Genomic DNA, 72,089 nt, shown 5'->3' on the forward strand with positions numbered 1-72,089 from the left:
CCGTATGAAGGGCTGTGAGGGATTGGAGAGTTCATAGGCAACCACCACCAATTGAGAGAAGTCATTTTCCAACCACCAAGAGATCCATTAACAGCTCCAATGACCGCATCAAAAGGCCATCAAGCTATAGGCAACTCCTATTCTAGCCTTTAGGGCTATTGATGACAAGCTCCTAGATATGTGGAGCAATTGAAAACACCATTGTTTCTATCAAAAACCAAGCTACAATTGATTCTAGCACTGACAACAAAAATAAAATTCTCAACTTTCTCTCTCCTCTTTAAAAAATCCCTCAATAGTTCTTAGCCATTTTCAAGCCTTGATGAAGAGCAATTATGCTTTTGCTACTATAAACCCTAATTTACAGCACAAATTAGGGTTTAATAGCCACCTCAAGTCACTTGAACCAACAACTAGAATTTGAGAAATTACTACGGATTTCAAGTGACCAACCATCCAATTGGCTTTGGGGCTCATTTTGGCCAAGGGTCAATTAGAGGCCAATCCCTTGTGAGATCAAGGGGGAAATCATATTGAAGGCTTGATAGTCATTGTTGGCATCAAGAGGCATTGAATTTCAAAGGACATTGAAGCTCAATTGTTGATTCCATTGTCAAGATGCCATCAATTTAATTGATTTGGTGGGTCCATGGTACACAATTGGGCATCAAAAGCATTGCTTTAGTGCTAAATTGTAATTAGCTAAGCATTACAACAAAAAAATATTTATATAGTGAGAAGCAATGATATGGAATCAAGCTTTTGTAGACAAGTCAAACCCCAATGCATATGCACCTATTAATAGTTATTGAATTTCTTGAATGAAATCCTCTTAAGGAATCCAAGAATTTCATTAGAGTTCTCCATGAGATGGGATCCAAAAATTTAGAGAAAAAAAAGGCCAATGAGCAATTGAAGCAACAAATTCCAAACATGGGAGCCTAAAGTTTCCAATATCCTAACCAAAGTAATAATAAAATAGATGATAGCTACGCAAGTATGCCTAGATGAGCTCAAGAGAGAAAAGGCAAAGGTAGAAGGCATTAGCATTAATGACCAATACCAAGTTCCCTAGCATTTCAACAAACATAGTCTCACTAGCCTTGTCCAAAGACTTCTTAATGGCAACTCAACTACAATAACTACTAAACCTACTTAGCAACCTAAGGTAAGAAATGCCAACAAAAAGCAAGCCAAAAACCCCCTTAGTCGCAAAAAGCAACTAGATGGTTACCAAATCCAAAGATGAGCGCTAAAGCTTTATTGAGCGATTGAACAAATTTATGAAGCCAATGGTTTCATAGGTGTGAACAAGTAAGCTTAGACCTTTCTTTAGACCTTTCCTATGCAAGAGAGTGGAAACTTGATTCCTAAGTTAGAGTCTAAACCTTGGTGAGAATGTTGACTTCTCTAGCTAATGGACCTCTTCAAAAGATTATCCAAAGCAAGCTATGGGAACAACCTCACAATCCCTCTCATGATTGTGAAGCAAGGAGAACAACCAACTATCAATGCTTATATATACACAATCCAAGGATGGTTTTAAACATACATAGATGACTCATTATAAGGAAGAAGAATGAAAATGTCTAAATAAAAAACATCCAATAAAATAAACCTAAAGTTCAAGAGCGAAACTACTTATGTCACTAAGCCTATATGAACATAGTGCAAGGACCAAGATGATAAATCCTTCAAAAGCCATAAGAGAACATGCACAATTTGGAGAATGTCTTTGTAACCCCAAAAGTAAGGAGAAGAGTTTATCCATTATTATGTACATAAATCCAAGGATGGTTTAAACAAGTACATAAATGGCTGTTATAAGGAAAAATAATGAAAGAAGATGTTTAAACAAAGCATCCAATAAGTTAAACCTAAAGGGCAAGAACAAAACTACCCTAGTCACTTCACCTTACGAACCAAGTGCAAGGAGTGAGATGATGGAAAGGATAAAGGAATGGTTCAAAGCGCAAGAAAAGAGAAAACCCTTGGCTGAGGTGATGAGCAATGCTCGAGTGCTGATAAGCATGATGTCTTAAGAAATGGGTCCAAGAATCAAAAGTAAAGATAGAACTTTTAATCGAGGAGATGATAAGCATTACATAAAGCCTCATGAGCATAAGGACCTTGATTACTTCAAGAGAGCTAGGTCTCTCAAGAATTCAATAACCATCCCTCCAAAGCAAAAAGAGCCAATAATCTCAAGAAAAAAAATTAATCAACGAGTTTGAAGAAGCCATGAATATTATTTACCAGTAAGGCCTCCATCAATTAATGTACCCTAATATGAAGAACACTTTTAAGCATATGAAGAACACTTTTAAGCATGGATTGGAGGTGACACCAAAGAAACACTCAAATCAAAAGTAGCGCAACAATCTGGACATCCTATCTAACATCATGATACTCAAGTTCTAAAGAAAACAAGCATTTAAATTATTTTTGCAAAGTAAACACAAACTGTTTGACTCACATGAAACCTATACTTAATACATTAGAATTTGTATCATAACTCTTATGTGGCTACTTTTGCACAAAAATGTCACTAAATTGGGGTGGGCTATGTTTCCCTTTTGGGGGGGTCACTTTATTAGCCCTTTTACCATAGAGATCATTCAGGACCATTCTTTCCAACTTCATTCCAATGATTATCATCATACTAGGTTTTCCTTAGTCTATACAGCAGACTATTTACAAAAATTTCAAAGCCGGAAGCGACAAACCACCATGCAGTGGGGGAAAACTGGGTTAGTAAAAGGAAATATTTTGAATCTCAATCCATCATGTTCAATTCCGAGGGAACTACTGTTAGCAGTTATTTCAAGGCAGCTTTGGTTAGCAGTTGATGTGCACTTCAGACTTCAACTTCACACTCTAGAATGTCATTCTTCAAAAATGTGTGTCACTTTGTAACCCTCTTGACCCTTTTGTACATTCCTCCAGCCAATTAGGATTATGTACAGGCTCTACATTACAAATACTGTCCCCAGTTATAGGGTTTTATCGCTAGTAAGACTTTTGGATTCCCCATCATCTGAAAAGATTGACTTCACCATTTGACACAAGGCTTGCAAATCCTTCACAAATTCAAGCTCTTCATCACCTTGCTTCAAATCATCAAGTTGAAGCTGTACTTTTTCTAGAGTAGACTTCACCTCACAATCATTCTTTAGAATGTCATGTGTTGCACTGCCTAGATTGCCTAGGCTACGAATCGCCATCAGTGCCTGTATTTAGGAAGAACATTTAAAAGCATCAACCTCATCACCTTAGTTTATTGAGGAAGAGGAGAAAACTACCCAATGCAAATACCAATTTTGCACAAATGTGATCCTCAACATACAGACTTGTGCCACAGTCGCACATCCACAACTACAGTATTTACCAGTACAAAATTAAAGTCTGCCCTTACGTCCTTCAATTTCAGATAAGACCCATTTCGTTTCAGTGATACTAACCTTTTCCTGCGTGTCAAGGTCAGGTGCCGCTACCAAGTTCACAACTGCCATGCAGAAACTCCTACTAGGCTGAAAGTTAGCAATAGCTCCGCCAGTTTCCCATTCTTGTTCAGCTAAATCTGCAACTAGAAAAAGTGATTTTCTGAGCAGCCGTATATCAGAGCTTGCATTTCTCATTAGATCCTGTGAAAAGCGCAAAACTGATCGTCAGATCATGTATGCAAGAGCATTGAATAACAACCTGATAAATTTTTATAAGGGCTTTCAACGGAAAATGTAATCCAAAACTTCTCAGATTTTAGAAAAGGAGCAAGTAAAATTTACAGACCACGAACAAGGTGCTTACCTCTAATAACGACATCCCTCCATGATGATAAAATTCCTTTTGAGCAGAAGGATGGTTTCGAATGATAGCAGAGATGGCATAAAACGCTTTTACAGCCTCTTCTGCACCACTGGAGTGGACCATTTCCATCAATCTAGGGAGGACTCCAAGTTGCAGAAGCTGCCATAAACAACAGTACAACTTTTAGGAACTCTAAAATCCCCACCTCTCATACATCTCAACTATAAGAAGGAAACAAGAATTACTTCAGAAAAGATGCGACGACCTGTGACTGTACTAAATCATTGTTCTGACTCGCCTTTCCCAATATCCATGCTGCAGAAATCCTCAAATCTTCTTCTTCCCTATCAAGTTCATTGACAACTACAGAGAGACCGCCCAGCTTATCTAAATCTGCAAATTAAATATATGAGCCACATAAATAATTGCTTACAACATCTATTGCAAGTACCTAACACAATGTAATGGTGGCATCACTCAAAGCATTATGACAGTGAGACTGCTGACAGACTGGATTCTAAAAGTTGTCATTGTATAAATGCAACCACCCTCGAACACTTGAGAACCCAATTATACAGGCAGCAAAAATGCTATTTTATACATTCATTTCATAAAATCTGGCCTATAGCTTAACAATGTATTTATGAAGAAATCATTTGAGGATTCACCAGCACAAAGATGGTATGATGGAGGTGAACTGCCCAGGCTACAATAAGGAAAAGAATAACAATAAAACTTCCCCAATTTAAATAGCTTTGTGATACTAGTGCTCTCAGTTTGCAGTACAAAATCATATCCCATTATTCACTGCAAGAACATTGTCAGCTTATACAGTTACCCGAAAATTCAGATATAGAAAATCTTCAAATCTTGAATATAAACTTTCTCCAGTGTCTTGCTGAAATCCTAATGTCAAAATACCAGGAAGAAAGTTACTAACCATTTGCATTGTCTATTGGCTCCACTAGCTCAAGAAGCTCTTGCAATGCCCGCTGACGATGTTCAGCAGAGAGAGAAGAATTCTGCAAGTCTTCAATAGCTACTTTCATCAAATCTGCATCCGAAGGTACCCTCAACTTTTCCATCAGCTCCTGTAAAGCATGTATGGTACAGTGATCAAGTCAAAACTGCGAGAATACCCTTCAAAAAGTAAAGATTCGGGTAAAAATTTCTACAGCTGGTTAATAGTGAAAGATATTTGAAAAGATAAACGCCAAAGCTGCAGTACTGATGTTACATGATCACCTACTCTCAACACAAGTCTAGTCAAACTGTTCCAACCCCACCCCCCAAAATGGATCACCAACTCATATCAAATTCTAAGCAAAAGTTAAAACACAAGTTCATGTCCAATCCTAGAAATTACATCACCTTAAACACTAAGCACCACAGACATATGAACTGATCATGGAACCCTGATATGCCCATATCATAGACTTAAAGCTCATTACAAAAAGTTTAAAACTAAACAAAAAATGCATACCCATGAAGTAGTATTGCAGAAGGAGAGATTTACCTCAAAAGAGACAAAACCATCAAGCTTGCTAAATGGACTAAAGTGCAGAAAGCAAGCTTTACCCTGATTTCAGCCTGCCGCTTTTCAAGTTCACTAGCAGTAAGGTTTTGTACTTCTTGTGCTACTCCTTTCAATTTCTCAGGATCTGAATGGCCTGAAGAATACGAGAAAACAATAGTATATCAGAAAGCTGAGAATCACAAGAACAGAGAAAATGATCATCACAATGTCACTCCAGCAGGTGGAGCACACAATTTCAAAATTCTACTTTCCACTGACAAATTTAACATTTAATCCTTCAAATAAACTTTGCTCACAGACAACATAGAAAGAATCCCTCACATACTTGCTCAGCAGCTACAGCAAATGTGACACAAATGATACAAAACACATTGCTCACTGTATATAGATACAGGTTATGGGAGATCAACAATACAAGACTGTGCTGCCGAATGTCCCAATGTGTTACAAGAGCAGCTGTTAACAGAAGTGAACAACAGTACCTGAAGCAGAACTTTGAAATTGGCTGCTATACTGGCTGGCTGGCTCACTTCAAGAAGCTCCACAAATAGAACTTCACTAGAAGAGTTGCAAAGCGGCCCCATCTCACACACTGAGTGTGCATCAAGACACCAGCATAACCACCTAACATGGGTGGGAGAACTCAAAACCAAACAGGCTGATGTCTTGGCCTGAAAGCGCAATGAGGTAGACCTTCTCTGGTGCTAAAAATGACTTATTGTGCTCAAAGTGAATATTCAGATTACTTGAGCAAGGATTCTTGGGCATGGGCTAATCTGAAACACAGCAGAAAGGGTCACAATCCTACCAAACAACTCGAGGTGGGTGCATGGATAATAAACATGCATGAAAAGTAGCCTTAGACATAAGAGAGCATCAAACACTGGATTTCTCACAATTGCCATAGTGCTCTGACTACTGGTGTAAATGACAGTGGGAGAGGTCTGCGTAACTGAAAGATGAGCAAGCAGCTGCTAAAGCCAAACACATTCCATGTAGCTGTAAAGGTTTCCCTATACTCAGCCTCATAACTGGAGTAGCAAATATGGATCACTTCTTGCTGAACCAAGAAGTGCATGAAGTACCGAGCATGAAACAGTTGCCACTATAGAAAAAGCTGTCCAAAATACTTGGATAGACAAGAACCAGCCATAGGATGAAACACAAAACCATGACCAAAGTATTTTGGATGTCCCACATGTTGAGACATAGCTTGCTCTCCCAAAGGCATAGAGTATGTACTTCCAAAATTCCCATGCACATCTGACCATGTCCCAAAGCAAACATTTGCATTGTTCATTAGATGCATTTCAGTTGCGTTTTCCCACATGCTCATCGGACATTTTTTGGGCTGACATGCTTCTGCAGCTGTCGACTCTTGTTCAACACATGTTTTGGCTTGCCGTATCTTTGCTTTAGTGTTATGTGTGGTGGCCGATGCGTAGTGAAGGTTCAATATTCAGCAGTGGCAATGGCAAAGAGAAAAAGAGAGAGTGTGTGTGAGTTGCACGATATGTGGGTACAATGAGTGTACCTCTTTTAGGTTTTTTGTGATAGTTACATGTAAAGTACAAGTGCTAAGGGTGTGTTCACACCTGAGCATATATAAAAGGCACGGTGGCCCTTTATTCACAACCACCTCCCACCTAAAGGCAGCATGCCTTAAGGTTTAGAAAAGAATCAGCTAAGTCTAAGTATGTACAAAGCTGGATGGCATCTATATTGATCCCAAAAAGGTTGGAGTAGTGCTAGATCAGCCTATTCCAAGGACCATAAGGCAAGTACAAAAAATTTTGGGGTTTTATCACATTTTTTTGGACGTTCGTTAAAGGCTATGCTCATATTACTAAACCCTTGACACATTGGATTAAGTGTATCTAAAGCAAGAAAAAGCACATTAACTTGCCAATTATTTGGATCACTGAGCTCAATCAATGTTTTTAAATATTGAAACGGCTAGTTACTACTGCATAAACCTTTTGAGGTTCATCAGATGTGAGTGATTATGCTATGGATGCTATTCTTTATTAAAATGACTGAGATATGGCATTTGAGAGCCATAAGCTCACAGACATCCAAACACGTTGCACCACTCAAGAGAAGGATTGGTGGTCATCCATGCACTCAAAATTTGGTGTCATTATTTGTACAATGCTCAATTTTATTATTTGGATTAACCACCATTCGTTAAAGTACCTCTGCAATCAACCAAATCTCTATGGTCGTAAGGTGAGATAGTGGAGCTTATGCAAGAGTTTGAATTTGAGATCTGTTACCGAAAGGGCACAACAAATATGATTGTTGATGCCCATAGTCGAATCCCTTAAGTTAATACCTTATCTTTCTTTGAAATTTCGATTGATTTCTATCTTTCTCTTAAATGGTGTTGCCAAAGCAATCCTCACTTTGGCAAGATCTGGCAATTGGTCCAAGATGGACCTAGTATCCCCAAGATGCTTTAGCACTTTGAATGCCTAAAAGCTAGCCTATTGAGAGAGAGATGGTGGAAAAATATTCCATTCATAATGGATTGCTTTTTAAACAAGACAAAGTATGATCAAGATCTATAAGAAAATTTTGTATTGAGTGTCATGATGCGCTGAACGCGAAACACCTTGGCATACACTAGACTTGATCTTGGTTACTTGCTACTTTTGTTGGCTGCACATGAAGACTTTGATTGAGTCTTATATGCATGGATGTCAGAGTGAAGCAATGCAGAAGCAAATGACCGTGACAAAGAGTGAACAGAGAGAGAAGAGAGAGAGAGAGAAAGGGACAGTGAAATACATAAAATCTGTAGTGAAGAATGCTGTATAAGGATGTAGAATTATACACGGGTGCAAAGAGAATATCTGCATATGTCTCCGCCTTGAGGACCTCGATCTCCATCAGCCCCGAGCGCTATCTCTCTCACCAGCAAGCTCAAATCTGTCAAATACAAGTGTAAAAGTCTACTGGAAACTCAGCCCTAAAAAGGCTGAAAAGAATGCCTGAAAAATACTCAAAATAACCAAGTTGGCTGCATTTAATGCAGTCGGACAGTCCGACTACAGCCACGTGGCAAAATTGCCATATGGCATTGCTGATGTGGCAAGAGATGACTCTCAACATCCCCTCTCAGATCTGAGACAAGGTAGCAGATGTAAGGATTTGGAATGTCGATGAAGTAAAACCTGGGGAAGTGCCTTCGTAAATAAATCTGCAAGATTGTCTTCAATCTTACAGTACTCCACATCAATGGTCGCATCCAAAAGCTTTTCCCTAATGAAGTGATACTGGATCTCTATGTGCTTCGTCCGGGCATGGAATACGGGATTCCATGCCAAAGCAATGCAACTCTCATTGTCGCACCGCAAGATAGTAGGACGAGTCTGGGGACAGTCAAGCTCCTCCAACAACCGCCAAAGCCACACAGTCTCACATGTGGTAGAAAACGCAACCCGATACCCTGTCTCAGTCGAAGATAGGGCGACCGTGAGCTGCTTCTTGCTACTCCAAGAGATAGCACCAACACCCAAGGTAAAACAATAACTTGTAGTAGACCGCCGTTGATCCACATCACCAACCCAGTCTGAATCACTTCAACCTGCAAGAACAAGATCAGAAGCACCTGTATTTGCTGGATAGAAAAGCCCGAGGTCGAAGATCCCCCACAGAGACGAAGTATCCTCTGAGCAGCCTGCCAATGAACCTGTTGAGGGGAACTCATGAACCCAGCCAAGAGACCTACAACAAAACATAGATCAACCCGTGTATTGAGGAGCCAAATCAATGATCCAATTAGCTGACAGTAGTGAGTAGCATCCGCCAAAGGAGAATCTGTGTGTGAAGTGGCCTTCCAGTTCGGAATCATAGGAGTAGAAAGGGACTGACAATCCTCCATCTCAAAAGTCACCAAGAGCTCTTGTACATTGGAGATGAAAATCCCTTTCTAAGACTGATAAATCTCATGGCCCAAAAAAAAATGGAGAAGTCCTAAATCCATCATCTCGAACTTTTGGTGTAGGGCTGCCTTCGTCTCTTTGACCTTCCGGGTATGAACACCTGCAATAATCAAGTCATCAACATACAAAACAAACAACACACGACCTCCCTCGAAAGTGTGCACATAAAGCTGTGGATCGGTCCTAGAGCGTCGATATCCCAACTTGGCCTGGAGAAATGAATCAATCTTCTCATTCCAAGCACGCAGAGCCTGCTTCAGGCCATACAAGGCCTTCTTTAACCTATAAACCTTCCCATCTGAGGAACCAAAGCCAGGAGACTGCTCTACATAGATCTCCTCCTTCAAATCACCATTCAAGAAGGCCGACTTCACATCCAACTGAAAAATAGGCCATCTCCTATGACCAGCCAAGGCAAGAACAGCACAAATAGTCGCCATGCGAGATATAGGGGCAAATGTATCATGGAAGGCAACACCGCTGTGCAAAACCTTTAGCCGCAAGCCGAGCCTTGTGCATGTCCAACGAGCCATCACTATGGTACTTGGTCTTAAAGACCCATTTGACACCGATCACCTTCTTATGAGAGGGACGAGGCACAAGGAACCAAGTGCCATTCCGCTCAATAGCCTCCAACTCGGTTTCCATCGCCTTCCGCTAATGATCAGACTGTAAAGCCTCCTTTACTAATATAGGCTCTCTATCCTGCAGAACACGGCACATCCAACAGTAGTTAGAGCAAACAAGCTCCGTAGAATGTGTCTGGTCCCTCCATGACCTCCATGGTCCATCCTGCAGTTCCCACTCCTCAGGGACCCCCTCGATCCTTGAATCATGGAGTGTGTCACAGGCCCAACGAGGAGACCATCGGCACTCCCCATCTTCTAAAGACTCAGGTACATCCACCGGTGAGTTTTCCACTAGGGTAGCCGATGGAAGAGAAGACTCGAAATCTGAAGAAGAATCTCCATCGAGAGGCTCTGGCTCCAAAGGAACTGTCTCGGGAGCCCAACTCTCCCCTAGATCTCCAAGTACGGGGTGCTCCTCACCCCCTCTGTGGCCGAAACTTCCACAAACCGCACATCTCGACTCGTGTAGACATCCCGTTTTATGGGATCATACACGCGATAACCTTGGGACTAGGAGTTGTAGCCAACAGACCTCTCGTCGCGAAGCCACCTCAATTTTGTCACACTGCGTCTTTGGGATGTGCACATAGGCGTCACACCCAAAGATCCTGAAATAAGAGACATCAAGCTTGGTCCCAAAGTAAGCCTCAAAAGGTGTCATCCTGTATACGGCCGAAGTGGGGGATCGATTTAGGATGTGGACTATCGTAGCCACTGCCTCGGCCCACAAAAACTGAGGTGTCTTTCGATACCCCATCATGGTGTGTGCCATCTCAATCACACTTTGGTTCTTCCGCTCCAAAATGCCATTCTCTTGAGGGGTGTTGGTATTAGCAAACTCCTGGTGAATGCTTTTATCTGCACAAAAACGAGTAAAGTTATTAGAAACAAATTCACCACCCTTGTCTAATCGCGAGATCTTCAATCTCCCACCCAATCGGTTCTCCTCAAAGAGAAGCCAATCCTTGAAGTGGGAAAAAGCCTCCAACTTCACCGTCAAGAAGTAGGCCCATGTCATCCTACTGTAGTTATCTGCGATCAACATGAAGTACAAGCTCCCCTTCAAGGACTCATTCCTCATCGCGCCACAAAGATCCGTAGATACAAGCTTCATAGGGGAAATAGACCGCCTCGAAGCTTTGTTGGGAATTGCATCCCTATGCTGCTTTCACCAATGCAAGAGACACATGGCTGCTGGCTCACCACAATGTCTGGCAAACCTCGAACAAGCGATCCTCACAACGCCTTCTGAAGTTTAGGTGGCCAAACCGAGCATACCATAGCTCGAACTGTGTCTAAAAGATAAGAAGAAGAGAGGTAAGAGCAGACGAAGACTTCAATTTGTAGATGCCATTCTCCTCATATCCTGAAGAGAGAACCTTCCTTGATCCACGAACAAGAACACAAACGGCATCACTGTCAAACTCCACCAAGAGACCAAGAGTACAAATCTTATGTACCAAAAGTAAATGATACCCTAAACCTGGCACATGCAACACCTCGGAAGTGTGGGTACTACCATGTCTTTCTGGAATCAGCTGCATCTCACCCTATGCAACAATAGACACAGAAGAGCTGTCTCCTATGAGAATCTGCCCATACGAGGGTCACAAATGGGCAACACCAATTGTCGAAGGAGTCATGTGCCGTGAGGCACCACTGTCCACGATCCACTCTCAAGTCTGGGGAGCTATCATCGCAGCATCAAAAGTCTTTGGTGTAGAGCTCAATGACCGCTAAGTGTAGAAAAGCAGCTGATGAGGGTGCAGTCACTGCTCTAGAATCCTTCGTGTCCTTCTTCTTAGTATCCTTCTTCTCCTTGTTGGGGCAGTCCTTCTTCCAATGGCCGGTCTTACCACAAATATGGCATGTCGATTCTTTCTCTTTGTCCTTCTTGGATTTGTTGTCCTCCTTCTTTTGGTCTTTCCCCTTCTTCTGAGAGGCTTTACCAATGCCTCTGATTTGGAAGCATTCTATCCCTTCAACTGTTCCTCCTGGTCCAAGACCATAGGAACTAGCTCTTCCCAACAAAGAGTCGACTCTCACCCTAAAGCAATAAGAGCGGAATAAAAAGTATTGAATCATGACGACAACTGGGACAATAAAGTGATCGCCATGTCTTCGCACGAAATGGGCTTCCCCGCATTCTGAATCTAAAGCTACCGAAGCTTGTTGATGTGTTCCCAAAGCAAAAAAGACTTATTCGCGGACAGGGTCCACATCTACACCTCCAAAGAAGCCCTCTACATAAGGGTCATCCGGTTATACATCTGGTTAAGCTCCAACCATATCTCTCGAGCCACCATCAAGTGCTCTATATAGGCTGTTATGGCTGTTGTACAAGACAAAAAAAGAAAAGAACGAATCTTGGCATTCAACTTGTCCCAATGAGACTGGACCTTGGTCAACTCCGCACGAGCACTTCAAGAGAGTTTGGACTCATCTCTCACCAAGGACCGGTTGATCTCCTCCATCACAAGCTCCACCAAATCATAAGACTCCAACATAGTTGCATTCGCACTACATACGGACTAGTTCGTTCCGTACGGTACGTATCCGTACCATTTCGTACCAAAAAACGGCCTATTTATAGCCTCTGAAGACTAGACCATACAATATCTTTCAACTCCTAAGCCTTGTAAGTTATGTTTATTATCATAATTCCAAGTCTCTCTCACACACACACACTCTCTCTCTCTCTCTCTCCCCCAACTTCCAAGATGAGTATGCAATTCCAAGAGCATCCCTCCCCCCCTCTCTCTCTCTCTCCCCCAACTTCCAAGATGAGTATGCAATTCCAAGAGCATCCCTCCCCCCCCCTCTCTCTCTCTCTCTCTCTCTCTCTCTCTCTCTGATCTCACATACAAAAAAGAATGAAGAGCCTATTTGTCCATCCACCCTAAACTTTGCTTTGTTCTTTGATGTATTACATATACACTCCCATCTATCTTCTAGTAGTGCATTGGGTATGTTGTGCATGAGGTTTTTCCTTGCTATCCTCATGTATTCATCCTATTAACTCAAGTGACATTGCTATTTTAGCTCTAAACATGTGTTCTATTATCTATAATCCAAAATAACCAAGTTTTTGTTTTTTTTTTCGTATTAATATCGTACCGTACCTTGTAAAATCATAAGGTACCAATTAGTGCCGTATTTTATCGTACCGTACCATTTCATACCTTTAGTACCTGACAACCCTGGACTCCAATATGGCCAACATCATCACACATCAGATGCAGTAATTGTTGCCATCGAGCTTTTGATCTAATGGAAGAGCCGGTAAGACAGGCACCTTCCGGTCCATGATCACCTGGAACTCCACATCAGTCTCAGTAGACATCTTCATCTACAATGCCTGCACAAACGCAAAAGAAACCCCCTCTGACTGTGAAAACACAGCCTGCTAGGGCTCTTGTCTCCGCGTCTCACACCTTCTTCAGCCACCAAAGGCAATGAAAATGTAAAATCTGCACTTGAAGGCCAAATACACAACCTTCTTCCTTCTCTAACAGCAGAAAAACAGCAGCAGTTTCAGCAAATGTTCTCTTTTCTCGCACGCCCACGCTCGCCTCAGCCTTGTTCTGATGCGCAGCCCACCTGCTCGCACTTAAACGCTGAAAACTCAACCTTGTATCGCGCTAAAAACTCCTCCTCAAATAGGTCCCACCTAGGTCAGTCCTTCAATGCTCTAATACCATGTCAAAGTGAAGCAATGTGTAACGTGTCCACTTATATCTTCAGGACACGTCTTAGCAGTCCATCGGAAAGGATGTCTAGAAAACTCCGCCCGGCACTCCCATGGAATGTTACGGGGTTTGCGATCTAGGGCTTTCCGCATCTGCCACGTAGCGGAAGTATTCTAGCCGTTCCCACTTAGGATCGACCTAAATTAGGGTTTTCCTTATTGGTCATTTCCTAACAGCAACTAGCGTCAAACCCAAGCGAACTACTTTACGCAGAAACGCCAGGTCCGAAGCGGATTCACGCTGCACTTGGTTCAAGGAGAATGGGAAACGAGAGGGATACAAAGCTCAACCTCTCTGTCACAATGCATAGTCCCATTCCATTCCCCTAAAACAGCGTAAATCGGGATCAATCATAGCTCTAGGTCAACACTTTTGTTGTTCGTGTTCTTTGACGATCTTCCTGCTGTCCATCATGATTTGAGAAAAGTTCCCAGCCAACCGGAATCACCCATCCGTAGGACGGACCTATGGCCCATCCTCCGCACTTTCCTCAGGTTGTTTTAGTTATTTAATTACCTAATACATTTAGTTGGACATGTATCAATCAGCTTCTTTAATTAGCCCATTAGGTACTGGTTCTTTCACGTAATCATATCACTTGACATAGAAAAACAATGTCAAACAAGTTCCTTATTAACAAGTTATCATATTTATCTTTGAAATACAACAAGTCCAGCCCGTAGGCTTATCCACAATCTGCCCGAAGACTATCCAGCAATCCACAGGGATCACTAATCCAAGTTTCCGCCCGTAGACTAGTATGCGGGCCTCGAGATCCAATCCCGAGTCACGTTAGCCTCTTATGCAAGGCCCGCAAGGCGAGGGATTTATGGCCAAAGCCCCCCCTGGCACCCAAGCGTCCTCCTGCTCCAAGTAGCGCTCAACGGAGAGACCTCTTGCGGCAGGTTCAGTCCACTTTCTCGGCGCGGTTAACAACCCCCTTGGTTAAGGTCAGGCAGGCAGTCGGGGGTAGCTGAAGCTACCTCTCCCTTCAGGCCTTCAACCTGAAGTATTAGATATCCATTTATCTTTTAATTCATTGATCAAACAAAGCTAAACAGCGCTTTAAAATCTGTAGCAAGCACAAACATTTCCATTGGTCGTTTTTGTTGGCAAGCTGCTAAGAAATGAATCCTTCCTTTCGAATGCGTCCAACACTCGATCCGGGATGACTTGCGACTTGGCAAGATCCCCTATATCCTGGGTTAGGGCGTACCCTACTAACCCGACTTGATCAAACCTTAAGTTCATAGATTATTTCAGTTTATCGACTAGTCTTTTGCTTCCAAACAATTATCTTTACTCAAGAAAGATACTATATTAGGATGATTATTCATCCTCTTGCAAGATAACTTGCGTAAGCACCTGCCAACCTCATTGCGAGAATTGGCCATTCCCTTGTAATCCAATCACAAGACCATACGACTCCACACTTCTTGCACAAGCGTCGCATCAAACTATGAAACTATACTACTCATTGAATGGAGTCATGAAACAATCTGTTCCTGATTACATTAGGCTGACGTCATCAGTCCTAGGGTTCCAAGTTCCCTCTCGTAAGATTCTTAGGGACACTTCCCAAATATATTTCACTGTCCCTACATTCGGTGAATGTGGGCAAGTATTTAGGATATAGAAGTTTCAGTTTTAGCAATACGTACGATTAGGTCACGTATTAATTTCCTATCGAATTTCCTGGAATTTAACTCATTCTAAACGAGTACTCCGCAGTTTAGGTGTTTAGGTTTGTGCCACTTTGTTTAACTCTTGAAGATAGTTACGTTAACATTTCATAAACACATAACTCATTGTCTATGCGTAAATTGATTTTTCAACCCTAACTTATCGATTTAAGATCAAGCATAGGTTAGATTAATTCCAACTAATCTTCCTATAACTTTGCGAACAAAATTCATACTAAACAAACAACCTTTTACTTGATAATTTATACAATTGACAAACGATAATTGCCTAGAGTTATGCATCGTAAGAATCATTTCATGCCTTGCACTTTCCTAAGGATTCCTAGCACTTCCCATGATGATTCATTGCGAAAAGGATATGGCTTAATAATGCGATATGCAGTTTATACTTCCATGTTTAAACGAAGTATACTATTTTAATTCCGTTGTATAACAATGGACATTAATCTAATTTTAATTCATTGTAATGCATAAAGCTATTTGCTAGAAATACATTTATGCACCCTTTATTTTGCTTGTTTTATTGAAAATATTAATGACTAAATTCCTCCGTTATGAGCTAATTTTTCTAAAACATTTAAGACGAAAAAATGCATCCTATTTCCAACAATTATCCTTGCACGATTGAATTATAACAATACCAAATAAAAATTAGAAAGGAAAACCTAGGCTTGGGGTGAGATGTCCACGTGGATGCTAGGAGACGACCCTCCTGCCGGCTGCGCCTTGGGCTTTCTTAGGAGGCATCGCGAATGCAGCCTTTCTGTCGTGGATGCAACTTTACAACTCCTCTTTGAAATTCCACCGTGGCTCTCTTTGTGATAACTTGCTCCGTCCGTCAGAAGCGGTTTTAGAAGGCTTCCTCCTTGAAGTAGGGATTTTGAAAAAGGGAGAGTTTCAAAATCTTTCGCGGATAAGACCCATTAAATCCATAGGGAAGGCTTAACGGCCTTATAAAGATTCACACGAACAGGGAATAAAAGGTGTAAAAACCCTTACGAGGGCTTTTGTATGGGGAAGGAAAATGTCAAAAGACCCTTAACACCCTATCTTCTTTTTGTAAGGGGGTAAATAAAAGGTATAAAAAGGGCCTAAGGGAGCCCTTAGGGGAAATTCGAGGGGGTCGGATGAAGGGCTTAAGGTAAAATCTTTTGGGGGAAAAAGAGCCTTATAGAGCTTCAAGGGGGGGAATTTCAGGGGGGGAAAAAGAGCCTTAAAGACCACTTAAGGCCTCGGGGGGGAAGGGGGGGAAAGAAAGATGACGAATCGACGGATGGGGTTCAGCGGCGACGGATGACAGTTCGATGGCTCTCTCCCAGCCCCAGCTCATCGACGCTTAGAGTGGCGGCGGCGGCTCTCTCCCTTCAGGTCTTCCTCACTCAAAGTCGGGGCACTTCCTTCCACAACAACAGTAGGCGGCGGTTCATCTCTACCTCACGCTTTCTACCACAAAGCCTCCTCTCTCCCACTCTACAGTACGACGGCGTACAGCGTCGTCTCCCAATCCCTGGCGGCCGCCATGGTTTAAATAGGGAAGGGAAGGGGGATCCTCCCTCCCCTATGTATCAGCGGGCATGCGCCATTGCCTAGGCAAGCTCCAGCAAGGAGCTTGCCTCACTTGCTATTTCCCTCTTCCTCCAGCTCGACAGTCGGCTGGAGGAGAGGGAAAATAATTAAAAAATTTGCTTAATTCGAAAAATATTATCCCTATGAGGGCTTTCATATGGGACTTTCGGATTTCGGAGTTGTTACATTATGGGTGGTCCCGATTAGCCGGGAACTTTTCTCAAATCACGATGGGCAGCAGGAAGATCGTTAAAGAACACGAACAACAAAAGCGTTGACCTGGAGTTATGATTGATCCCGATTTACGCTGTTTTAGGGGAATGGAATGGGACTATGCCTTATGGCAGAGAGATTGAACTTTACATCCCTCTCATTTCCCATTCTCCTTGAACCAAGTGCAGTGTGAATCCGCTTCGGACCTGGCGTTTCTGCGTAAAGTAGTTCGCTTGGGTCCGACGCTAGTTGCCGTTAGGAAATGATTCAAGTCGATCCTAAGTGGGAACTGCCGGAATAATTCCGCTACGTGGCAGACGTGGAAAGCCCTAGATCGCAAACCCTGTAACATTCCATAGGAGTGCCGGGCGGAGAGAGAGAAGAGAGAGAGAATGAGAATGAGAATGAAACGCAGAAAATCTACAGTGAAGAATGCTATATAAGGATGCAAAATTATTCACGGGTGCAAATAGAATATCTGCATATGTCTCCGCCTTCAGGACCTTGATCTCCGTCAACCTCAAGTGTTGCCTTTGTCACCAGCAGGCTGAAATCTGTCAAATACAAGTGTAAAAGTCTGCTGGAAACTCAGCCTTAAAAAGGCTGAAAAGAATGCCTGAAAAATACCCGAAATAACCAGGTTGGCTGCATTTAATGTAGTCGACTGCAGTCGACAAACAGTCCCCAACTACAACCACGTGGAAAAACTGCCATGTGGCACTTTTGACATCGCACAAGATGACTCTCAACATGTGCCCCTAGTGTTAGCTTAATAATGCCAAATGACACAAACAAGTGGGGATACTACATCTATTACAAATTTCTAATAAGAAGTGAAATAGTATTTCTATGGATTTTGTAGTAGGACTATCTTGTATGAATTGAGGTCATGATGCGATTTGGGTCATGGTTGACCAATGGATGAAAATGGCTCGATTCATTCCCACAAAGACAATTGTCAAACGCCACAAGTTGGCTAGTCTCTTTGTTGAGCATGAGCATCTTTATAGACTTTATGGTTTGCTTGACAAAATAGTCAATGTACAAGATCCTAAGTTCAATGGCCATTTCTAGCAAATAGTTTTTGAAAAATTGAAAACTCGATTGTCCATGTTATACTTGGAGCATCCTAAGACCGATGGATAGATTGAGAGCACAAATCATTCTATGGAGGATATGCTATGTGCATACATCGCCCGCAAACAATCTAATTGGAAGTGTGATCTTCAACTGGTTCTTAACCATAGAGAACTGAATGATCCGATTGGACCGTTTATCCTGAGTACTTGGTCAAGTGGAAGAACCATTCCGAGGTGAAGGCTACTTAGGAGTCAGTACATTCGTTGAACAGTCATTTTTCTCACTTCTTTCCTTGGGATATTCTCGTAGAGATTGGATTCCCTCAAGCAAGACCTGCTCTTCTTCGGGTTGGCAATCAAAGGACTTTGGCTCTTGCGAAGAACCTAGTGTTTCATGCTAGCAAAGAGTACATTGAGGTTCAACAGCATGATGTTTGAGGGCATATTATGGAGTCCAAACTAAAGGTAGTGTACTATTCCACACTGGACAATGCAATGGACATCTTAACAAAGCCTTTTTCAGATACTTCTATGCTTCACCATATGGATCTCCCACACTTGTAGCTACTCCTAGAGGGCGTGTTAGATTTCAATGTATTCAAGCCATCATCTCCTAGTTGTAAGCTCCATTAGAGTCTCAAAAAGATGGAGGAGCTCTGACATTTGTCATTGTGTGCAATTGTTAGGTATACGCATTACATGCATTTCCCACTTGATTATCATCATGTTTGTCCTGTTTTTGAGGCACATTTCTAGAGTCCCGTGTGGCACTGCGGTCATTGCCATCATTTCAAGCAAGGGGTCAAACTAGTTGCAAGTCAGCCAGATTTAGAGTTGTCACGTGCATTTGGCTGCCACATTCTAGTGTCTCCATCATAGCCAATTTCACACCTCCACTTTCCTCTCTTCGGCTGCATCATCTAGTATTCTTACATTATCTATTGTTCCTACTCTTGTCCAACACCTTCACTAACACAACCCAACATGGTGCAAGGGCTGATTGTAGCAACATTGTAATCAGTCTCAAATAAGATCAAATCAGATTTTTCCTTTTCTCTATGTTCATTCTCTCTCTCTCTCTCTCTCTCTCTCTCTCTCTCTCTCTCTCTCTCTCTATGTCCATGATCTGCTTTCGTTGCTCACTCTCAACATTGGTGCTGAAGTTGATTGCCAAACATCTCCAGCTGCTACAGCTTCAAAATAGCCACCCACCTTCATGAGAGCTTATTGCCAAGCAATACATTGTTGCATTTTCATCGTTCCATCCCTAGAGATTGTTGCGTTTCAACATCCAGCCTGCTGACCTGCTGTCTTCAGCCTTCTAGATCAATTTTCTTCTCCAACATTGGTGATTTACTACACTTGGGATCCATTCTCACAGGCAACAATCTCCAACACTCTCCCTCAGCCTACTCTCACAAGAGACAATGGCACAATGGCTATTGAACAACATCCTCTCCTTGAGCTCCCTCAATTGTATCTCATCCCTTCATCATTTATTCATTCTTCAGTTTCTTCTTGTTTTTTTGCATTCATGCTTGAGTTCATTGTGTGTTAGTAGTGTGCATGGTGTTCTCTCTACAAACCCCAACGCATCTCATATAAAGATGATTGTGACAACAAATGGTAATGTGATCATGACCAAAAGGACAATATGATATGATGATGTGATGAATGGGCCATGGCAAAGGTGAAGAGGAGGCCTATGTAAAGGTGGCAATGACCAAATCTAGCAAACTTGTCATAAATAAGATCGATCCACATAAATGCACCAAACTACCAAATAAAGATGGCCAACCTGACTGAAAAATGGTAAAATACCACCACATAACAGTGGAGAACTCATAGACATGATTAGTACCAAAGTGTCAGAGTCAGCGGTGCGGAAGCATATGACCGAGACCGAGAGATAGAGTGATCACAGAGAGAAGAGAGAGAGAAAGAGACAAAAGAACACAGATCCACAAGTAAAGAATGCCGAATAAGGATATGTACACTACAGATATGTACACGGGTGCAGTTCGTATGTCTGCATATCTCCACCTCGATGATGCCACCTTGCTGTACACCTCGAAGTCTGCAGCAGCCAGCACAATCTCTGCCCTGAACTGAGCCAGAATCTGAGATCAAAGAATACCCAAAGGTGTGCTAGAAATCTGCAATAAATAGGTGAAAAATCTGGTACAGGTCAGCTGCATTAAATGCAACCAACTGTGCAGTAAAACTGTCCGACTGCACAGCTGTCACGTGGCAGTCTGTCTGACTGCTGACGTGGTTGCTGACATGGTGACTGCTGCAGGCTGGATCAGCAGCCTGTCCAACTGCTGACGTGGCAAATGCCTGCTGACGTGGCGACTGCTGCCTGTCCAGGGAATGACCAGATGACCATATCTCTAACACAAAGCTCCGAACGTCCTCAAACTAAGACTCCAAACCAGGAGATTGACATACATAGAGACATGAAATAACGTCATGGCTAGCAGTCCCTTGTTACCCCTATTATTTCAATCAGAAACTAATGTGTGCAACTTTTTCCACTCCTCATGGTTCCCTAGTTTCCAAATAGCAACATTCCAAAGCTTGTCTTTAGGAGTGAGAAAGAACTTGTAGGTTCGTGAGAGAGAGACCGATTGCCCGCTAGTCTTCCTAAATACATGTGTCTACCCATTCATATCTTATTGGTTAGGATTGTGGTGTTGAGCTAAAATTGCATTAGCCTGACTTAAACAACCCCAAAACACAATTAATGAAGAAACCTTATTATTTTAAAAAGAAACACAATTCTAGAGAGTTATTGTGTCTCACAAGCCAAACCCTAATTTGGGTGCCCCAAAGTTTCTATAAATAGACATACAATACAACCCACAACTCACCCTCAATCTTGTTTTTGCAAGTTTTAGGAGCCATATCTCTGCCACCCACACACCATTCGCACAAGACACCGCGGTCAGAGCTTCCCATTGCTATTTGCTACCATCTGGCGCCTGATTCCAGCCTTTGTCTCCTTCTGTGAGCTATCACCTGCATTCTGGAGCTATCGCCTGCATCTAGGAGCTAATGCCTAGTACCCTGGAGCTGTCACCTATTGTCTACACCTTGCATTTGCTGCTAATGTTATCAATTGGACCAATCATCAGTGAGACTCTTGCCATCATCCAAAATCTGTGTTTGCTGAGTTTCTCTCTCCTCAAGTTGTCGCCTACACTTCTCACACAGTCATCTACTGTTTCCAACTATTGCCTAGTTTTTCTCTCTCCTCAAGTACCTACGTTTTTTGTTTTTCTCTCTCCTCACTACCTGTCTACATCAGATCTAGCCTCTCTGGATGTGTTTGCTTTTGTTCGATACACAGAGGCTGCCTTGTTGCATTTCGCAATCCATTCAGAGTATGACACATAGCTCATAACTTCTGCCTTGATCCTAGAGATACGAAAGTTTTGTTCCATGAGCACTGTATATTCAATAGTCACTCATTTCATTATTCATTGTGATCTGTGTCTTTGAGTTACCCTAACCCTAACTATGTTTATCAATTTGTGCTGTCCTACAATTGGTTTTGTGTTTTCTACGCTTAGAGCATTTCTTCACATGGTATCAAAGCTAGGTACTCTCTGAGAAACCTTGGGCTTTGATCGAAAAGCTCAATCGTAGAAGTAGGAATAACAGAAGGGTCAAATGACTTCAAATACATTCACACCAACGCTCCAATCTCCACAACCAAACATGGACAGAAATGATCAAGAGTGGGACTTTTAGCTTGCCACTACTCAATCTGACATGGACAGAGAACCATCAGACTACCATCGAGTTCACACGCCATATCAAATTTTCGCCGCTAAGTATAATCTCATCCTTATGCACAGGGCTCAGCAAGAGGTTAAAGGTAAGCCTGAGTTATCTCCTTTAGATTCGATGCATTAACTAATGAGCTTGCAAGTCCTTCGGAATTCCAGTACAGACTGGCCATCTGCAAGTGAAACATTGCTCATATTACACTCCACTTCCATAGTACTTTTCTCCAATGCCAGGTACAAACCCTATTTGTCAAATTCTATGCCAACTCATTCAGTATTTTCTATTGAATCAAGGGATACTTGTCAAGAAGAGACTCTTTAGAATAACCTTTTTCTAAGTATTGAGGACATAGTTACCTGGAACAGGGAACGGGAACGGGAGCAGGACCCCCTCGAATGGGGGGAACGTCCAAGGTGGGGGAACGGTAACGGGGGGGAACGGCACATATCTTAAGTGCCCCAAATATGCCCTACATGATCAACTTGCCCCAAAGAATGTCCCTCTAATTGCCCCAATACCCCTCAATGCTCCAAATTGACCCAAATGTCCCAAAATTGACTCGATTACTCCCACAGCTCCAAATTGCTCATGAATTGCCCCAATTATTCTAGTTTCCCTTGAAATTAGACAATATAAATGGATAATTACCTTGGAATTGAGAATAGGCTGAAATTTGATTGTGATTTGCAAGAGTTCATAATGCATCAAATTTGAGCTTTGCATGGACTCCTGATTGGCTTGTGGGTTGTCTTGACACTTTGAATATTCAAAAGAGAGAGAGAGAGAGAGAGAGAGAGAGATTAGTGTGTGCACATTAGGCAATGGAGATAGGTGAATATGTAGTAGGAGTGTGATATAAGCAAAAAGAAAAAACGTGGAAAAATGTAAATTTTTGGTCAACAGGCCTGGAATGGCCGTTCCAAACAGGGAACGGCAGGGGAAACGGCAGGGAACGGCAGGGAACGGTAGGGAACGGCCCAAGGAACGGCAGGGAACGTTCCCTGGTCGTTTCACCTCCTCCAAGGATCTGGAACGCATTAAACCGTTCCTATAGGCCGGAACGGCCGTTCCCTGTTTCTATGATTGAGGAAGACAAGTATTCCTTTATGAACTCAAATCTAGGTAAGAAGCTGAAAGAAGAACTTATAAGTATTCCTTCCCTTCCTTTTCCTTCAAATGATTTTGTTTCTCATGGTCAATCTGGAGTAGGTGCATCTTCATCCAATGCATTTAATGGACAAAAGGGACCAACCATGTTTCCCACGAACAACATTAATTACTATATCATTTGGGCTCCCACCCATCCCTCCCTCATCTTCCGCTACACCTTTCTTTCTGCCTCCATTAAGTGCACCACAATTACCACCACACACTAAAAGTAGGGGTTTCTACACATTTAGGCACAACCTTTAGGACCTCTACATACATGTTTCCAGATGGTGTACCTATGACAGACGCTCATCCTCCCACACACACACTTTCAGGTCATTCCTCTGAGAGTGCATCCCAAACATGCTAGAGTGTGGATTCTTGGGTACAGCAATTTGTCTCCATGGCATTATCTATTGGACCATTTGGTCATTATGTTGTACCCCAATCATGTCCTAGTGCTACCACTATTGAACTAAAACACGCTTTACAGCTATTTAGCATTTTTAAACAGCCCCAAAACACACTTAATTAATGAAAAACACAAATTTGGTGCCCGGTTCAAGAAAGTTTTTGTGGTCCCCCAAAACCCTAATTTTTTGGGGCATCCTTCAACATCTATAAATAGACACGCTACCCACCATTTAGCCTCGTCCTTTTATACAAGTGTCTCACTCTACTATGCAAATTTCAGCCATCAACCACCTACCATCTGCTGTCCAACCATCATTAATTGCAGCCCATCACTATCCAACCCTAGGTGGCTTGTTTTCAACCATCGCCATGTTATTTGGAGCGTTTCTGTGTTTTGCATTTAGGGTTTGCAGCCCCAAAAAGGGGCGCCATCCTAAACTGACTATGCCTATTTATAGGCAACTCTCTCATTCATTCCTCACGGCTGATTCATTCAATCTGTCACCTCTTCTCTCCAGCCTCTCCACCACCCTCACACCCCTTCAGGAGGATATTGCAGTTCATGGTTCGTGGCTATCTTCATCATCTTCCTTGTGCTACGGTACCCTTGTTCCCTTGTATCACATTCACTCCATGATTTAGAACCTCATCATTCCATTCATCAGAGTTTTTTTCTCTTCTCTCTTCTCTTCTCTTCTCCATGTTTGCCGAGTTCACTCCGTGTTCCTCCTCGCAAACCCTACTATCTCGCTGGTACGTCACCTTTTTGACATGGTATCAGAGCTAGACCTACTCACCTAGCAGCGAAGATCCTCCACTCCGGTGAAGGCAAAGACCGGTGGTGGGTTTGGCATCCACTTCTCTTCTTCTTCCGCTGCATCAAAATCTTGTTTTTGCAGATTTTAGGTATTCCAGATTGCTGCCCACACCCCGTTCGCGGAGGACATCTCAGCCGAAGCTGTCCATTGCTATCTCCATCAGTTGATGCCTAATTTCCAACCCTCTTCACGCAGTTTGGAGCTGATTCCAGCCAGGCGACTGTTGTTCCTGTGCAGACCTGCTTCCGTACAGCCTGCCACATCATCACAGTCCTGCTGCCTGCGTTTTTAGCCTTTCTCTCTCCTGCTACCTACGTTTTTAGTCTCTCTCTCTCCTGCAAGTTGTCCTACCTGCGTTTTTAGTCTTTCTCACCTGCTGCCCGCGTTTTTAGTCTTTCTCTCTCCTCATCTGCGCTTTTCTACTGGTTGCAGCCTCTTACTGTTGGTCGTATCCTCCTCCCACTGGCACCTCACTTCTAGCCCTTCCATTGCTCTCCCACCCCTTGAGATGGACACTCTGGTTCGTGCTTCACACTACCCTCACATCCCTTGAGGCGGACATTGCGGTTCGTGGTTCATGGTGGCTGACCTCTTCCTTCTTCAGCAAGGCACACTGGTATCCATGGCTTCTTTACCAACAAATGACCAGACTACTAGGTGCTCCTACTGTGGCATCACCGGACACACCACCGATACTTGCCGACTTCGACCTTTGATCCCCACCCCCCCGGAGTATATGCATCCTCCATCAGGCACTCCTTGTGCCATCTCTTCTTTCTGGGCCACAGAGATTGTTCTACATCGGCTATCAAAGTACTATACTCAAGGCAATAAGACGCATCCAATGAGCACTAAGTGCTTTCCAACACATGGAGGATCGATTGGTGCTACGACCTCCTGGAGATCGTTGCAATGCCAATGGCAATCTTCTCCCACTTATTTTCAGGTATAGTGGCTTCCACGACCTACGGATCTGCAATCCGCTCCATCGAGAGACAGTGATTGTTTAATACCATCTCCTCGTCAGTCTGCTCCTTCGAGAGACAGTGGTTGCCCGACTCCTTCCTCTTCTTCCGCTACCCAGTCCACTCCACTGAGAGACAATGACTGTTGCCCACCTCTTGCTCATTCTGAGCCCCACTCTTCCCCACCCTTGACTACTCAAGTTCGAGAGGCTACCTCTAGAAGCTCTTCAGCACGACGGCGATATTTCCTTCGTCATCAGACATTTCGGAGTCCATGATCCATGATTTTTTGGATTCCCTATCTACTTCAGAGGGGGATTCGGAGGGGGATGTTATTTCTTTGCCCTCAAAGGGGGCATCTACTTCTTCAACTTCAGCGGGGGGCCCTCCACCTCCCACCTCAGAGGGGGAACCTACTCCACATGAAGTTCTTCACCCATCCTCTACTTTCTTGGGGTGGCTGTCTTCAACCAATCATCTCTTCTACTAATACCTAGGATCTTCAAGTACCTAGATCAAAACCTCAGAGATTCAGCCGCGACTTGGTAACGAGGCCTTCGTATTCCTTCTAGCATGGATGCACAAAGCTAGTGGCTTCTCTCCGGAGGTTGAGTTTTCGGTTCTTCAGTTCACTCTATCTACTGTTCTTTACTGCAGGTTCCCTTTCCGGTGGAAATCTTGGATCTAAAGGATCCTCTACATCTTCTTCCTCCTCTTCTCTTCTTGCCTTGGTCACTTGGTCAACATGGAGCCACCTCTCGAGATCGAGTATGGACATATCCTTATGATTCTTGACACCACACAAAGTTCGACATTTCTCCAATGCATTGCATATTTTCATCATCTTTGTAGTAGGGCGCTTGGGCAAGTGAACAATTTCCCCACGAGGGACACTATCCAAGTGGCACCTGCTGCATGAGCATTCTTCGGCATGTAGCATTGCATCTCCACCTCGATCTTCTCTTGTTCCCCTTTTTGGGCTTGAGAGGAGGTGTTGAGAAACCCTTCACCCGCAGTTTGCATTTTTGCGTTTCTGTGTTTCTGCGTTTAAGGTTTGCGTTTAGGGTTTGTAGCCCCAAAAAGGAGCACCATCCTAAACTGACTGTGCCTATTTATAGGCAACTCTCTCATTCATTCCTCACGGCTGATTTATTCAATCCGGTCACCTCTTCTCTCCAACCTATCCACTACCCTCACACCCCTTCAGGAGGACATTGCGGTTCATGGTTCATGGTTGTCTTCATCATCTTTCTTGTACTACGGCACCCTTGTTCCCTTGTATCACATTCGCTCCATGATTCAGAACTTCATCATTCCATTCATCAGAGTTTTTTTCTCTCTTCTCTTCTCTTCTCCATATTTGCCAAGTTCACTCCGTGTTCCTACCTGCAAACCCTACTATCTCGCTGATATGTCATCTTTTGACACGGAGGTCTCCATCTACTGCATCATCATAGCACCTAATCAGCCTACGTTTTCAGCATCTAGTGCAAGGCGACAAGCTACTGCCATCTCTCCCCCCGACGATTGCTTCAATACCTACGTTTTTACTATCCAACAAGCCATCTACATCAGCAAGCACCTCTCCTTTTGTCGCCTCAATTCCTTGGCGTTGAGCTAAAACATGCATTACTTGCTGATTAGCCTCTTAAATAGCCCCAAAACACACTAAAAATTACTCTTTTAGAGTAAAACCCTAAAACGGGGAGAGGTTCGAGAGAGTTCAATGGAAACCCTAAAACGAGGAGCGGTTCGAGAGAGTTAGATGGAAACCCTAATTTTTGGGTCGCCCTTCCACATCTATAAATAGACAGAATACCCCCATTCGAATTAATTCCGTCTGTGCAGATTTCAGCCATTAGCCTCCTTCCTCGTGGCTGTCCAGCCCTCAAGACTGCTGCCACTCCATCCGTGTTTGCTCATGCTGTTGGCACCTTCATCCATGCTGACGTCAACTACTGGCAGCATCATCATGTTGCGATCTGATCATCCAGTCATCGCCAACCACATCAGACACTATTTCAGCTTGCTATTTACAACAGTTTGTGCACAGTTTCCAGCCTCCGATCGGCGGTACACTACTACGTTTACCAATTTCCAACGTCTAGACTGCTGAGTTTTGGTGGCCAGCCTACTACCATTCACCATTCAGCACTCCTACACTTCGACTGGTGGTCACAGACTTGGGATCCATCTTCGATGGACGTCACACTCCGACATTGCTCTGCCCTTGAGCACACTGTACACTCTTACATTCATTTACAGCATTCATTCACTTCAGAGTTGTGTTCTCTCTCTCCCTTCTTCTGTTTGTGTTTGAGTTTCTGTGTTTGAGTTTTGAGTTTTGCGTTTAGGGTTTGAGTTTTTGAGTTTTGTGTTTAGGGTTTGAGTTTTGCCCTCTATGTCTGTGTCTGTCTCTTTGTGTTTCTGTCGTGGTCGTACACTCTGTGTATCCTCAGTGCAAACCCTAGCAGTTTTCTTCACATGGCACTCTGGTGATCAGCATTTAATTTCTCGCACTCCGACACTCCAACTGATGGTCACAGCCAATTGGAATCCATCTCTAGTCGACGTCACTCTCCAACACTACATTGCTCTGCCCTTGAGAATTCTATACAATCTTACATTCATTTACATCATTCATTCACTTAAGAGTTTCTTCTTTCTGTATTTGTCTCTACGTTTGAGTTATGAGTTTTTACATTTTGTGTTTAGAGTTTGAGTTTTGCTTGTCTCTATCTAAGTCTTTATGTTTCAGTCTTGGTCATAGAGAGAAGGTGGATACACCTTCACCTTTACCATCTTCTTCTTCTCGTTTTGGTCATCTTACAGATGAAGAGTTTGAGGATTACTGGCACATCACGTACAATTTTGTTTACACTCCTCCAACGAGTGCTACTACTCCATTTGGATTGATTTGTGAGACTGGCCATCTGTCAAAGTGAAGCTGTGCGAATGCATATGACCAAGACAACAAAGAGTGAAGAGAGAGAGAGAGAGAGAGAGAGAGAAAGTAAAACGCTGAAAATCTGCAAGTTAGAATGTTGTATAAGGATGCAGATATGTACACGGGTACAAAAACTTTCCACAAATTTTCATGCTCCCTTCCTTGTCCTTCAAGCCAATCCAATCAGCTTGGCACAATGTATACGCAGCAGTGTATTCTGGGTTTGTGATGCATCATGGAAGCCATAAATGCTAACCAAAGTCCATAAACTACCAGGCTACCCATCCAGAATCTTATGTACCGTGCCAGTCTTAGAATGTAATAACGAGCCGATATTCACTTTAAAGGCTTAAAGAAATCACTCAGCTAGAGTTAATCAAAAGCCAAAAATTAAGAATGAATATGGTAATGCTCTGAAAGAGTCACAGGAATTACTTAGCTAGAATTCATCCAAGGCAGAAATTACCGATGGCCCATTGAAGCATCCCATCCAAGGAGCTAAATCCTCCATCCTCGGTCGATTCGTCCACGAGATTGAGCATCTGCTCGCGATCGCGATCCCGCTCCAGCGTGTCTGTGTCCTTGGCAGTGGCCCAAGTGAGGGAAGAGAGGTTGAAAGCAGGGTCTTTGTCGGAGGCATGGGCGAAATGGGCGTCAAAGGCGAACAGAAAAAACAAGCACAGAGAGAAGAGAAGCAGAGAAAGGAGCCTGGTGCTCATTTTCTGGTTTTCTGGTGCACAAATCAGTGAAGACAGGATTTCGTGGAACGAAAGAGACAACACAGTATGTCAATGGCAGAAAACAGGCACGATAGTGGAAGCGTCTTTATAGGAGGCACACAAACCCAGTTCTTTTCTTTTCGAGAAGAATCGTCAGGGAAGGTGAAAAGCCGTGCTCCCATTGGCTCATAATTCACCACTCCCGTAGACATTCTAGTTACTTTGACATATTTCTAGACACTTGAAAGCCGTCTTCCAAATGCTTCCACTGAAGGACCCTCTCTATGCCCCATCGCAGTTGCGCGTCCCATCATCGCCCGAGTAAGGTAAAAAAGGCCAATAAAATGACGTATTTTATCCCAATTTAGTCATACGTTTGTAAATGCATCATTCTTAGTCGATTGAAATTATGGTATAAATTTTTGTGTATTTATTATACGTTTATTTTTATTCAAATTTTGTCGTATAAAATATTTTACATTTTGGATTTTTTTTTAATGTGTGCCAATTGGCTATGTTTATTATGTGCCGAATTTTCACAAACATGGCACAACTGGGAGGGTTTGATCATTTGTTCGATTGAAATTCACGCACCCACCTCTACCAATTGGGCTACGACTCATTGGCGATATTTTGAATTTTATAAAAATTTGAAACAATGCATCCTTGAGTGCCATTCTATTGCCCTCTCACTCTCGCTCCTCCATGAGCCTTTCATTTATAAGTTGGTCTACTTAATGAAAATATCATAATATTTCAAATTTTTTAATTTAAATATAGCATGCTCTAGCTATAAAATATATAATCTCTAAATATTACCTTATAATTTACACATCTTACAAAGCCTAACACCAACCTTATATGGCAACCATATATTGATTCCAAAGCTCCAATATTCTCAAACCTATAAGTTAAGATAAAAATCTATACCTTGCAATTCAAACATCTCCCATGTCTAACGCCAATCCTACATGGCAATCATATAGTGATTCCAGAGCTCCCATTTTCTCACACCTATAGGATAAAATATTATATGAGCTATAGGTTTAAAGCACCAAGGAGCTCCCGAACTAAACCAAAAAATGTACTCATTAGGTGCTCATTAACAAGAGCACCTAATGAGTACATTGTTTGGATTAATTACTCGTGATTGGGAGTAGAAAGTGAAAGGGAAGTAAAACCCAGGAGAAAGAAGCTTGGCGATGAGAGCTATGGCGGATGGAGAGCAAGAGCCAAGAGAGAGAGAGACTCAAAAGTGGGAACTCCAACAATCATAATGTGTGGCCGGGCCTTCCTTTATTCAAATTGTCACTAAAAGAATAAAGAATAAATGACTATGACGGGCGCCCGCCACCTGCAGTGTGTAGTGGCAGGTACTGTCATTGTAGTAATACACGGGTGGCTAGGCGAAGGTACCTTTACCCCCAACAACCTCCCACTTAAAGGCGAATCTACCTTAGTGAGAGAGAAAAAGAAAAGACAGTACAACATGTACACATGTACAACAGGATGAGGAAAAAGACGTCATATCATCCAATGCCCATCAATCTCCTGAGGAAGGCAAAGTGCTCGGTAGTGAGGCTTTTCATGAGCAAGTCTACAGGATTCTGCTCAGTTGGAATCATGACAAGGTCAACAGACCTGTCCTCAACGACCTCGTGAATGAAGTGATACCTCACCTCAATATGTTTCGTTTTTGCATGGAAGACCGGATTCTTGGCCAAGTGAATGGCACTCATAGAATTCGAATGCAGTGTAGGCATAGCATCTGTCATACCAAGTTCTGCAATCAAAAGACCTAACCAGATCGCCTCCTCGCAAGCCTCTATGGCTGCAATATACTCGGCCTCTGTAATAGAAAGAGCCGTACACTTTTGCGCCCTGGATATCCAAGAGATAGCCCCTCCAGCATAAGTGAACACATAGCCAGAAGTGGACTTCCTACTATTTGCATGTCTTGCATAATCAGAGTCAGTGTACCCCACGACTCTTGTATCCTGGCTGCCATAACAAAGACACATATCTGTTGTGCCCTTCAGGTCCTCATGATACCCTTCACAGCATCCTAATGTTTTTTGCTAGGTGTAGCCATATAATGTGCCACAACCCCAACTGCAAAAGCTATATCTGGATGGGTGGTTATCATGGCATACATAAGACTGCCCACGGCTGAGGCATAGGGAATATTGGCCATCTCGACCCTCTACTCATCCGGTTGCGGACAACCGGCCTGTGAAACCTTCACATGATAAGGTAATGGACAACCAATAGGCTTAACATCCTACATGCAGAAGCGCTCAAGGACTTTATGAATGTACTCCTTCTGTGATAGATAGAGTAGTCCCTGAGATCTATCGCGCGTAATGTGCATACCAAGTATATGAGAGGCCTGTCCCAGATCTTTCATCTCAAAGCTCTTCTTGAGTTGAGTCTTAAGAGCATCTAGCTCGTTATGAGATGTCCCTGCTTAAAGCATGTCATCCATATAGAGTACCAAAATCAGCAAAGAATTGTCACGTGCTTTCTTCGTGTACAAGCACGAATCCATAGCACTGCAGCTGTAGCCTTGTGACTGCATGAATGCATCAAACTTATGGTACCATTCCTTAGGTGCCTGCTTCAAGCCATATAGACTCTTCTTTAGCTTGCACACTAGGTGTTCCCTGCCAGGGTCTGCAAAGCCCTTAGGTTGCTCCATGTAAATCTCATCATGCAAGTCCCCATGTAAAAAAGCTATCTTGACATCCATTTGGTACAAGTCCAGGTCAAGTTGTGCAACCAAGGCCAAGACTAAGCGTAGGGTGGTCATCTTGACCACAGGAGAAAAGACTTCATCAAAGTCAACACCATGCTTTTGCTTAAAACCCTTAGCAACCAATCGAGCCTTGTATGCCGACTTGGGGGGTGTCCAGGGGTACTTTTCAGCTTGTACACCCACTTGCATGGCAAAGCCTTCTTACCCTAAGGCAAGGAAACCAAATCCCAAGTTTGATTCTTATGCAATGAGTTAAGCTCAGACTGCATAGCCCTCTCCCAAGACTGGCAATCACCCATGTGCATAGCCTCATCATAAGTGAGAGGCTTTCCTACATCTGTAACCAGTAAATATTCCATGGAGAACGCAAAACGGTCAGGAGGTCATCTATCTCTAGTAGAACGTCTCAACCCAAGCTCTACTGCCTGATTGATATCATGTCTAATATCAGCATGTCTAGCATCTGGGCCATGAGCATCATGTGATATTGCACGCTGTCTAGCTCGCCGTGGAGCGGGCTGAACAGGAGCAGGTGGCTCCTCCTGAAATATAACTCTGCGTACCTCAACCACTTTCTCAAGCTGCATATGCATTTTGTCCTCATGAAAGATGGCATCATGGCTGCGGATCACTTTCCACGCCTGCGGACCCCATAGACAGTAACCCATCTCCCCTACATCTTCATAGCCAATGAAAATTCATTTGACACTTTTAGGATCTAGCTTATTGCGTTTATCATTGGGCACATAGCAGAATGCCCCACATCCAAAGTCACACAAATGATCATAAGAGGGGGGCTTGCATGCCCATACCTCCTCTGCAACCTGAAAGTCAATGACACTGCTAGGCGACCTATTAATGAGATGCACTGTAGTAGTAACTGCCTCAGCCCAAAAGTGTTGCGGTAAGCCAGACTAGCTAAGCATGCTATGGACCCTTTCCTGAATGGTCCTATTTATGCGTTCAGCCATACCATTCTGGGGTAGGGTGTAAGGGGCAGTCAACTGACACTTAATACCTCGCTCATCACAAAACTGCTCAAAAGTACGTGATACATACTCACCCCCATTATCTAACCTTAGGCATTTTAGCCTTTTCCCAGACTAGTTCTTTGCTAATGCAAGCCAAAGCTGAAATGTGTCTAAGACATCGGATTTTCTCTTTATGGGATAAGTCCAAACTTTACGTGAGTAATCATCTATGAAAGTAACAAAGTACTTTGCCCCACCAAATGATTGATAGGGCATGGGCCCACATACATCTGAGTGCACAAGAGCCAAGGGCTCACCCATGCATTTCTTATCAGACTTTTTATGTGTATTTCTAGTCTGCCTACCATACAAACAATGATCACAAGAGTCAAAATGCAAAGAGTCAAAAGGCGGAAGATACTGCAAAGCATGAAGCATTTTCATTCCTTTAAGAGACATATGCCCCAAACGAGCATGCCAAAGGGATACATAGGGAATAGAACCCACAGACAAAATTTAATCCAATGTAGCTCCAGATACAAGTAAGGAATAGAGGCTGCTAGACTTGGCGCCTCCTGCAAGCATAAGCCTGCAATGAGTAATCTTCCATGCAGAGTCTCCAAAAGACACAAAATACCCTGCATCGTCAAGCTGTCCAACTGACATAAGGGTGCAAGTCAACGCAGGTACATGGAATACATCATGCAAAACAAAAGAACTGTCAAAAGGAAACTGCAGCTTAACATCTCCAATGCCCACAATGTTAAGAGACCTGTCATCACCAAGACGCACAGAACTAGATATGGTACGATAGGTATGAAACCAATCTCTACATGGTGTCACATGAAAGGGCACACCCGAATCCAAGAGCCAGCATTGTGCATACATAGAATGTATCTCAGAAGCATGTAAGGCATCGCATGAAGAAGCTGCAAGTATGTAATCATCATCTGAATCAGTGGGGCCTGCATGACATTAACCTCTTCTATCTTCACACTAGACTTTGCAGGTACAATACTGCGCTCAAAATACTTTTCCTGCACTTTTTCTTTTCCCTCTTCCTTGCACTTATCATCATGCATTTTATGGCACTGCGGCCTAATATGTCCTGCTTTCCCACAATAATGACACGTAAGATTAAACTTCCGTCTACGGGACTTACTGCAACCACATGACTTGGAACTGGACTTCTGAGAGTCCCTACCCTTATGATCATTATCATGCCTGCCACGTCTTCCACCTCTAACGATCAATGCATGTGAAGACCGGGAAGCATCATTGTTTCTCCTGTTGATTTCCGCAGTCAATAAAGCACTCTCAACATCTTTGATTTTCAGCCCATCAAGCTTGTTCATACATATGGTAGTACGAAAGACATCCCATGATTCAGGCAAGGTGCCAAGTAGAAACAAGGGTGCAAGTTGTCTTTGAACTCAATACCCTGTGACAACAGATTCTTTATGATAGCATGAAACTGACTGAAATGAGATGATAGGGATGTCCCCTCCTTCATGCGAAGGTTCATTAACTACTTCAACCGATACATTTGTGACGCAAGACTTTGCTGTGCATAAAGCTCCTGAATCTTCTCCCATAAATGCCATGCACTCTGATTGTCATCTTCAACAACATTATGATGGACCTCTTCTGAGAGTGACAAGATAATGGTAGGCTTGCATAGCTCATCAACTTCCATCCAAATATCATCATCCATATCCTAGGGCTCAACACTCTTGAACGCAAGGGTTTAATTTGCAACTTCTGCGCCCAAACTTGCCATATTTGGGACTTTCAATACCCATAGTTGGTACCATCCAACTTGGCAATGTTAAAGAGAGGTGTGTCTTTCAGATGACCAACCATACTGTCCCAAATCAAAGCAAGAAAGTAAATTTTCAAGTTGCTGTAATTAGCAAAAAATGCACTAAAACCACTGCTAAAATTGGCTAAAAGAGTGGATATCACCAAGAGAACCACCTGTCCACCAAATATAACCATGATAACATCAAATAGTAAGCATTACCCTCATAGAAGTGCTCAAAATTTGCAGATTTCAACTTGTTGTAATAAATGACAGCAATATGTAAAACTATCCTAAAATGAAGCAATCACTGATACATATGTCACTGCAATTGCCAAGTAGCAAGATACATCCAACAGTGAGTGTCCAAGGGCAAGAAGGTAAGAACTGTCAAACCAATCACCTGTCAAGCAAGAGACATCTCATAGGTCTAGAAGTCATGCATGTAATGGGTCTTGGGGGTAAGAGAAGAGACCAAGCACAAGCACAACTAATAGAGCAAGAAGCTCAATACATAACCAAGCAACGCTCTAATACATCGAATACATAGCATCAGACATGCCAAATCCCAGTAGGATACATCTGGAGCATAAATCCCAAGCTATCTCAGACCCGTAAAGCATAAGCCTGAAAGCATTCAAAGAGCATGTAACTGACAACCAAATGTAATGCCCAGTAGGTCCAAAATGCTCAAATATATTTGAAGACGAAGCTCCAAGTAACTGTCAAGCATGGGCAAACCAAGTGGCATCCATATCTGACCAAAGCATAAATGCAAGAAGCCTAAATGTCAAGCAATGACAATAGGCATAAACCAGTCCAAAAGTATGCCAATTGAAGCCAAATGCTAATGAATGACGACCAAGGCGAAGCCTATTCCAAGCTCAAAAGCATTCCAGAACCAAGAAGAAGCATTTGACAATCTCCAAGGACATCGGTATGATCATTTAAACCTCCAGTAAGCCCCCCGTATCCAAGAACCAACGCATACACCTAGTAAATGAGCTTTAGCCCACTATATTACATTAGCATATTTACTGTTCAATGAAGCTCAAACAGTGCCCAAATCTGCTCCAAATCAGCCCCAAAGCATAGACATAGCATCCCATAACATCCAGGCATCACCGAGCATCAATAGGCATCAAACGGGCAATGCCAAGAAGCATCAAATAGTAAATGTCAAGTGTTGCCCTGTTTTGACAGTCCTGGGACTGTGTATACAGCAAGGGATGAAGGGGGAAGCACTCGAATCGATCACTGGGAGCCAAGCACTAATGTCGGGGAGTTCAACAATGATTGGAAAGGTTGCCAAGAGTGCCGGGAAGCCGAGGAAGAGCAGGGAAATGCTAGGAGAAGGTCAGCCCAGCCCCCTAAAAATGCGCCGAAATTTATGCTGCATGTTCCTAGGGGCTATGGGGTCTTCAATAGTCCTTGGGGGCACTCAGCAATGTCGAGGGGGCTCCAATGCAGCCCGAGAAGAAGCCGATGAAGGTCTGGAAGCTTAGGAAGGAGGTGGGAGATCAAAACATACCTACAAATGAAGGTGCCATGGCTGCCATTGAAGCTCTGGTTGAAGCTCTTAAAATACGGACTAAAGAGAATGTCGAGCAAGCTCCAATGCCTTTGCTCCGATACCAGTTGAAAGGGAAGTAGAACCCAGGAGGAAGAAGCTTGGCGATGAGAGGTATGGCAGATGGAGGGCAAGAGCCAAGAGAGAGAGAGACTCAAAAGTGGAAACTCCAACAACCACAATGTGTGGCTGGGCCTTCCTTTATTCAAACTATCACTAAAAGAATAAAGAATAAGTGACTATGACGAGTGCCCGCCACTTGCAGTGTGTAGTGGCGGGTACTGTCAGTGTAGTAATACACGGGCGGCTAGGCGGAGGCTCCTTTACCCCCAATAGAAAGACGTACATGGTCTCTTTTCTCCTCTCTCTCTCTCTCTCTTTGTCTTTTCAGCACTCTAGGATCATCAAAAGGAGCAATAGGTAGTAGCTGGCCAATAGAGGGAAGCAAGCAAGTGAGTCATCCTTTCCTTCTCTCTCTCTCTCTCTCTCTCTCTCTCTCTCTCTCTCTCTCTCTCTCTCTCTCTCTCCACGATCATCCTGTGGTGCCCGCCTCACTGACGAATGGCACAGCCCAACTTGATCATGGAGGGGATCTACGGTGAGGTGGCATTGAGGGAGCTGCACCCTAGGGATACCTACATGGACGACTGCAGAGGAGAGGGAGGGGTGCTACACGTCATGGAGCTCAACATCGGCTGGGTGGAAAAACACGACCTTCAACCTGTCCTTGTGGAAGCTCTGCCTGAGGTTGGATGGGTAGAGTTGGCGGAACGCGGTGGTGGTGGGCCCCATCCTCGGAGGGTTGGGTGGCCTCCAGATACTGGAGATACTAGTGGTGGCAAGGGGCGAGCTCTGAAGTGGAGGCATGAGCGAGAGCAAGAGCTATGGTGGAAGGAGCAAGAGAGAGAGACACACACAATGTGGGAACTCCAACGGTCATAATGTGTGACTGGCCTTCCCTTTATTCAAATGTCACTAAAAGAATAAAGAATGAAGTGACAGTGATGGGCGCCCATCGCCTGTAGTGTGTAGACGTCGATATTGTCAATATAGTAATACGCGGGCGACTAGGCACATGCGCCTTTATCTTCAACAACCTCCTACTTAAAGGTGAATCTTCCTCAATGAGGAGTGAAAAGGAAAAAAAAAAGACAATACAACATACACATAGATACAACAGGATGAGGAAAGATGTCATCTCATCCAATGCCCATCAACCCCCTAAGGAAGGCAAAGCACTTTGTAGAGAGGCTTTCATGAGCAAGTCTATAGGATTATGGTCACTTGAGATCTTGACAAGGTCAATAGACATGTCATCAATGACCTCACAAATGAAGTGATACTTCACTTCAATGTGTTTTGTCTTTGCATGGAAGATTGGATAGCACTCATAGAATCCGAATGCAATGTAGGGATAGAATCTGCAATACCAAGGTCAGTAACCAAATGGCCTCCTTGCAAGCCTTAGTGGTTGCAACATACTCAGTCTCTATAGTAAAAAGGGTCGTGCATTTCTACACCTTGGACATCCATGAAACAACACCTCTAGCAAAAGTGAACACATAGCCAGAAGTAAACTTCCTATTATCAGCATGTCCTATATAATCAGGGTTAGTGTATCTCACAACTCCTGTATCATGGCTACCATAACATATGCACATATCAGTAGTGGCCTTCAGGTATCTCATGATATCCTTCATGGCATCCCAATGCCTCTTGCCAGGTGTAGCCATATAATGTGCAACAACACCAAATGCAAATATAATATCTGGGTGGGTGGCTATCATGGCATACATAAGATTGTCCACTGCAGATGCATAGGGAATCTTGGCCATCTCGGCCCTCTACTCATTTATCTAATGACAATCGGCATGTGATACCTTCACATGAGAAGGTAATGGATAGCCAATAGGCTTCACATCCTGCATACGGAAACGCTCAAGGACTTTATGGATATACTCCTTCTGTGGACAGATAGAGTAGTCCATAAGACTTGTCACGCGTAATGTGCATACCAAGTATATGAGAGGCTTGTCCCAAATCTTTCATCTCAAAGCTCTTGTTGAGTTGATCCTTAAGAGAATCTAGCTCATCATGAGCTTTCTCTACTAAAAGCATGTCATCCACATAGAGCACCAAAATCAATAATTAACCATCACGGGCTTTCTTCTGTACAAGAACGAACCCATAGCATTACAGCTATAGCACCATGACTGCATGGGTCCATTCTGTACAAGAACAGACCCATAGCATTACAGCTATAGCACTGTGACTGCATGAATGCATCAAATTTGTGGTACCATTCCCTAGGTGCTTGTTTCAAGCCATAAAGACTATTCCTTAATTTGCACACTAGGTGTTCCCTGCCAAGCTCTGCAAAGCCCTTAAGCTACTCCATGTATATCTCATCATGCAAGTCCCCATGTAAGAAAGCCATCTTGATATCTAACTGATACAAGTCCAAGTCAAGCTATGTAGCCAAATCCAAGACTAAGCGTAGGGTGGTCATCTTAACCACAAGAGAGAAGACTTCATCAAAGTCAAAACCATGCTCCTGCTTAAAACCCTTTGCTACCAATCTGGCCTTGTATGCCAGCCTGGGGTCTCCAGGGGTACTTTTCAACTTGTACACCCACTTGCAAGGCAAAGTCCACTTGCCACTAGGCAAGGAAACCAAATCCCATGTACGATTCTTATGCAACGAGTCAATCTCAAATTGCATAGCCCTCTTCTAGGAGTGATTGTCACCCCTGCACATAGCCTCATCATAGGTGAGAGGCTCTCCTACATCTCTAACCAAGACAAAATTTATGGAGGGTTCATAATGGTCATCTACCTTTAGTAGAACACCTCAATGCAGGTTGTACTAACTGTACAACATCCTGTCTAACATCCTCGCCATGAGGATCGATTGTTGGTGCAGGTTGTCTAGCTAGCTGTGTGGGAGTAGGGGGCTCCTCTTGAAATATAACCTTGCGTATCTCAACAACTTTCTCAAGCTGCATATGCATTTTGTCCTCATGGAACATAACATCATGGCTGCAAATCACTTTTTGCGCTTGTGGATCCCAAAGACGATCTTCCATCTCACCTGCATCTCCATAGCTAAGGGAAATGCATTTCACACTTTTAGGATCCGGCTTTTTGTGTTTGTCCTTGGGCACATGGTAGAAGGCCTCACATCCAAAGACATGCAAATGAGCATATGAGGGAGGCTATCCTGTCCACCTCCTCCGCAACTTGGAAGTCAATACCACTGCAAGGTGACCTTTAATGAGACGCACGGCAGTAGAGACTACCTCATCCCAAAAATATTGTGGTAATCCAACTTGGCTAAGCATATTGTGGACCCTCTCCTGGATAGTCCTATTCATACGCTCAACCATACCATTCTGGGGAGGGGTGTAAGGGCAGTCAATTGATGCTTAATGCTCTGCTCGTCACAAAACTACTCAAAGGCACATGGGACGTGCTCACCCCCGTTATTGGTCCTTAGGCATTTTAGCATATGCCCAAATTGATTCTCGGCAAGAGCAAGCCAATGCTGAAAGACGGCCAGGACATCAAATTTTTGCTTTATGGAATAAGCCTAAACCTTATGTGAATAATCGTCAATAAATGTAACAAAGTACTTCACACCCCCTAATGACTAATAGGGCATGGGTCCATATACATTTGAATGCACAAGAGCCAAAGGCTCATGCATGTGTGGAATACCAAACCTTTTATGATGATTCCTAGTCTGCCTGCCATATAAACAATGATCACACGACTCAAAATAAAAGTAGTCAAAAGGCGGAAGATGCTGCAAAGCACTAAGCATTTTCATTCCCTTAAAAAGTGACATATACCCAAGATGAGCATGCCAGAGAAATACATGTGGGTTAGAACCCATTGACAAAACATGGTCAATAGTATGCCGGCTTGGGGGATCTAGGGGTACTTTTCAGCTTGTACACCCACTTGCATGGCAAAGCCTTCTTACACTGAGGCAAGGAAACAAAATCCCAAGTCTTATTCTTATGCAATGAGTCAAGCTCAGAATGCATAGCCCTCTCCCAAGAGTGACAATCACCCCTGCGCATAGCCTCATTATAAGTAAGAGTCTCTCCTGCATCGGTAACAAGTACATAATCTATAGAGGGTGTAAAACGGTTAGGAGGTTGTCTATCTCTGGTAGAATGCCTTAACCCAAGCTCTGCTACCTAACTGACATCATGTCTAACATCAGCATGTTTAGCATCTGGGCCATGAGCATCAGGTGATGCTGCACGCTGTCTAGCTGGCCGCCGTGGAGTGAGCTGAATGGGAGCAGGTGGCTCCTCCTGAAAGATAACTTTGCGTACCTCAACCACTTTCTCAGGCTGCATATACATTTTATCCTCATGAAAAATGATATCATGGCTACGGATCACTTTCTGCACCTGCAGATCCCATAGATGGTAACCCATCTCTCCTGCATCTCCATAGCCAATAAAAATGCATTTGACACTTTTAGGATCTAGCTTATTGCGTTTGTCTTTGGGCACATGGTAGAATGCCTCACATCCAAAGACACACAAATGATCATAAGATGGGGGCTTGGCTGCCCATACCTCCTTTGCAACCTGAAAATCAATGCTAGTGCTAGGCAACCTGTTAATGAGATGCATTGTAGTAGTAACTACCTCAGTCCAAAAGTGCCGTGGTAAGCCAGAACCCTTTCCTGAATAGTCCTATTCATGTGTTTAGCCATACCATTTTGAGGTGGGGTGTAAGGGGCAGTCAACTGACGCTTAATACCCCGCTCATCACAAGACTGCTCAAAAGCGCGTGATACATACTTACTCCCCATTATCGAACCTTAGGCATTTGAGCCTTTTCCCAGAGTGGTTCTTTGCCAATGCAAGCCAATGCAAGCCAATGCTGAAATGTGTCTAGGACATCACATTTTTTCTTTATGGGATAAGCCCAAACCTTATGCGAGTAATCATCTATGAAAGTAACAAAGTACTTTGCCCCACCAAGTTACTGACAGGGCATGGGTCCACATACATCGGAGTGCACAAGAGCCAAGGGTTGACCCATGTGTATCTTACCAAACTTTTTATGCGTATTTCTAGTCTGCCAGCCATATAAACAATGATCACAAGAATCAAAATGCGAAGAGTCAAAAGGCGGAAGATACTGCAAAGCACGAAGCATTTTCAATCCTTTAAGAGACATATGCCCGAAATGAGCATGCCAAAGGGATACATGGGGAATAGAACCCACAGACAAAACATGATCCAATGTAGCTCCTGATACAAGTAAGGGATAGAGGCTGTCAGACTTGGCACCTCTTGCAAGTACAAGCCTGCCAATGAGTAATTTTCCATGCAGAGTACCCTACATCATCAAGCTGTCCAGCTGACATAAGGCTGCGAGTCAACGCAGGTACATGGTGTATATCATGCAAAACAAAAGAACTGCCAGAAGGAAACTGCAACCTAACATCTCCAATGCCCACAAGGTCAAGATACCTGTTATCACCAAGACACACACACTAGACTTTGCAGGTACAATACTGCGCTCAAAATACTTTTCCTGCACTTACTCTTTTCCCTTTTCCTTGCGCTTATCATCGCGCATTTTATGGCACTGCGGCCTAATATGTCCTGCTTTCCCACAATAATGACACGTAAGATCAGACTTCCGTCCACGGGACTTATTGTGACCACGTGACTTGGAACTGGACTTCTGAGAGTCCCTACCCTTATGATCATTATCATACCTGCCATGTCTTTCGCCTCTAACGATCAATGCATGTGAACAGCGGGAAGCATCATTGTTTCTCCTATTGATTTCCGTAGTCCATAAAGCACTCTTAACATCTTTGATTTTCAGCCCATCAAGCTTGTTCGTGCATATGGTAGTACAGAAGACATCCCATGATTCAGGCAAGGTGCCAAGCAAAAACAAGGGTGCAAGTTGTCTTTGAACTCAATACCCTGTGACAACAGATTCTTCATGATAACATGAAACTAACTGAAATGAGATGATAGGGATGTCCCCTCCTTCATGCAAAGGTCCATTAACTGCTTCAGGCAATACATCTGTGATGCAAGACTTTGTTGCGCATAAAGCTCCTAAATCTTCTTCCATAAATGCCATGCACTCTGGTTCTCATCTTCAACATTATGATGGACCTCTTCTGAGAGTACCAAGATAATGGTAGGCTTGCATAGCTCATCAACTTCCATCCCAAACATCATCATCCATATCTTCAGGTTTAACACCCTTGAAACGCAAGGGTTTATTTAATTTGCAACTTCTGCACCAAAACCTGCCATATTTGGGACTTCCAATACCCATAGTTGGTACCATCCAACTTGGCAATGTTAAAGAGTGCTGTGTCTTTCAAATGACCAGCCATACTGTCCCAAATCAAAGCAAAAAAGCAAAAAGTGCAGGTTGATGTAATTAGCAGAAAATGCACTAAAACCATTGCTAAAATTAGCTGAAAGGGTGGATTCCACCAAGAGAAGCACCTGTCCACCAAATATAACCAAGATAACATCAAATAGTAAGCATTACCCTCATCGAAGTGCTCAAAATCTACAGAATTCAGCTTGCTGGAATAAATGATAGCAGTATGTAAAACTGTCCCAAAATGAAGCAATCACTAATACATATGTCACTGCAATTGCCAGGTAGCAAGATACATCCAACAGTGAGTTACCTGGGGCAAGAAGGTACCAAGAATTGTCAAAACCAATGCAAAGTGTCAGTCGGACATACATCTCATAGGCAAAGTCCTTGTATGCATAAAGAGGGTCTCATGATAGCAGAGGAGACCAACAACCATGGGCAAACAGACTAAGTATGAGTATCAACACTTAGTGAGTAGCCAACCAAAATGCATAAACCATTGACAACGAAGTGACAGGAATAGGTGCTTGCTCAATGGAAACATCAAATCAGCTCATAACCAAAGCTCTGCAGACAGGCAACATGACGAGCATATACATGTAAGAGATCCCACAAGCTCAAGCGTAACTGTAAGTGCCAAAGCTCTATATACATCCAAGATCGATCAGAGGCTCCCATTTGAAGCAAAATCCAATGTAAGCATCAAATGCATATCACCTAGCATCCGATAGCCAAAGCGAAATATATGTGACATCCAAGAGGAGCATGAATACAATGTAACTGACAAAGAGTAGCATGAACCAAGCATTTCAAGACTGCGTATAATAGTTCAAGTAAATGTCCAAGCATCAAGTATTCAGCTCAATAGTGTTCCATAAGCATATCCATATGCATGACATGAGGTGTAGATATCAGTTCATAAGTTTCCAAAAGCATAAATACATATGGTGTGGTGCTTTTGATGCCCAAATGTCTACGAATAAAAGCTTCTTGTAGTTTCTCAATGTCGTTCCATGCAGATGAGAAGATGCTCCTCCCCACACTTCCACTCCATATAATACTATCTACAGAACATATGCATAAAAAATAATATAGTGTATTTTCCAGCATTTAGTATCTATATGGTTGCAGTCATTTTCAAAGTGATAATACTTGCTTTTCCCTGCCGCTAATCGCCGCTCCACACATGTATGCCATCTGTGGTCTACAGGTATTCTCAATCCCCAAGTATTTAAAAGTAGATACTACCTCTATAGACTGTCCCACATAATGTACTTTTGGTGGGGTCTTTGATTGCTTGGTGTGCATAGCCATTAGCTTTGTTTTTTATACATTCACCATCAAACAACTATCTTGACAAAATCATTCAAGAATCCCCATGAACTAATGCATATGTTTCCTAGTATATGTAAAGAAGACTACATCATTTGCATAAAGCAAGAGCAAGATGGCAAACATACCAATATGCAGGCTTTTGGCTTCCTCTTCATTCATAGCCGTGAGAAGTATTTCCTCTAGCTTATCAATGCATAAACCAATAATGTAGGGGAGACTGGGCAACCTTGTTTGACTCCCATATTACTCTCAAATACTTGTGACAACCCGTTGCGACCTCTGAGGCGGCACACCACTCATTGATATATCCTATAAATTCCCATGCATAGATAACTTGGGACCCCTAATTCTTGCATTTGTTGCCATAAGCCCACTCTTGGTAGTACAGTGTCAAAAGCCTTCTTAAAATCCACAAAACAATAATACAAGGTTGCTCTCTTAAGTCGACTCTCATCCATAAGCAATAAGCACACATAAAGTAACAAAATGGTCCATGGTGTTATGACCAAGACGGAAACCTTCTTGTCCATAAGCTCGTTTGTTATTACTTTCTACCCATTTACTCAATTGCATTTCTAGGATAGTGCTGAATAGCTTTGCCATGGCTATGAACTGCCCATAATCGTGTGGTAGTTTGTGAGCAAATTGCGATCTCTTCCCTTATACAATAGTTTTATGCAATTTTCCTGCCATTCTTGGAAAAAACTATATGCAAAAGCATGATGTATCACATGCAACATAAATAGTCTCCTCTCCTATTGAGAGTGGAAAAAGATTGAATTTTTGACTGATTTTTGTTGTTTTTGAGGACTGAATGATTGATTTTTGATGGATTTAGAGTGATGTATGGTTGTTAAAGGAAATATTTGAGAGTGTTTTGGATGATATTGATTATATTTTGGAAGTTCATGATGATTCTCAGTGGAGATATGAAGCTCTATGAGGTTCTGATTGGTTTTCTATACTTCTGTATAGCTTCTGTTTTGTTCTGATTTTCTTCTGTATGAAGCATGGATTGATGATTGATGAAGATTGAGATCTTTTGGAAGCCTATTGAATATTTCTTGATAGTTTGCAATGGTTTGAGTATGAGTTATGAGGTTCTGATGACCTTCTGTAACCCTCTGTAGACCTTCTGTAGAGCCTCTGTCTCTGCTCTGTAATTGTACTGTAGCTACTCTAGTACTATATTGTAACTGTTCTGTAGACCTTCTGTAAGTGTTGTGTAGAATTTATGTGTGACTTTGGGAAAGTTTTCTAACTTTTGGAAAGGATGAATCTAAGTTCAAAAGAGCTAAAATAAGTGGAAGAAGCATCTGCTGAAGACTGAAGAGAAGACTGAGTGACAGTGACAGTAGTGAGCTGTGAAGAGACACTGTAGTGGCTCTGGTGACTCTTCATATCAGACATACCTCTTGGGAGGTGCATCCACGACCTAAGAATGATTATTGAGAGTTATTTTGAGAGTATTGTAGTGAGGAGATGATGTACTATTGATAGAGAGAGAGAGAGAGAGAGCCAGAGATAGTCAATTCTATCAAAACAGTGTAACTGTACATGAGAGATTGAGAGAGAGAACTATGACGACATTGAAGATGAATATTATGTGCTTGATTTACATTCAAAGATGGTGTATTCTTCTATTTTCTTTGTTATATTGATGGATTCTATGAAGATGTTGAAGATTATGGTTGATTCTATCAAATCTGTGGGAGAAATCTACTATGATGCTGCGTGAAGATTTGCTGTCTTCTTTGTTCTAATGATCAAAAGAATGAAATAAAAGCTTGTTGATGTTACAAGATAGATTTTCTTGCAGTAGAATCTCCTTTTCCTTGGTGTTCCTCTTGGGGCTCCATGTTTTTGGTGCGTAGCCAGGGAAAATTGCCATCAACAAGCATCAAAAGAGGCTGAAAATGAAGGAAATGGCATTGCCAAGAAGAAGAGAATTCAATGGATGTTTGCAAAGTTCCTTCTTCCACTAAAGATTTGGAGATTCTCATTATCAAAGACACTTTCCACAAGAATTTCATCCCGCAATGGCGAAAACATATCACCATCATAATGCATGCTTTATGTGGTGGACTATTTCCTCTTTCTCTTGAAGCAGCAGAAACTTGCATCTTGGTGGCAAACTGTTTGGGAACAAACTGAAGAGTAGAAATAGAGAGAATGATCATCCATGGAAGATTTGGCATTCATTGAGAAGTTTTCAGACATCATCAAGTGGAAGATTATGAAGAAACTTCAGGAACCGTGGTCTGTTGGAGGCTCACGAAAACAAGAAGGAAAAGAGTTGGAATTTGTTTGTGGATGCTCAATAGCAAGATACTTGGGATGCTTGGTGCACTGACAATCTTCTGTTTGTCTAATTAGCAACCCACTGGAAGTTGGTAGATAGAGTGTTTTTCACAACATACACTGTTGAAACCCTCAGAAGCTGACACTATTATAATGGCACAACAACGATCCTAAGAAGAATGAGTTTTGATACTTTCAGGACAAAATATTTCCCCCTCTGTAGTGGTTTGAAAGTCGAATTCAGAGATGTTGAAAAGAAGGAAGTAGAGGAGATGTTGGCCAGAGAATCCCTCAGAGATTGAAGCCCTCTCTGATACTATCATGTTGAGTACAAACTAACTGGTTGGAGCCAACCCCCTAATGAATGACACAATCAAGAGGCAAGCGTTAGAACGAGTCTAGAGGTACGTGAGAAGAGAGAAGGCAAAAATCAAAGCTGAGAATGAGCTTGCAGCAGAAGCTTCCTTTGGCGCCCTAAAAGCACTCTTTACAGAAGTCCCCATGGCAAATCAAGGTCCCCTTCCTAATCAGATTCGTCTTGGAAATATTGATGACAGGCCAGCAAATGTAGTCCCATTGCCAGTTTTTAAGGGAGAGTACAATGAAGACCCTGATCTTCATGTAGCAGAGTTCATGGTAGCATGTGTGGCTAACAATGCCAGAACCCCTGAGCATTGGTTAGAGATATTCCTCGCCACTTTTCAGGGCGCGAAATTTCAGTGGTATGAGAGACAAGCAACAGGAACTTTTGGTACATGGGATGACCTGAAGTTGGCCTTCCTCACTAAATTCAGGCGTGAAGGTTTTGAAGAGCGGATGTGAGATGAGTTCATGAATCTAAGTCAGTCCTCTGGAGAAAGAGTAGAAGCTTATGTCTCGTGAATGGAATCCGTCTTGAAGAGATGGACTAACCATCATCTAGACGAAGGCATTAAAAAAGGAGTGTTTCTCAGAGACCTACAACCAAAAGTTTGCAAGTTCGTGGAATTGAGAAGACCAGGCAATCTGCAAGCTGCAGTGGAAGGTGCAAGATTGTATGCTGAAGTTGAAGCAAGGCTGTCAATGACTCCAGGAAGAGGAGTCTTACCTCCTCCCATGCCAGGAATGGTATACCCACCAAATGCAGTCCCAGGGACAGTTCCCTACCCTTATCCATAGATGCAAACAGTGCCGCAGTATAATGTACCTAATCCATTGTGGTCACTGCAGACAACAGTGCCTCAAATGATGGTTCAACCACAGCAACAGTGGCCTCAAACAGTTTCTCCAATGGCGACTCAACAACAGTGGAACCCTACCAACTTGAATCAATAACCCCAAGTCTCAATAGGAGCTCTGAATCAGAGCCAGAACAGAGGACCTTCTGGATCGACCCATAACCAATGTATGCAGTAGTTATAGAAGCTTCCCAAAACCCTACTACAAGCACTTTAGGAGGTGAAAATCTGAAGGACTACTTATCCAACTCAGTTGCAAGTATCAAGAAAGAGATCATGGATGTGACTAATAGAGCAGCTACAGACAGTGAAGGTGAATACCGCCAATATATCCACTCCTGTGGGAGATGGAAGAGATGTAATACACTCTAATACATGGTGTAAAAAGTGTCATCAAGCAGGACATCTAGCCACTGAATGTACCCGAAAATCAACCATTCTTGGAGCCTTCCATTCCTACTGTCTACGAAAAAACCATACAGAGGATATTTTCTCTCTAAAAGAGATGTATGAATGAAGACAGAAGGATGAAAATGCAAGATTCAACTTGTGTAACGTGTCCACCTGTTCACTTGCAGGACACGTCTTAGCAGCCCATCGAGAAGAGAGTCCTGAAAGCGCCACCCGGCACTCCCACGGAATGTCATGGGGTTTGCGATCTAGGTCTTCCTGAGTCTACCACAAAGCAAAAGCATTCCGGTCGTTTCCACTTAGGACCGACCTAAATCAGGGTTTTCCTAGTGGTCAAATTCCTAGATCGATAGCTAGCGTCGAACCCCAAATGAACTACTTTACGCAGAAACGTTAGGGTCAAAGCGGATTCATGCTGCACTTGGTTCAAGGAGAATGGAAAATGAGAGTTATGCAAAGCTCGACCTCTCTGCCCGACCGTAAGGCATAGTCCCATTCCGTTCTCGTAAAATAGCATAAATCAGACTCTAATATTCTAAATTCTAAGTCATCGTTTCTTGCTGTTAATTTCCTTTGAGAAAAGTTCTCGGCCAACCGGGACCACCCATCCGTAGGACAGACCCATGGCCACATCCACTGCACTTTCCTCAGGGTTGCTTTAGTTGTCTAATTATCTACCACATTTAGTTGGACACGCATAAAACAACCTTAATTATCCAATGGTTCCTTCATGTAATTTAATCACTGACATAGAAAAACAATGTCAAACAAGTTCCTTTTCAACAAGTTATCTTATTAATCAGTCTTTGGAATACATCATAATAATCCAACCCGTAGGCTAATCCATAATCCGCCCGAAGGCAATCTAGCAATCCACAGGGATTACTAATCCAAGTTTCTGCCCGTAGACTAGTATGCGGGCCTCGAGATCCAATCTCGAGTCACATCGGCCTCTTGTGCAGGACCCGGAAGGAAAGGGATTTACGGCCAAAGCCCCCTTTGGCACCCAAGCATCCTCCTGCTCCAAGTAGCGCCCAACAGAGAGACCTCTCGCAGCAGGTTCGGTCCACATTCCCGGCGCGGCTAACAACCCCCTTGGTTAGGGTCAGGCAGATAGTCGGGGGTAACTGATGCTGCCTCTCCCTTCAGGCCTTCAACCTGAAGCATTAATTATCTTTCCATCTTTAGTTCCTTGAGCAAAGTAATACAAACAATGCTCCTAAAGTGTACAAACACAATCAATCCAGTGGACGTTTATTTGGCCAACTGCTAAGGAGTGAATCCTTATCTCCAAATGCATCCAGCATCCGTTCCGGGATCAATTGCGACTTGGTAAGATTCCCAAGGGTTTCGTTGTTTGAGTACTCTTGTATCCTTGGGTTAGGGTTATACCCTGTTAACCCAAATTAACCAACACCTTAGGTTTCTTAAATTAAGACAGTAAATCCTGGCGACCTTGTCGCTCTAACTTGATTTGTCAATTGCTTGCTAGGCAATTCATAGTTACCCTAACTTGGCAACTTAGCCTTACAGATGACTACTCATTCTCTTGCAAATTATACTTGTACTTAGAGCCTACCAACCTAGTTCCAGGGAGTGGAAAATCTATCTTGTGTTTTAGGCACAAAGCCATGCGACGTTGCAATTTGTTGCATAGGAGTCGCATCTAACTTGTGGGATCAATCTCCCATCAACGGCGTTCCTTGGCCAAGAAGTATGTTTAGTCAGGATGTAGGGTTTGGGGTGTCTTCTTACCCAACCCAATCCCTAACCTTACTAGGCCAATAACATTTGGCCCTAGGGGTTCTAAACTTAATCGAAAGTTTAGTATTAGGTCGATCGATCCTTAGGGTAAAACCCTAGATCGTTGTTGCATGGGTGTCTAACGTTCCGTGAACGTGGGTAGGACCTTTGGGTTTGAAGGTCTCGACTTGGCGTCCCAAGTGCGATACTAGGAAGAATTTTTAACGTGCTAAACCCTACCTAGCACTTTGAAGTGTTCATTGTACCAACAAGTTATGCTTTTACGAATCCCTTGAGGGTTATAACAATACAAGTGTTTTAGCTAAATTGGTCTACTTGTCTTGCGACGAGAAACGATCTTTTCTTAGAGATGCTAAACTTGTTCTAAAGGTGTAAATAGTTGCAAGACATCACATTACGTGCAAATATGCGATTCATTACTTCTATGCAACTATAAGGTTTGCAATTGACCATTTCTTTTCCTTGCTAAAATCAGAATGATTGACAATTTGGGGGATAACTTGCATAACACCTACATAGATTTACATCAAGAGCTTTGTCTACAAACATATCGTTTAATGCAATTGAATTTCAGGCTTTAATATGGCATGCAACCTTTTCTAGATACAACTTTGATAAATGTTCATGTATGATGAATGTCATAAACTAATGTTGACTTAATCCATTCAGTGGCACTTAACCCGACTTACAATACAAGCATCTTCGCATGCAACATGCAAGTTCATGGTTTCATTTCCATGCAATACAACTACTTGGACAACATCGACAACGATTATGTCATACGAATCTACAAGTGGAAAATTACTACCTAAATACCTTATGCGCCTTTCTTTTCTGCAGCCAATCAAAGATGCATTAAAAAAATTTCACCTTTTTAAACTTAAGCAATATGTGCTTTGGGATTTGCAACTTGGAAATGCAAGCAACTCATTTTCACGACATGCACTAACTCTTGTAAATCGTTCAAGGAGATAATTTCCCAAATGTATTTTAACTAGACTACATGAATTAGAACATGCAAAAAGGCATTCTTCCCACGAAAATTTAACGTGCCTAATGCATTGCTTTAATGTGGAATCATTCTTTTAAGAACCTGGGCTTAAGGGCTCGTAGGGATGTCCATGTGTATGCTCTGGGAAGAAACTCCCGCGTGTGCGCCTCTTGCCATTTTCTTGGGAGCCATTGAATTCTGGTTTAGCAACTCCTCTTTGACTCTTTCGCGTATCGAATTCCTTTTCGCCCTGGATTTTCTATTCTGTGGGGGACCCGGCCCTTACAGAATGTGATTTTTGGCTATCCCGCAATGGTGAGGGTGAACAAGGCTTATAGAAGCCTTGTTTCTAGAAGCTTCTATGCTTATGAGCAGAAGCTACGTGGAGAGAGAAGAAAGTAGTTTAGTGAGAGAAGATGTCGATGACGAAGATGGAGGTGATAATGATGATGGTGATGGTAGAGTGGAGGCGGCATCAGGCGGCGTGTGGCAGCGGCTTCCTGGTGTGGCGGCACTCTCTGACAGCATGGCCTCCTCTTCTCTCTCTTCGTGCCTCCCCCCAAGCTCCAGGGGGGAGGTTTTATAGTGTGTAAGGGGGGGAGATCCACACATGTGGAGGGCTTTCATGCCTTCCCTCCCTCATGCATCCCCACACCATACTCCTCCCTCTCTCCACTTAGCTCCTCTCCCTCTCACACTCCCTCTCCCCCTACCATGCATCGACTGAGGGGAGGGGTAAATTTAAAAAAAAAAGCCTTAATCTTAACCATTATCCATTTGCCCCTTTTTCCAAGAAGGATGTTCTCGTGCGGCTTGCAGTCTTCAAGCCCCAGCCTCTTTTGCATGACACAGAGCCGAAATTTAACATTGTGCGTGGAGGGAACACTTAGCCACAGACATTATTCAACACACGGGAGATTATTTTGCACTACTTTTGCGCAAGATGTGCAGTTTTTAAAGTCGACTTAATATTTCGAGTGGAAATATTACAACTTGCTGGAATCCAAAATGACAACATAGGATATTGGACCAAAGCCTAGAGAATTTTGTCCTAATTTTGGTCCAAGGAGGTTTCCCTCTCAAAGTTACAGAGGACGATAGTCTGGCAGTGGTCAGAGATCAGAGGTGGAATTTTATAGGTGTGGAGAAAAGGGACATATCTCCTCGAATTGTCCAAACCCTAGACGATCTGTGGATAACAAGCCCTTATGCAGTCGATGTAAAGGTGAAGGCCACATTGCAAAGGACTATCCAAGTCCAGCCCCTATAAAGGCCAATAGCACTGATAGCCAATAGAAGATACAAGAGCCTGCCTCCAATTTGGTAGAGTTGGAAGTTGCCGCTATCACGCGCACTAAGAAGAAGGAACCAATTGTTCAGAATGAAAATAACTCTCCTACAAGACTGTGAAGTTCAACCTACCCACAGAGGGATAGAGCAGTAGAGAATAGAACAGTGCAGTACAGAGCACTATAGCGCCACAGAGAGTTACAGAGACAGTCCTAGAGATAGGACCAGAGGCCCAGGAGATAGATGATATAGAAGCACTTCCAGAGACAGAAGAAGTGCCAATGCTACAATTACTAGAAGAAAAAGGAAAGATGAAAATGGGTGTAGCTCCATTCCGCAGCAGGCTGGAGAAGCCTGTGGATCCTATCAAAGATTATGACCTGGTAAAAGACTTAGACGCTTTTAAACCTAACTTAATGTTCCGACAGTTTGCTGATGCTGTCGCCCACTGTCGAAAGAGATTCAAAAGAATCTTGACAAGAAGACGTGGACTAAGGATTGCTCCTTCAACAACGACTAAGACCAATAAGGCCCCGGAGCCTGTAAAGGAAGTCGATGTGGCTAATATCTTTCTAGATCTTGGAACCCCTGAGATTAGTGTATGGATAGAAGGATGCTTCATTTCAGATGCATTGATTGACGGAGGATCATCAGTAAACATAATGACGGATGTGACAATGAAGGACTTAGGATTGAAAGGAATTCAACCTATACAATGGCTTATCAGATTGGCGGACCAAAGCAGAATTGAGTCATTGGGCATCCTCCCATATGTAAAAACAACCGTTTTGCAGGAAGAGACTATTGACTGACATATTTGGTGGTTAAACCAAATTCTTATGGGACCTCATACCCTCTGATGTTTGGAAGACCTTGGCTTTTTGAAGTAAGAGCCAGGACGGACTGGTTCAAAGGAACTCTAACCCTAGGCAGAGGACTCAACAAAGTGGTGTTAAAGCTGTATGGATTGCAAAAAGGCAATGGATCCACATCCATCAAAGTCATAACTGACTCCTCCAACGAGGTAACAGATGGTACATCAAGAGACGAAGAGGCTGTTAAGCAGATCTTTCCTAAGAAAACAGAGGCACAGTCCCTAATAGTGGACACTGTAAGCCAACTGCCAAGGGAAGCAAAATCCTTGTCCATGGGAGAATACCTCCTGCCTCAACTAGAATTAACTTCTGAAATCACCTTTGACAGTGAAGTAGAAGCATGGATGTACTATTCTCCCTATTACATAACAGTCGCAGAGACAGAACAGAGGCAGAACAGATACATAGACAGTACAAATACAGAGACAGAGTAGAGACAGTACAGTTACAGAGCATAGGTAGAACAGAGACAGAGTGGATACAGAGACAGTCACATAGACAGTAACAGACACAGAGCCAGAGCCAGAGGTAGAAGCAGAGTTAGAAGCTGTGACAGAAGTAGAAGCAGATGCAGAGGCAGAAGATCTGTTCTTTTCTTACAGAGCCTCTACAGAAGCAGAGACAGAGCCTCCAGAGGGAGAGGACGAAAATGATGAGGAAGAGAACGAAGCAGGTTATGAAAGTGCAGATGAATAATTTCCTCTGATAGAGGATGATATTGTTGATGTTCCTACCAAGACCTTAGAGGCCAAAGATCTAAGGGCGATGGATGGAATGACCATGGTTCCATTTGGATTGACCAATGGACCACAAAGTATGCAAAATCTGTATAAGCAATGGATTAAAATCATAAAAATTAAGTTCACCAGTGGCTCATGTCGCCCTAACTGTTCAGTCCAGAGAAAAGATGATGATGATGCCCCTTGCTAGCAGAAGCTAGAGCCATCAGAGCCACGGCCCTTAGAAGGTCCGTTCTATGTGACATTCTTGGATGCATCCTCTGAAGATGAATCCCTAAGTCTAGAAGAAATCACCCCTCACACAGAAGCAAACAAAGCTCTGATACCCTTCCAGCAACCTCAACAGACAAACGAGTCATCTGTTCAGAAGGAGGACACTGGTTCTAGTGGAACATCAGATGAGGATACTACTCTCTTGAAAGAGTCAGACCTCTACCCAAAAGTAATCTGTGGGACACTTATCTGCGAAGTGGAAGGTGAAAGGCAAGCAACATTCTTGGATACTAATGGTATCGAATGTCACCTAAAAGTGCGTCTTAATCTTCCAGAAGAAGAATTAGTGGTCCTATGAGACTTACTAAAGGAGAACTTAGATGTGTTTGCTTGGTCATACAAAGACCTAAAGGGGATTGATCCCACAGTATGCCAACATCACATTGACCTAGAGCCCAATGCCAAACCTGTAAGGCAAAGACAAAGGCGTATGAATCCTAATTACTCTGCTCTGGTGAAGGCTGAATTATTGAAACTTCTTGAAGGAGAGTTCATTTATCCCGTGGCTAACAGTGAATGGGTTTTGCCCATTGTGGTAGTACCTAAGAAGAATGGGAAACTTCGAATATGTGTCGAATTTTGAAAGCTCAATTCGAAGACAAAGAAGGATCATTTCCCTATCCCTTTTACTGACCAACTATTGGACACAGTGGCAGGCCATGAGCTCTATTCCCTCTTGGATGGATTCAACGAATATGACCAAGTCCAAATTGCAGAAGAGGACCAATCCAAAACAACCTTCACCACAGAATGGGGAACCTATACCTATAGAGTGATGCCATTTGGGCTTTGTAATGCTCTTGCCACCTTTCAACGAGTAATGATGGCTGCCTTCCACAAAAATCTGCATGATTTCATTGAGGTGTATCTTGACGACTTTTGTGTCTATAGCTTGATCTGTGAGCACTGGGGACACCTAGAGCAATGTTTTGACAGATGCTGAGAGTATGGGATTTCTCTCAACCCTGACAAATGTGTCTTTGGTGTCTCATCAGGAGTTCTTCTGGGCCATATTGTCTCCGCACAAGGGATTGCAACAGACCCGGCGAAGATTGAGAAGATTGCCGCCTTGACAGCACCAACAAACCTCAAGCAATTGAGAGGATTTCTTGGCCATGTGGGCTACTACATAAGATTTATTGCACATTTTGCAACCAAGGCAGCCCCTCTGCACAAGCTCCTAAGGAAAGATACAGATTTCCTTTGGACTGATGACTGTGAAGAAGCCTTTAATACCCTAAAATAGTGCCTTATCCAAGCACCTATTTTGCAACCTCCTGATTGGACGAAGGAGTTCCATGTGCACATAGATGCATCAGTTGAAGGGCTAGGTGATGTCCTATGTCAAAAGGGCCCCTCTAAATTAGATCAACCGATATATTATGCAAGCCGAAAGGTCACTGATAGGGAACAGAACTATACAGTGACAGAGCTTGAGTGCTTGGCAATGGTGTTTGCACTAGAGAAGTTTAGACACTATCTACTGTCAACACATTTCAAGTTCTATGTGGATCATAAAGCCCTGTCCTTCCTGATGAACAAAGCAGATGTTAAAGGGCGACTGATGAGATGGTTATTCCTATTCCAAGAGTTCGATTTTGAAGTGGTCACTAAGCCTAGCCGTTCCCATGGCTGATCATCTATCACGGATCCCTCAACCAGAAGAAGAGGAACAGGATGATCCAGACCTTCCTGATGCTTCCTTGTTTCTAGTTGAAACAGTTACTCCCTGGTATGCAGACATAGCCAACCTCCTGGCAACTCAACATTATCCTCATGGCATCTCGAGCCATGAGAAGAAGAAGCTTTTGTTAGAATCAACCCCCTACACTTTGTTAAGCGGTGAACTGTACAAGAGAGGCAAAGATGACGTGGTGCAAAGATGTGTTGCAAGGGATGAAATCCGCATAGTATTGAAATCCTGCCATGACGAACCTTGTGGTGGACACTTCACAGGAGAAGCGACAGCCAGGAAGGCTCTCTTGGTGGGATACTGGTGGCCGACTCTCCACAATGATGCATATGATTATTGTAAGAGATGTGATGCTTGCCAGCGAATGGGGAAACCCACCAAAACAAGTGCCATGCCATTGCAACCCATTCTTCCCCTAAAGCCGTTCAAGAAGTGGGGGATTGATTTTGTGGGTCCCATTGATCCACCTACCAGACAGAAGCAAAATAGATACATCTTAGTATGTACGGATTATGTCACAAAGTGGTGTGAAGCTAAAGCCCTAAAGCAGGATGATGGTAACAGCGTAGCCCTGTTCATGTACGAGAATATTATCTCTCGTTTTGGCAGTCCCCTTGAGCTGGTGAGTGATAGAGGTACTCATTTCCTTAACAAAATCATGGAGGAGTTGACGGAGCTGTATAAGATTCGCCATTGCAAGTCCACTCCTTATTACCCAAGAGCCAACGGCCAAGTTGAAGTCACCAATCGCATCCTTTGCTTGATTCTAACAAGAACGATTGTCGCATATCATCGCGACTAGGACGATCAACTTATAGAGGCCCTCTGGGCATACAGAACCTCCCATAAGGCAGGTACAGGACAGACCCCTTTCCAGCTAGTGTATGGTACAGAAGCTATCTTCCCCGTTGAGCTGGAATTGCCCTCTTTGCGAGTGGCAGTTAAAGAACGCTTGGGAGATAATGAGTCATTGCAATGCAGACTCCTACACTTGGAATGCTTAGATGAGATATGGCGGATGGCCCTACAGTGCATGGAAACCACTCAAGTGCGACACAAGGCCTATCATGAAAGTTTCATCAAGCACAAGGAGTTCAAAGAAGGTGATATTGTCCTAGTCTATGATTCAAGATTTAGCAAGTTTCTTGGCAAGCTTCAACAATGGTGGATGGGCCCGTACAAGGTACTTACTGTCAATCCTAATGGCTCTGTTCAGGTGCAGACTGTTGATGCCTCTGATGATCCCTTCCTGATTAATGGCTATCGCTTGAAGATGTACTTCCCTCCCTAGGGATATTGACAATCACAGTCGACCTACCCTTTCCCTTTTAGGCATCGCACTATCCTTCTCGTCATGCTTCTGATAGCCCTTATGATTCTCCTCATGAGGTGGTCTCATTCTACTAGCCCCTCGCAGATACATCTTAACCTGACCTTGTTCTCTTCTCGTCTGATCCAACAACGGTGGTGAGGTTGGTCCTGATACATGGTATTTATACCATTCTCTTTCTTAACGGGAAAAAAAAGAGGAAAATAGACAAAAAAAGGAGAAGAAGAAGAAGAAAAAAAAACAAAACTGTTATGGGAGAAAAGGAAGAAATTCCCTGTCATAACAAGCCTCGTTCCAAGAAAAGGTGGAAACACCCTTGGGCGAGAAGCTGACTGTGGAAAAGGTGGTAATACCCCGCAGTTCAGGATAGCTGACTCACCTAGTAGAACCTCTTCAGAAAGTAATTTGAAGCCACCTCCCTTGGTGCGCTGTCTCTGCAATATCAGTCCATCTACCCTTCTTAACAGACGACTCTTCTTACAAGTCATTGAAGTATGAGATTTGTAGGCTGCCTCCCTGGGTACGCCTCCTCACGATCTTGATGACAACAACAGTTGACACGATCTTCATCACCAACCCCTTGAGTGAAGTGAGCTTTCATCCTAACAGGATGGGGATGTGAGTATGAGTTGCCCTCTGTATCTATCAACCAAGCGTGAGATAGAGGATGGGCTGAGTGACCAGTCTTTCCCTTTAAATCAAATGAGAGGTGAGATGTGTGAACGGAGTGTTGCACGCACGGGATGGGCCTCTCAATGCACAACGCACGATCTGTTCCTATGCATTGCACCATAAGGCTCCATGGCCTTCCTTCTTGCACTATATGCCGGCACAGGGTGGGATGCACAGTTGCACCATCAATTGCACACAAGGCATACAACCTCTGCAAAAGTGGCAGTGAGGATTACATCAATAGATTTCACGAAAGGGCTGCCTTCTGTATCTATCAACCGAGCGTGAGACAGAGGGTGGGCTGAGTGTGACTGGTGTTCTTCAATCAATTATCGAGAGGTGAGGATTGAGGGACGTTGCGACCATTGGAGTCAGGTACGTTCCCGTTTCCCTATGCACCCACCACAGGCTGGGTTTTTGCCATCAACACAAGACACATCATTTTGTTCTATACACTGCAGTACAAGGCTCCCCTGGCCTTTCTCCTTACACCTATGCCAGATGGGCGGGACACATTGATGTACCATTAATTGTGCACCCTGGCATACTCCCTTTGCACCGTCCCCTTGTCGATTCCTAAACTGGGTGTGAACTCTGGGTTTTCATCATTATTTCCTCGAGGGATGTTAGTAATGGGGCGAGTGACTGCTCTTTCATTCCATTTGAGTGATCGTGAGTTGAGTGCAATATCTCTCGTCATCGACGAATTTCCTGCGATTCCTTCAACCAACTACCTCCCTGGGTGCTGCTGCGTGGTCCTTGCCATGAATCACGAAGGCCGTGTGCTGTGAAGACACCTTGTTACCTCCTCCAGCTGACACAATGCCACCAGACGCAACCTCGATAGTCGACATTCCTCCTCGGCAATATGGGCCAAGTTTTTCTAACCCTACACCTTCTGTTTCTTAATGACGGTTATGTCTTAAGTGTGGGGATGTCGTGGTTGGTTTGATGTGAGATACCAGGTCCTTGATGTTTGGTTTACCCTTCTTGCTAAGGTTCTAAGTGTGGGGATGCTTCCCTGTGCGTCTATGTTGCATAACCCGATGCATATACCCTGTTCTGATTATGCATCTATGCTGTGACTTCATTTTATCCTGATGGGGTCCCTTCCCCACCTTTTCGTTCTATTTCACCCTGTTCTCGGGGTTGTTTTTTGATCGTTTTTCTTTATTATTTATTTTGTGATTTTTTCATATGAACGCATCCTATGTTCATCGAAATCCCAATCCAACCTTACATCCTTGTTCGTCCCTTTGAATTGCCTATTTTTACTTTTTAACAAACTCTTTTTCGACATACGGTTCTAAAGTTATTAATTTTTGAAGCAATTCTCGTAAATTAGACAGTTTTCCATGTGAACGCATCTTTATTGCTTTGGAACCCTAGTTTGATGCACCAGCCCTATCCTACCCCTTCCCCTTGACACTTTTCCTTTTTATTCAGCATCCTTTCAATGCACGGTTGATCCATTATAAAATTTTATGGTTTTTCGATACATTTTTGTGCTTATTTTTCACATTTTTCCATGTGAACCTGCCCTCTTTTCACCAGAATTCCAGTTTGATTTGATAACCGTGTCCTACCAGCCTTTCCCCCAAATTTTTTTCCTCCCCACTCTTCTGACTGTCGAATTTTTAGTTATTAATTTTTCTGAGTGTTTTTGGGTGTGATTTTCGTGTTTTTTCCACGTGAACCCCTCTTAATTTCCCCCAAACTGAGTTTTGATGTGCCAAACCTGTGAATCCCTTTCTTTCGGACATTTTTCCTTGTTACTGTCCTCTATTTCAACACATGGTTTTTCCCGTATTAATTTTGAGTCCATTTTCAGGCCCATTTTTGGGATTTTTCCCATGTGAACGCATCCTATCTCGATCAAAACTATGTTTTATCATGATAGGTTGTTGGACACCTTACTCTACAGAATTTTCCTTCTTTCCACACTTCATTTCGATGTGCAGATTTTTCGATATTAATACTTATATGTGTTTTTAGGACTATTTTTTGCGTTTTTCCTATGTGAACACCCTGATTTTGCCTCGGAACCCATGTTGCATGTGTCTGCCGATTTCCTCTCGTCTTCTGGTACATTGTTCATTTTTATGGTTTTTTGATTCGACGAACGGTTTGGATTTTATTAAATTTTCTTCCTTTTTCCCGTGTGATCGCGTTTCTCGTGTCGCGCGTGAATGCGCATGTTTCTGGTTTTACGCGCCTAGGGATGCCCCCTGGCTTTTGTGGTTCATGCATTGCCGTCCCTGCCCCGTTTGATCCCGTCACTGTAAATTTTTTTACTCCTGCCCCGTGCATGTGCGCGGGACGGGGGTGCGTTCCTTTGCCCATCCTTATTCAATTTCTTTTAATTATTAAAAAAAAATAAAAAAATCAAACACACCACAAATCACATATATACAATAAAAATATATATATAAATTAATTAATTAACTAACAATAACTAATAATCACCATTCAAACCTAATAATAATAATACTAATTTAGAAAAAACAAAACCAAAGAAGAAGAAGAAAAAATTTCCAAAAAAAGAAGAAGACAAAAACAAAAACCATAAGAGCACAAGAAAAAGAGAAAAAATAGAAAACACAAAACAAATTAAGGAAAATTTATTAAAAAAAAAGAAAAAAAACCATACATGCTTTCCCGTTGTCGTCCCTGCGTCCCGCCCTGCCTCGTTTCCTTCTTCCTCCTCCCCTTCTCCCTTCCCCTTCTTCTTCCTCCTCCCCTTCTCCTTTCCCCTTCTTCTTTCTCTCCTCTCCTTCTTCCTTCCCCTTCCTCCTCCCCTTCTTCTCTTCCCTCCTTCTCCTCATTCTTCTCTCTCGCCCTATCGTGTTGCTCCCACCTTGTTCTGCTGTTGCTTCCGTTGAGGCACCGCTGCTGCCGCCATCACCTGCCACCTTGTCGCTGATGCCACCCTGTCGCCGACGCCGCCTTGCTCCCGCCGATGCCGCTGCCAGCAGCCGCCACGTGCGCCGCCACCGAGCGCCCCACCGCGTTCTCCTCCTCCTCCTCCTCCTCCGCCGGGCGGAGGGCCACCTCTCCTCCTCCACCCCACTGGTTAGTTCCAGTTAACCTAACCTTAGTTATTTTTTACCTAACCTTAGTTTAGTTAAACTAACCCTTAGTTAATTCACTTAACCTTGGTTAACTAATTTAAACCTAGATTAACTAACCTAACCCTAGTTAGTTACCCCACTAATCCTAGTTAGTCTAACCTAACCTCTAGTTCCACTAACTCACCCTTGGTTAGATTGACTAACCATAGTTAGCCTAAACTAACCCCGAGTTAGACTAACTCACCTCTAGTTAGCCTACCCTCACCCCCAGTTAACTTAACTAACCCCCAGTTAATTAACCTTTCTGTAGTTAACTTAACTCACTCACAATTAATTAATTCATCCATAGTTAGTTCACCTAACCTATCCATAGTTAGCCTAACTTAACACTAGTTAGTCTAACTTAACCACAGTTAGCCTCCCTAACCCTAGTTAGATTAACTTACCTTTAGTTAGATCCTTGACATTAGTTAGACTTACTGAACCTAGTTAACCTGACTAACCCTAGCTTAGTTAACTTATATTACTTACATTAATCAGGCTAACCTAGTTAACTAGACTAACCTAATTTACCAGACTTAACCTAACTAACCAGATTGACCTAGCTAAATTAACTTAACAAACTAACCTAACCTAACTAACCTACTTGATTTATCTCACTAACTTAACTTAATCAACTTTCTCAGACTAAGTTCACTTACTTCACTTAATCTACTCAGGTAGCCCCCATTCCTGCTTTTTCTCCTCCGTTGTTTTCTTGCTGTGTATGGGTGTGCTCACGGGCGTTCACGCGTGAGGATGCAGTTCCGACTTGTTTGTGCGATGGAGTGTTACAGTCAACCGTTCACACGCAGTCATCCTTCGCTGTTCACATGCAGCCCGGATACCACCTTTTATTTTCCAACCCGCAAATACATAAACATACATAAAAATAAACATCAATCCCATAAAAATTCCAAAAATTCATTTAAAATTTAAAAAAATCATACATTTTTTTTGAAAATTTACCAATATTGCTGAAACCATTTGGAATATTTTTAAAGTGGAAATTTAAAAACAATAAATTGTAAAAAAATTCAAAATCTGAAAATTACTTCAAAAATTACATGTAAAATGAGTAAAATTCATTAAAAATTAGTGAAAATTCAAAAATAAATTCAAAAAAATTCCCAAAAATTCCACAAATCCCCTTGCCCTTTTTACTAATAATTTCCCAATTAAAAAGGTTTTTATAAATGGCCAAAGTATTATTTAAAGCCAAAAATTCTAATTTTAATACTTTGCTTTATAAAAATTCATTTAAATTCTTAAAATCAGTTGGAAAATCATGGATGAATTAACACACATTGTTGGCACTTGCTAGATAGTTGAAATCCCACTCTTACACTTCATAACATATTCATGTGAAATATATCTTGATTTAATTATTAAAAAAAAACGACATAAAAAATAAAAATAACAAAACAATTAAACCAAATCAAACCATATACACAAAAAAAACACACACCTAAAATTAAAAGATGAAAACAAAACACAAAAAATAATAATCAAAATCAACAAAAACACTAAGGTGTTTTATTTTTTCTAGTCTCAGTGGTGTTTGTTTTTGTTTGACTAGATTCCTTGCATTTGGGGGACTACTCCGTGCACCTTCAGTCCATTGCATACACATCCCTACCATGTATTTATTTTGTGAGCTTTATTTATTTTCATTACCCCTTAACCACAATTAATTGCTAAAATAAACTATATTCACTCACTTTTTCCACGCGTATTTGTGCTAAACACACAATTTAATAATTTAAAATCAACCAACCGTTCACTTTGCACGCGCTACGTGCGCTTAAGAGGCACCTTGATTTTTAATAAAAATGAACCAACTGTCACAAAAAAGCACACGCTGGCAAAAAAGCGCTCCACATCACTATTAATTTTTAATTAATGAATTTGCATTTAGAGACCCAGTTTGAAAATCGTAGTCCGGGTTTCGATAAAGCACCGTTTCACCCTAATAAATTGTAATTAAAATTTTAAGAAGGAACTGCCGTTTTCTTATTAAGGTTTATAACCTAATAAAATGTCACCCATTGTTAATAATTTCTTAAAATGAACCCTTCATTAAAACAATTTCCCCTCATTGCACTTGTTCCCCCTTTTAATAAACACGCTTCGTGGGATGGGCGCGTAAAGTCCTCTTAGTTGAAATTGTTGGTTAAGGTTATGGTCAGGTCTTGATTTACATTTTTATGATATTATGTTTTGTCTATGTGCTACGATTACGGGTACAGTTTGTAGTTCTTTCTTTCTTTCTTGCATGATACGGGGTTTTGGGTGCTTGTTTGTTGCATCACATGAATTTTTCGGTTGCATATGTGTAGAGGTCATGCCGAATTTTTTCTAGGATGTGGGTTGTTTGGGGTGGTAAATTAGTTAGTTATGTCTGTGTGTGTGTCCCTATTTCGATTGATTTCTTTTTAATAGCCCTTTGGTTGTTTTACAAGCATTCTTTGTGATTGTCTGTGTTGTGGTGTATGTGTTTTCCATCTGAATGGCGCCTCACGCTCCTCCTCCTATCCAGTATGTCCCACTGGTCAGTAGGGATTATTCTTCCCTACTAGCTTTTGAGCCTATAGCGAAAGCAAGACTTGTGACTTTCGTGGCTGCTTCATCCTATTTATTCCAGATGATCCATCCGTGTGTGATGAGTTCCTTGCATCATACAGTAAGAAGCCGTGCCTGGTTCATGGTGCTTCCATGATATTGACACCCCGAGGGTTAGGAAAGGCTTTGTCTCTTCCCTATAAAGGAGAGCCCTTTGTTACAACTAGACAATTATTCTCCAACGATGAGATTTTCAAGCTGTTACAGAAGCAGACCAAGGAAATTCTGGATGTCAAGAAAGTGATCAACACTTCAGGAGTATCTTTTTCCATAATCATTGATCCTCTTTGGAAGTTAGTCTGCCAGTTTCTCCAAGATAGGTTTATGCTTCCCAAAACACCATCTCATTACTTGTCCAAAGAGCTCTTCACAGCTTCCAAGATGGTGTTAAAAGGAGTGGCCATTGATTGGAGTACTTACCTGCTTACAAAGGTGGACCAACATTTTGTCAAAGTAACTAGAGGAAATGTTACAAATGTCACATATGGATCCTACTTGTATGCTTTCTTGACATACTCCGGCCTAAAGAAGGGTGTGCTACCACCTCCTCCATCTGATCCAGTACCTCCTCTACCACCTTCAGAAGAGTCAGAACATATTGATATAGAGGATCTTGATTCCCCTCCTCCATTGGTTATTCAGCGGAAGCGCTTGAAGCGTGTGGCAGATAAAACTCCTTCAGTTCTTCCTTCAGTCACTATTCTTGCTACATCTGGCAGTGACCTCCCTGTCTATCTTACATGTAACAATTTGTTCAGAGCACATAGAGAGGGTTCCTTGGACATATCAGTCCCTTCCCTGAATAGTTTAGTGTCGGGAGATGCCATTCCATTCCTTTGAAAGATATCCAAAGTTCGATTAAACTTTCAGTGATAGCTTGTGCTCAACAGCTGTATGCTTCTTTTTATGAAGAACTGATGTAGTCCAAAGACCAGTTGCATAAGGCAACCCCAGAGTTAGCCTCTACTAAAGACACACTTGCAGATCTGTTTAAGCAGATGGAGCAACAAACCCAAATGATTGAGACTCAAAGAGAAGAGATATCTTCTTTGAAGATTCAGTTAATAGAAGCTCAGTCAGAGGTCACTAAAGTCTCAGAGGAGAAGGAGAGAATGTCCAAAGAATCTCAAGAGTTTCAGACTCTTTTAGATGCAAAACTCTTAGCCTTACAAACTACTCATGACATAGTGGAATCACAAGCTTCCCAAATCAAGCAGTTGCAAGACCAACTGACGCAGTCAGGGTCCGTTCCTCCAAGCCCCAATGTTCCTCTGATTCCTTCTATCTCTAAGTAGGACTTGGCAGTTCTCCAGAGACAGGCCACATTGTGTCATTTATTCCAAGATAACGTGGAAAGGTTGCAGTCCAGGATGGATTTGTTATGGTCAACATTTGAGCACTTCCAGGAGTATGTTTCTCCAGACCATTCTTTCTTTGTCCACTATCAAGCAGAAGTTGGCCTTTTACATGAAGCTTTCAACGATGGATCTTCCTCTTCCAAAGGATGGTTGGAGTGGGGCTTGGTCTCTTGAGTTGTTGACAAAAGTGGTCCGTATGGTATTTGAAGATTCTATGATGACGGATACCATGTTGCTATCTTACATGTATCTACGAGGTGATTTGTTGATTCCAGATGAAGTAGATATGGCCTGGTATGTGGGAGATATGGTTTTGCAAGCTGTTTTGTACGTCAACTATTTGGAGTTGCGGATAGATGACATGTTCCAGTGTTACTCCTCAAAAGTGGCTACTTGCCCTGACAATTCCTGGCACTCAATGATTGATTCTGTGGTCCTGAATCAATATCAGAATACAGCTTCTACCTATGTGCAGAGCACTAACCAACTGAGGGTGGATCTCTTAGCTCATCTTTCCAAAAACCATCCATTTGATTCAACCTTTTTTGATGCCTACCAAAGAAGATCTATCTTAGGTCCCTCTGTTCCTAGCCTATTATACTATCAACAAATGGCTCATCGCTATGATACCTATCTTTTCCTTTATCAAACCAATTCAGCAGCAATCTTACCTCTTCTTTTCCAACCTCAATCTTTTCCTCAAATTCCCATATTTACCTATTGCTCTTTTATCGAAGATAGAGTATTTTCCCCTTCTCCACCATGCCCTTCACCATCTATCCATATACCTTCTACTTTTCCTGTTTATCAATTAACACCTTTCCTAACTGATTCCCTTAAATTTTCAGCCACCCCTTCTTTAACTTATTCCTCCTTTTATGATTTTGCCTATCCCTCTCTTCATCCTCTTTTACTTATTCCACTTCCATCTCCTACCACTTCTATTTCTCAACCCCCTCAGTTGGTCAGTGAATAAGAAGGGTTTGATCAGCAGATTCCAAGAAGAAGAGGATGGAGCTCGACTGATTCTCTTACAAGACCATAGATAAACTGGCCAATAACTCCAAGGGATTGGACTACTACTTGTCAAGCATACTAGAACTACCTTCATTTTGCTCACCAATATTCACAATCTCTAGATCCTTCAATGAGATTGACAGCTCATTTTTCTTGGTATCTAGCATACATGCATAGGCATTCCCATTATGATCAAAAGGCCATTCCAAAGATTTGTATGAATGTCAATGTGAACATTGATTCCCACTAGTTGGATGTCTTGTATTTTCATGCCCTATGTCTACCTAGCAGATACCTTGTTTTGCTAGAAAGGATGTGCTGCCTACAGTTCTTTCAAAATCCTCCAAATTTGTGGATGAATCCTTTTCCATGGATTGTTTTCGAAACCACCAAGCCTTCAAAAGGGATCACCTTCATTGATGTCTTTGCAATGTATTTTGGATGATTCTTAATGATATATATATCTCTTTTTGGAGGTGTCATTCAGATGGTTGTGTTTATGTTTATGTGTGTGTTGTAATAATTGTATGTGATGAGTTCGTGCTGATTGAGAATAATTTGTTTGAGAGCTCTTTTCAAACTATTGATGGTGATGGTGGATGGACGTCTATGGTGCAAAACTGAAGAGAACCTCTTATATCCTTTACAAATTTGTTATGGCTTTTAAATGATTAATCAGATGAGTTAATGAATAACGAAGTTTTCCTTTAGTAGTTTTTTCTATTAGATACATGTGATAAGTTGGGGTTGTGGTTTGGAAAGATTATTGAAGATCCTACGGAAGATAAAATTGAGCTCTTTAATGAACTTACATTCTTATTTTCCTTAGGTTGCGAGGATGCTTCCTTTTTAAGTGTGGGGATATGTTGAGAGTGGAAAAAGACTGAATTTTTGACTGATTTTTGTTGTTTTTGAGGACTGAATGATTGATTTTTGATGGATTTAGAGTGATGTATGGTTGTTAAAGGAAGTAAGTGTTTTGGATGATATTGATTATATTTTGGAAGTTCATGATGATTCTCAGTGTGGATATGAAGCTCTATGAGGTTCTGATTGGTTTTCTATACTTCTGTATAGCTTCTGTTTTGTTCTGATTTTCTTCTGTATGAAGCATGGATTGATGATTGATAAAGATTGCGATCTTTTGGAAGCCTATTGAATAGTTCTTGATAGTTTGTAATGGTTTGAGTATGAGTTATGAGGTTCTGATGACCTTCTCTAACCCTCTGTAGACCTTCTGTAGAGCCTCTGTCTCTGCTCTATAATTGTACTGTAGCTGCTCTAGTACTGTACTATAACTGTTCTGTAGACCTTCTGTAAGTGTTTTGTAGAATGTATGTGTGACTTTGGGAAAGTTTTCTAACTTTTGGAAATGATGAATCTAAGTTCAAAAGAGCTAAAATAAGTGGAAGAAGCAGCTGCTGAAGACTGAAGAGAAGATTGAGTCACAGTGACAGTAGTGAGCTGTGAAGAGACACCGTAGTGGCTCTGGTGACTCTTCATATCAGACATACCTCTTGGGAGGTGCATCCACAACCTAAGAAGGATAATTGAGAGTTATTATGAGAGTATTTTAGTGAGGAGATGATGTACTATTGATACAGAGAGAGAGAGAGAGCCAGAGATAGTCAATTCTACCAAAACAGTGTAATTGTACATGAGAGATTGAGAGAGAGAACTATGAAGACATTGAAGATGAATATTATGTGATTGATTTCCATTCAAAGATGGTGTATTCTTCTATGTTCTTTGTTATATTGATGGATTCTATGAAGATATTGAAGATTATGGTTGATTCTATCAAATCCGTGAGATAAATCTACTATGATACTGCGTGAAAATTTCCTGTTTTCTTTGTTCTGATGATCAAAAGAATGAAATAAAAGATTGTTGATGTTACAAGATAGATTTTCTTGCAGTAGAATCCCCTTTTCCTTGGTGTTCCTCTTGGGGCTCCATCTCCTTTGTTGTCCATTTCAACATCTCCGCATTCAATTGCAAAGTATCATATGCTTTTCCATTAGCCATCTTGTTGCGGGCTGCCTCCAATGTTTCTAAAGTGAACAGAGCACTAAATGGGTGCGTATGTAAATCATATTTGATGGGCTGTACCCCTTTATGCATCTAAAGTTTTGTAACATATGATAGCATGTCAGCATTTGTAAAATCCCCCATAACATTTGACCATTTTGTTTGCAATTTTCTCCATGCTTGCCTTGACAAACCCCCTAGCATCTTCACTTTCTTTGGCCACTACATATCGTTGTTTCTTTTTACGCATGAGAGCATTATATCGTTTTTCTGCCGCACTTCATTCTTGTCCTTTAGGGAGGATTTTCAGCTTTCTACATACAGCCTTACATTCATCATCAAACCATTTCTTGCATGGAAATCCTTTGACATTTTTGTGACTGTTCTTTAGTTTCCCAAAAACCTCTATAGCCGTATTTAACATTTCATCTCTTAGATCAGCCCATGTGCTCCTAGTAAGATTGCTCATAAGACTATCCAAGTGACCAATATATGGTTGTTTCTTGTCTACATCAATATGAAATGCACCAGTACCTACTTTGTCCCCTGCATGTCCTACATGGTGGCAAATATCAAGTGTTAAGCCCAAAGCTATATGATCCGATTCTAGATGTTTTTCACATAACCAGAACTCTCTAATCATGCATAAATCATTCATGTGTACCATTGCATAGTCTACCACATTGGAACCTCTATTAGCTGAGTAGCACATGTATCCTTTAGTATTGGGGAAACAATTCATACCCTTCAATATCGACATGTGCAAACCATTAACCATATCCATCAAAGCACGTCCATGTGCGTTAATATCTATATCCTCAGACTATCTACACCAACGTGCATCTACATCGACAACCTCTTCCTTGTCTAGCTCATCACGCACTATGGGTTGAAATTGCATACGTCCAATATGCGCATACGTCCAATACATGCATTTAAGTCACCTAAGACCATCACATGTCCTTGTTCCATATATATGCATGCATCCATACTCAAATCTTCAAGAGGTTCTTGCGAATCCACTTCATGTTGTGCATAGAAGGGGGACTCCTTATGTGGAATGTAACATCTCGCAATCTACAATGCTGTAGTGTGCTTGAGCATAATCCATATGTACATCTTATATCGGTCTACTTTACATACATCAATCATTCCTTCCAAATGACATTTGTATATGCATGCAACTCCTCCTTGCCCTCTTTTTCCTACATGTGGCTGATATGCACTATGTGTTGAGATATCGAGCTCCACTCAAGATATGCCAGGGTGATCGTTGTGCATTTATGTCACCGACTTGTTAGCTGCAAATGCGGTTGGTACACCGCCCATGAATAATAGCTAGATGACATCTATCCTTATCTAATCTAGTTTGTGGCTCAGTTAGTATGCCACCTTAGTTAGTTGAGTTTGGTTTGAGACCCATATATAGGGTTCTTCTATTTCTTTGTACTAGAGTTCTTTTTGGCTTACACAACAAGAAGAGGAAAACTGTTTTCAGCCTCCACCTGTATGTGTATTTCCCCATTGTGCAAGCAAGAAAGCTACAAGTGAGACTCCTTCCTTCTCTCCCACAATCTTGACATGGTATTAGAGCTTGGTTCATGGTAAGGAGCTCAAGAAAGCAAACCAAGTTCGCGGTGTTCTAGTAAGAGGACCAGTGTTGCTTTCATTTTTCGAGTTTGGGAGCAAGTCTCTGCAGGTAGCACAGCCGGAAAGTGCAAGAGTGCATTGTCTCAGATTGAGACGCCCTTCGCGGTGTAGCAAGAGGGCAATATATGCTACGGGTAAGGGCTTTAGCCCTTGTTACCCTGTTCTTTTGATTCGAGGCCATTTCGGGGCCTGTTTTGGAGGCAGAAGTTTTTCGCACGCAATTAGGAAAAGGCCCTATTTTTTACTATGCCACCACTGTTCTACAGGTCGGTGAAAAGTTACCATAGAAATTGCATCGTATGCCTGTGCGCAGAGACATTGGGAGTTACAGAATCATCCTTGTTGCCTGTTGATGCAAAATCGTCACTAGGAAGTGACTGTGTGGTCAAATACCACTTTCATCAGTTTTGCAGATTTGCCCTTGTGAGGCTGAAACTGTGTTTTTTGCAGTGACAGAATTTTTGGCAGTGTTCTATAATGGTGTCTGATTCTCTTTCACAGATTGTCACTGAAAAGCTTGACAAGAACAACTTCCAAGCATGGAAGTTTAGAATGATGAATTTCCTTATGGGAAAAGGATATGGGGAATTCGTTGCAGGAAATGAAGAAGAACCAGTTCTTCCTGATGTTCCCAATCAACAGCAAATGCAGGCATTTAAAGGATGGCATGAGAGAGCCATAAAAGTTATGTACTGGCTGTCTATCAGTATTTCAGACTCTATGATTGTGCATATTCAAGATGCAAGTACGCCAAAGGAGGCATGGGATACTTTGTCAAAAATGTATAGCACAAATACGCAAGCCAGGAAAATGTAGCTCAAGCAAGAGTTGCACAATGTGCAAAGAGAAAGTATGAGCATCAATGACTACCACAAGAAGGTGAAGAAGATTGCAGATGCACTTGCTTCCATTGGGTTGCCAGTGGAAGATGATGATTTAGTTTCTGTGACCTTGAATGGTCTAGGAAAGGATTATGCACAATTTCGAACATCCATTTCCGTCCGTGAAATATTTCCTGATTTTGAGGAGTTGATTGCTCTTCTAATTTCTGAGGAGCAAAGAAATGGTGGTGCATCTTCTTCAGGAGGAACTTCAAAAGAAGCTGTCTTCTACTCAAATGCTGGAAGAGGTAGAGGCAGAGGTAGAGGAGGCCGATCTGGAGGCCGTGGTAGAAATCAGAATATGCAGTAAACTCAAGAAAACCAGTCCTATGGAGAAGGACATGGTAACTCTAGAGGCAGGGGGAGCCAAAGAGGTCGTGGTGGATGGCAAGGAGGCCAAAATGCAAACAACAATGTTGAATGCTACTACTGTGGTAAAATGGGTCATATGGCTAAAGACTGTTATAAAAAGCAGAATGACATCATGAATGGAAAATTGCAACAAGGGAATTATGCATCTTCTAGTAGACAGGGTGATGACAGAAATGAGCATTTGTTTATGGTGCAGCACATGACCAATTCTGTGACAAGTGTAGAAGAAAGCAACGATGTGTGGTATGTTGACTCAGGTGCATCAAACCACATGACAGGTCATGCAGAATGAATGTAGGATGCAAGGAAAATGGAAAAACCAGGATTTGTGGAGACTGGTGATGATACTGCACATCCTATTGTGCAGATTGGAAAAATTCCTTTATCTATGTAGGATGGAAAAAAGAAATACCTGTCGGATGTATTTCATGTCTCGAATATCACCAAGAACCTGGTTTCTGTTGGTCAAATGGTTGAGCAGGGCTTGCAGGTCAGATTTAATTCTCATGGATGCTTTGTTGAGGATATGAAAAATAAAGGTCACTTGATAGCAAAAGGAAAGAAGAAGGGCAGAATGTTTACGTTGGATGCAGACATGCCTGAATTGAGTGCAGCAATGTTTGCACATGGGACCGGTGTAGTTGCAGATATTGATATCTAGCATAAATGCATTGGTCATGTTAATGTACAACGACTTAAATCAATGCAAGCCCAAAATATTGTTGCAGGATTGCCTAAATTCAAGGTTGCAGAAATGTATAAGGTATGTGAAGCCTGTCAATTTGGAAAACAGGCAAGGAAACCATTTCCTAGACATGTTTAAGAGAGTAAGAAGCCATTGGAATTAATCCACTATGATGTGTAGACTACTAAAGCTGCATCTATTGGAGGCTGTCATTATTTTGTCACTTTTATTGATGACTATAGCAAAAAATTTTGTGTGTATTTTATGAAAAAGGAAAGTGAAGTTTTTGGGCATTTCAAAACTCTTAAAGCTATGGTTGAAAAAGAAACATGCCTACAAATAAAATGCCTAAGGTCAGATGGAGGGGGAGAGTACCTCTCAAATGAGTTTGCAAGGTTCTTGGAGGAGCATGGCATAAAGCAGCAATATTCATGTACTGATACCCCACAACAAAATGGAATTGCCAAAAGAAAAAATAGGCATATTGGAGAGGTATCTCGTGCCATGCTTAATGAAAAAGTCCTGCCAGATTTTTACTGGGATGAGGCAGTTGCTACAGCAGTCTACATAATGAACATGACTTCCATTGCAGTAATACATGGCATGACTCCAGAGGAGAGGTATACTGGTAGGAAACCAGATATTTCTCATGTGAAAATTTTTGGTTGCATTGTCTATGTTCATGTGCCAGATGAGTTGAGATCCAAGTTGGATCCAAAAGCTGAGAAGTGCATCTTTATTGGTTACTCTTTGCAGCAGAAAGGGTATAGATGCTATAACCCTTCTACTCGTAAGTTTATAGTGAGCAGATATGTTGTTTTTGATGAGATGAGTAGCTGGTATAAACCACTAAATGTGATTGATGATGTAGATGCACAAAATGGTAATGCTGAACAGAATTCATAGCAGCAGTCACAAAATATTAGTGGACCTGGAGCGTCCTCTAG

General features: G+C 42.4%; 1 protein-coding gene across 1 annotated transcript; it reads right to left on the minus strand.

The window, feature by feature from the left end:
• Window positions 1-2,496: 2,496 nt before the first annotated feature.
• On the minus strand, window positions 2,497-29,259 carry LOC148036477 (ARM repeat superfamily protein). The gene is made up of 7 exons (XM_087678472.1): window positions 28,785-29,259; window positions 5,386-5,477; window positions 4,748-4,898; window positions 4,073-4,200; window positions 3,808-3,966; window positions 3,462-3,644; window positions 2,497-3,230 (listed from the first exon to the last, which is right to left on the minus strand). The coding sequence occupies exons 1-7, from the start codon at window positions 29,035-29,037 to the stop codon at window positions 2,994-2,996; spliced, it is 1,203 nt and encodes a 400-aa protein (XP_087534598.1). The 5' UTR covers window positions 29,038-29,259; the 3' UTR covers window positions 2,497-2,993.
• Window positions 29,260-72,089: the final 42,830 nt, after the last annotated feature.

This window comes from Lygodium microphyllum, chromosome 5 (genome assembly GCF_053477565.2).
Source record: "Lygodium microphyllum isolate KBCC chromosome 5, Lygodium_microphyllum_v1.1.10, whole genome shotgun sequence".
Classification (NCBI taxonomy): Eukaryota; Viridiplantae; Streptophyta; class Polypodiopsida; order Schizaeales; family Lygodiaceae; genus Lygodium; species Lygodium microphyllum.

Excerpts from the sequence above, each read along its gene's own strand:
- LOC148036477 (XM_087678472.1), bottom strand. The coding sequence starts at position 29,037 with ATGAGCACCAGGCTCCTTTCTCTGCTTCTCTTCTCTCTGTGCTTGTTT. Across the intron at positions 4,201-4,747 it reads GCCAATAGACAATGCAAATG|ATTTAGATAAGCTGGGCGGT; the intron begins GTTAGTAACTTT and ends TTTAATTTGCAG. Across the intron at positions 3,967-4,072 it reads ATGATTTAGTACAGTCACAG|CTTCTGCAACTTGGAGTCCT; the intron begins GTCGTCGCATCT and ends TGTTTATGGCAG.